Source organism: Pseudochaenichthys georgianus, chromosome 7 (assembly GCF_902827115.2).
Source record: "Pseudochaenichthys georgianus chromosome 7, fPseGeo1.2, whole genome shotgun sequence".
In the NCBI taxonomy this organism is placed as follows: domain Eukaryota; kingdom Metazoa; phylum Chordata; class Actinopteri; order Perciformes; family Channichthyidae; genus Pseudochaenichthys; species Pseudochaenichthys georgianus.
In genome coordinates, this window is record NC_047509.1 from 19,130,437 (window position 1) to 19,191,658 (window position 61,222).

The 61,222-nt window shown below is 42.0% G+C and overlaps 1 protein-coding gene and 1 long non-coding RNA gene across 2 annotated transcripts; both read left to right on the plus strand.

Moving 5' to 3' along the window:
* Positions 1 to 1,228: 1,228 nt before the first annotated feature.
* dhx35 (DEAH-box helicase 35) lies at positions 1,229 to 11,391 on the plus strand. Its single transcript, XM_034086999.2, has 21 exons — positions 1,229 to 1,299; positions 1,706 to 1,833; positions 1,947 to 2,039; positions 2,392 to 2,469; positions 2,591 to 2,695; positions 2,784 to 2,845; positions 3,195 to 3,264; positions 3,420 to 3,479; positions 3,941 to 4,053; positions 4,146 to 4,242; positions 4,413 to 4,571; positions 6,836 to 7,046; positions 7,244 to 7,368; positions 7,619 to 7,673; positions 7,827 to 8,017; positions 8,117 to 8,194; positions 8,329 to 8,458; positions 9,073 to 9,154; positions 9,262 to 9,333; positions 9,449 to 9,560; positions 9,722 to 11,391. The coding sequence occupies exons 1-21, from the start codon at positions 1,260 to 1,262 to the stop codon at positions 9,758 to 9,760; spliced, it is 2,100 nt and encodes a 699-aa protein (XP_033942890.1). The 5' UTR covers positions 1,229 to 1,259; the 3' UTR covers positions 9,761 to 11,391.
* Positions 11,392 to 26,078: 14,687 nt separating this feature from the next.
* LOC139434102 (uncharacterized) lies at positions 26,079 to 28,216 on the plus strand. The gene is made up of 6 exons (XR_011643527.1): positions 26,079 to 26,238; positions 26,628 to 26,683; positions 26,784 to 26,857; positions 27,351 to 27,420; positions 27,549 to 27,647; positions 28,085 to 28,216. It is a non-coding gene; the product is annotated as an uncharacterized lncRNA (long non-coding RNA).
* The last annotated feature ends 33,006 nt before the right edge of the window (positions 28,217 to 61,222 follow it).

Below are 61,222 nucleotides of genomic sequence, written 5' to 3' on the forward strand. Positions count from 1 at the left end.
GAAATCCTCAGGCCCCAGGCAGGATTCGCATACTGTTTTCTGTGCTTCAGTAACTGTGCTGGTTGCTGAAGAAAAGAGGGAGCAGATTGCCGGGCCACCTTCCTATTTATACCGGAAGGAGGCCTGAGGGTGGGGCCCACCTAGCGGGTGGGCGTGGACTACAAGTGTTTCAGTGCTGCGCGGGGGCGCAGAGGGATAATCCAATAGCGATAGCCTTAGAGGGCGAAGCCATATACGAAATAGAACACAGGGAAAAAAGACCAGACAATATACAGGGAGGAAACATGACAAGGAGAACGGAAAAACACCCACACCTAGACATAGAAACGTGACATGACATAATAATCCTGACAGGCAGAGGTGACAAAACAAATACTCATGGTAGAATATTAAAGTTTTAAGATATTTTACATGAGTATGAGTAGCAATACTATTCAATAAAAATAAAACAAACTAAACTGCCGAAGTACAAACAATGTAGCAACAACATTTAAAGTATATCATAAAGAGTACTCAATGGCTGGCAGTTTGCCACAGCAAGAGTTTTGGATCATCAGTAAAGTTACTGCATTTTTTATGTTGCATTCAGCTAAGCAGCAACTTTTAAATAGTTAATTTCCTATCTGTGGCTTCATATTTTGTAAACTGGCCCCTTGACTTGTGTGTTAAACCCAGGTTAAACCCTGTTCTCTAAATAAACTAACTATAGCTGTAAAAGCGATTAAATTAGGATTAAAATATTTGTATAAAACGTTGGCTATGTATAAGTATCTAAAAAATAATGCTTAATTAATGGTAGAAGCCTACTTTCCATCATGGATTAGCAGAATTAAAAAAACATGAATCAATCAAGAGAATACAATCCTATTTTCTGTAGTGTTATTTGTCCATCATTGTTGTTGTTATTGTTCCTAGATGTTGTTTATTTCTGTGTATAATAAGAGAATGCAGGCCCATTCCAATTAAGATGATTATGATTATTCGCCTAGATTTGGTTTTGACCATGTTTTGTTGCTGCAGAGTTTTCATTGTCCACCTATGCTTATTTTAATGAAACAGTATGTATGTCCTATTACTTAGTCTTAAGCGCATGTGCATTTTGTTGGCACTCACCTGCTGGAATGAACTAAACTATTCGTCTAACTTGAACTCAACCGCATTCACATCATTCATACATCATTCATAAAATCTAACCAGAAAGCCCGAATCCTGACGTCATCAGCGCAGAAGGAAAAAAAATATGTGACGTAGAATCCAAGATGGCGGCTCCCCTTTCCACGATGAAATTTTGGAAGCCGGGTAAGTACGCTAAAAAAGAATAAATCGGGCATTTATTGTTATTTTCCGGGGTTGGTATTCAGTAACGGGCAGCTGCTTGTAAAGTTCAGTTAGTCTCGGTTCCCCTTAGCTGCTTTCACAGCAGCTGCGTGATCTCTGCAGCCAGTTCAGCCCGGGTAACGATAGCTCTGCGGAATCAAAGTAACCATGTAATCTGCCAAAATAAAACGCATGGGCTATGAAGCGGAAAGTACGACAGCTACGTGCAGACGTGCATTAAATAAGGGGGTTTCAACACCTATAGGTGCTTTATTTTAACTCTTAGCTTTCCACTAAACCCTTTCATCATCTGAAAGACTCATTCTGCTCATATAAATAAATAAAATAAAACATCTTATCTTTACCTCCACCATCTGCTCTGCCCCAGGGGCTGAGGCTCCGGGGATTACTGAGGAGCGGGAGCTCAACACAGAGACCACCGGCTCTCCCATCATCTTCAACCCGCACACAGCCCTCTCCATAGAGAAGCAACGACAGAAACTCCCCGTTTTCAAGGTTTTACATCGCCTCTGAACAGGCAAAGATGTTACATTAGTGTGGGTAATGTGTTGAACTGTGTGTAGTGTGTATTTCAGTGATAAACTTTGTATTAATTGTGTCCTATTCAGCACAGAAACAACATCTTATACTTGGTGGAGAGCTTCCAGACTGTCATCATAGTTGGTGAGACAGGATGTGGAAAAACAACGCAGTTACCCCAGGTTAGTGCAGTAGTATAAGTATAATCTCAACCATGGTACATTGTGGCACAATTTAAGAAATGCTGGACACCAGTACACCAGTTTTTACATATTTGCCTAAGCTGAAGCAAAAAATCCTCAAAGTCACATATCTAACAGTCAAAGGCACAACATTGCTGCATTGAACTGATACCCTTCATGTGGCTTTACTCCCACCTTGTTTTTACATAACATTGATCCTTAGTTGGCTCTTTTTTTTAATAGGGCTTTGGACCACATCAGCCATTGTATGCAAAGTCTGCTCCTTTGCAGTCTCTCTTTTGCTTCCTTCATCTTTTTTGATCTAACTTTTCTTTAATCTGATTCACTTCAGTATCTTCTGGAGGCTGGTTGGGCAACGGAGGGGAAGGTGATCGGAGTGACACAGCCTCGTCGTGTGGCTGCTATCTCTGTAAGGCCTCTACTGATGACCTCTGTTGCCGTTTGCCAAATGTAATTTCTCTTCAATAAATGTAGTTCCCACTGAAAGGCACGTGCCAAATTCTGTACTTCCCCCTCTTTCCTGCTGGTAGGTAGCCAATCGCGTGGCAGAGGAGCGAGGGGCCCTGGTGGGACATGAGGTGGGATACACCATCCGTTTTGATGACTGCTCTGATCCTCAAGCCACAAGGATTAAGGTAATTCCTGCCAGATGTTTGAAGCTTTCATCACAAGCTGTACCCGTGTTTGGGTCATTTCAGTACTTAATGTGCGTTTGTGTTTCAGTTCCTTACAGATGGCATGCTGGTGCGGGAGATGATGGCTGATCCTCTTTTGAAAAAATACAGGCAAGTGATTGTCATTAAGATATTATGTTAGCTTTTTTCAAATCCCATAGTTTAACTTGTCATAGAAGAACAGGCACTGGTATTACCAATACCATTAACAGTGGCTCCGTTCATTTCAAGTGTCCCTGAGGGTTCTGATAATATGACAGGAAGCCACCATGCACAACACCAAAACCCTGAAGCAGCTAAATAAAATCAACCCCATTATTTTACAGTTTTTTCCCTTTCTGTGACCGCTAAAAATGTCCCTTGTGAATAAAGTCATTTCTGTCGGACATGAAAACTGTATTGTGTTAAAAGTGGTTTGGATTTACTCGTTCTAACTTTTGTATTGTGCTGTTATCCTTAGTGTGTTGATGCTAGATGAAGCGCATGAGAGAACTCTGTACACGGACATAGCCATTGGTCTACTAAAGAAGGTAATTCCTGCTGATTCTGAAAAAATTAGACTTGAATATTTAACTTTCATTCATTCTAGTAACTATACAAATAATCCTAGTAAGTTGTTTTCCGTTTTAACGCTGACTCTCCTTCTCGGTTCCCACTGTTTTGTACATTCCTGATTCTTTTATAGATTCAGAAAAAGCGGCGAGACCTGAGGGTGATTGTGGCCTCTGCCACTCTGGATGCCAAGGTGACAGCATCATTAAGATGAGCAGATATGCCTGATAAGCGAGAACAGAAACAAAAAAGACAGAAAGGGGAAAAGTTGGTGTCAGGTCGGATCACATTGAACTGACATCTGCGATACACTGATGAAAGAACTGACACAATCGGGCCACGGCTGCGCTCAGCATAAATAAAAAGCTAAAATGCCATATCAGACATCTACTGTCTGTTTGAAAAGACTTTGATCTATACATGCACATTATTTAGTTATACTTCAGTAGTAAGTTGTATACTTTTTTAAGATGTCGGATTGAGGGGACAGAAGTTCTTCATTGATTGTTTTAGCTGCAAAACATTTGTAAAATATCAGTTGATAAAAGTCTGTTTACTTTCACTTTATATATAAACATGTTTGCTTTAAACATGATCTACAAATGCCTCATTAGTGCTTCCTTTACGAACTGAAGTTATCACTATTATCTACAGAAATTCCATGACTTCTTCAATTTGAACGAGTCCGGGGATCCCAACAAGGACACGTGTGGAATTCTGACCGTGGAGGGACGCACCTTTCCAGTGGACGTCTTCTACACTGTCAGGTAGTCAACGCACATAATCCAATGTGAGGAAAAGGTGTTTCAGTAGTATATTTTGTTTCTCTAACTCTCAAGGGTTTTTTGTTTGTTCTCAGTCCTGTCCCAGACTATGTAAAGGCCACAGTGGAGACAGTGCTGAAGATCCATGAGACGGAGGAGGACGGAGATGTCCTTGCTTTTCTTACCGGACAGGTTAGTGGCAATTTAAAACTACTTAATATTAATTTGACAGAAGGAATAGATGGCATATAATAACACAAGCATTCCATTTGTCATTTCATTACTATATTTTGGCATGGTCCGTCTTTTGTTTTTGTCTAGGTTACCTTCTTTTTATTGTCCATTTGTATATTTCACCTTAGGAAGAGGTGGAGAAAGTGGTGTCCCTTCTGCAGGACCAGGCCAGGTCTTTGTCACGAATCGGCATGAAGAAACACCTGAGGATTTTGCCCATGTACTCGGGTTTACCTTACGCTGATCAGATGAAAGTCTTTGAGAGGACGCCGCCCACTGTTCGCAAGGTGAAGTCGCTGCCATTGTTCTAATGTGTTTAATAGCCATTGAGTTACATTAACCCTCTGGAGTCTAAGGGTATTTTCTCGAATTGTTGACGTTTTCTTAAATCCCCTTTTAAATGTATTTCTTCTAACATGGCACCCCTTGTGTTAAATATCAAAATGTTCAGGACAATCTCTGGTATTGCTATATATGCAAATTACTCACCTTAGAGCACTGTTTGATGAGATAAGTAGCTCAAAAGCTTAAAATGTTACATCCGATTTTCGGAAAATCTTCAAAACTCTTGTGAAAACACAAATTTACTCATGTGATCGAATTGTTTTGGTGTTTTAGATTTGGTTACCAAAGTCTTAGGATCACAAAAGCAGTGAAATATTTGAATTACACTGTATATAAATGTGTAATTCATTTCTAAAATGAAAAAAATGTATTCGAATTTTGAGTAAAACAGGTGTTTATCACTCTACTTTCACCACAGCATCGACTGAGATACATTAGGACTGAATAATGACTTCATATTACATACCAAGGTTCATGTGATGTGTACAAATACAAATTGAGCATTCAACCTTTTTTTTTCAACCAACAATTTATTATAAATATGTTTTTTTCAACCAACTATTTATATAAATATAAGAAACTGGAAAATGTCATTTACAAAATTGAACATCAGAACTTTCAACCAACTATTCATTATAAATGTCAAGACAGTGTCAAGGTCTTTGTCTGTCTTCCAAGACAGTGGGTCTGGCTGCTGTGTAGGTGGGGGTGATGGTGCATGGGCTGCTGTGTAGGTGGGGTGTACAAGTGCTATACGAGACCTCCTTGCTGGCTGGGTTGAAGGTGATGGCTGTGGTGGAGCCTTTGTGCTGAGGTGTATCTTGACCTGGTGGTAGCCGCAGATGGAGGTGGAGGCTGCTGTAGTGATGCTGGTCCTTGGTGGTGATGGCTCTGGTGAAGGCCCTTGAACAACAGTAGATCTTGACCTGGGGGCCGGCACAGATGGATGTTGTGGCTGCTGGATAAACGCCGCCTGTGGGCCACTAGACCCAGACAGCTGTGAAACATCTCTGTAAAACAAATAAAAATGTAGGACAATAATTACAACTAATTTCATTGAAATAAAGTTCAAGTAAAATGTTGCTCAAGCACACACACACACACACACACACACACACACACACACACACACACACACACACACACACACACACACACACACACACACACACACACACACACACACACACACACACACACACACACACACACACACACACACACACACACACACCGGTAAAATAATAACAGGCACACATATAAATAAATCTATGACAAAGTCTCATCTGTACAGAACAGTATGATAAAATAATCGATGGCAAAAACATGTCACTGTAAATGTCTCCGTTGTGGGACGAATACATTATTAATATAATCATCTCCACATGTAATCTCACTTTTACACACGTTAACACAGAGTAAACGTTTGCTAATGTAGAGTCTATTTTGTCCCAAGAAAAAGTTCATGACTATCGATAAAAAATATATATCAATAAACCTATTGTTCATTTTCGCGGTATTCCCCACACATTGCCAGTACACTATTACTGTAATATTTACACTTACCCATGTCCAAATAGATCCTTGTTGTTGTCTTTGTGTTCTTCTTCTTCAGAAGAGTCGAAGACTTCAGGTTCTGAACATCTGAGGCTCTATCTTCACTTTTGCCAGCGAAAAAAATCTCTAGCGAAGTCGGCAACTGTAAAGTTTTTTTTAGCCATTTTCTCTGTCTCTCTCTCGCTCCTCACAGACCTAAACTGATGGGAGACACATAGTTTATGTTTTTTTTACTTGGTGGGTAGGTCCTTAGTGATTTCTCGATGTCCATTGGTCATTTCAGACCATGATGGCTGCCGGCCGAGATTTCCTTGACGGACACACCAATCCACCAATCCCACACAGTGTAAAGTCAAGCTGCTTTGAGCGGCCATATTGGCATTATATGGCTGCTGTGCCCTGGTTACACTCTCACAGGAGATACCGCTGGAAAGCTACCCTTCCAGCGATTCCGCGGATATCTGGATCATGTTTCTACTCCATATAATCGAAAATATATGATTAGTTACGTAAAATTATGCGCACCTGGACGCGCCGGCGCGTCCACCGACTCCAGAGGGTTAACAGTGTAGGTGTCAACATAGGAGACGATAACTGGATAAATTGTGTGATATACAAAACACTTATTTCTTTCTTTTGTTTCTTGCAGGTTGTGGTGGCCACTAACATAGCTGAGACATCCATCACTATAAATGGGGTTGTGTTCGTCATTGACTGTGCTTTTGTGAAGCTGCGAGCGTATAACCCGAGCACTGCCATTGAATCTCTGGTGGTAACTCCAATCTCTAAGGCTTCCGCCAGCCAGAGGGCTGGGAGAGCCGGACGAAACCGTCCTGGGAAATGCTTCAGACTCTACACAGGTATGTGTTGGTTTTCAGGAATAGAAGAAGGATGAAAGTGTTGTAGAATATAGTCTGTGAGCGGAATCATGCATTGTTAGCATTTTAGGCAATGTGTTGTAGTTCTATCCTCCTCCTTCCACCCTCTCTGCCTGTTTTTTTCTGTCACTTTTCATTTTCCTCCCTGTGTTTCTTATTGCCTGTGTTCCTTTCTTCAGAGGAGGACTTTGAGAAACTGCCTGCCTCTACTGTGCCAGAGATGCAGCGCACAAATTTGGCCCCTGTCATCCTGCAGCTGAAAGCGCTAGGCATTGACAACGTGCTGCGGTTCAGCTTCCTCTCGGTGAGTATCTTCTCTGCATCCACAGGGTGGCTGTGATGTGTTCACCCACTGTGACAGGAATGGTACTTTGCATTTTAATTAGCGAGAATGTCCCCTAGGGAATAATGCACAGAAACCATAACATTAATGCAGTCATTGTGTTTTCCTGCTTTACAAGATGTAATGACAAGTAAAGGCAGTTCCTTATTTTTTTCTGTCTTAAACATTGCAATTGTAAAATGTAACATTATATTTAACAATAACTTTGCAGCCTCCTCCAGCTCAGACCATGGTTCAGGCTCTGGAGCTGCTCTACGCTCTCGGAGGTAAGAAACAAGCCGTCAGCAGGGCAGGATAGTACAAAGAGAAACTGTCCTTCAACTGCAAGACCTGTGTACAAAATTCTGTCAGCAAGCATCTACAAGCTAAGGTGTCCTTGCACATGATGCAGAATTTTAACCAGCTGTGTGTCTTGGCAGGACTAGACCATTACGGACGTTTGACTGATCCCATGGGTGTGCGGATGGCAGAGTTTCCTCTCAGCCCCATGTTTGCCAAGATGCTCCTAGAGTCAGGAACCTTCGGCTGCTCCAAAGAGATTGTTACCATCGCAGCAATGATGCAGATTCAGAATACATTTGTTTTGCCGGCCAATCAGAAGAAAGCTGCCGTAAGTGAAAACCGGCTTTCAAAATAAGCGTGTTGTGTATTTGGCGGAAATGCTTTGTCAGCATAACAATTATCCAATTTCCACTATCGCACCCTGCAGGCTCGAGAGCACAGGAAATTTGCAGTTGCTGAGGGAGACCACCTCACCATGCTGAATGTGTATGAAGCATTCATTAAGGTATAGTGTGTGTGAATGTATGTACAATGTATAGCTCAATCAGTGACAGTGATCACAACACTCGGGGCTAGCGAACTCAGCAGAATGAGGGTTGACTATAATCAAACAATGAAACTTTTTCGTCTTTACTGCAGCACCAGAAGAGCTCCCAGTGGTGTCAGGAACATTTCCTCAACTATAAAGGTCTGCTGCGGGCTGTGACTGTACGAGAGCAGCTCCGGCGTCTCATGAACAAGTTTAAAGTGCCGCGGACTTCCAGTGAAGGTTTGTTTGTTTTATATTTTTTTAATGTAAGGTGGGATTGTGTCAGTGACATATTTCATTTCATTTGTATTTGTTCCGTTCATGGTATGCACAACTTAATGTATAATTATTGTTTACAAAACATGTCTCTGTAAACACAACATTGAGTGAAAAGGAGAAATAATCGTATATGACCTGCCCCTTTCTAAAAAAGCAAAAATAAAAATAAATAGATGGTCTGTCCTACTTATGTCTTATTCACAGCCAAGCTTATTCACAGTCAAACATAACAGTATAGTAGGATAACAAGAGAAACACAAAAACTTGATAGTTAAAAAGAAAAAGAAACAAAAAACAACAACACCGAAACATCACATGTACAAGGAAAAGTGCAACACCCTCATCTGAGTCCTACTGGAGAAGAAGGGGGAAAGCGGCGCATCATAATAATAATAATAATAATAATAATAATAATGGGACCTGCAAATAAAGAACATACATCACAAATATTTACCAATATTAAGGACTAACTCATGTTCAATGGTGTGTGCTCCTTAAATGCACCTTTTGCTTCACTGTCATAACTAATGTAAAATGGCCATTTTAACAATTCCTTGCTTCTTTCTTGTGCACAGGTGATCCTGATGTGATCTTGAAGTGCATTGTACTTGGGTTTTTCTCAAATGCAGCACGCATTCACCATTCTGGTTCCTACCGGTGAGAGTGCTCCTTTTTATCATCTATAAAATGTCTAAGGATTATTTTCAGTTTTTCATCTATTTGCAAATCACATGACTCATTCTCATATTCACTTGCAATGACAGGACTTTACGAGACGATCGTGAGCTTCACATCCACCCCAGCTCTGTGCTGTATGGAGAGAAACCTCCAAAATGGTCAGTGCATTTTCTTCTGCAGCAAGTTTCCTTTGCTCCCTTATTCTTGAACATTTATGGTGTGCAGAGAATTTGCACGCATTCAGACTTCTATCTTACTTTGTCTCCTTTTCAGGGTGGTTTTCAATGAAGTGCTGCAGACGGCAAAATACTACATGCGCGATGTGACTGCTGTGGAGTCGTCCTGGTTGGTCGAGTTGGCCCCTCACTTTTACAAGCAGGCCAAGGTAGGTCAAAGAAAGCTCCTCCAACTTGATATTTGTGTATGTGGCTGTTGTGCGTCTTCTGAAACGTGAGTTGAATATTAAACGTTAAAGTGAGTTAACTGTCTGAAGCCGTGGATATATTATTGTCTGATTTAACATGACCTGTCCCTTCTCTCTTTTAGCATGGTTCACTGGCCAGCAAGAGGTCCCGGGTCCTCTGAAGCTCTCCATCCTTTCGTCATGTTAAGACTGAAGACTCACGGGTATAAAAGGAGAAACACCCTCTCAAATTGCCACTGTGCCCCTCTCCATCTCATTGTATATACAGATGTATTATAAACTGATTGTCCATGTCCACCTGCACAACCCCTCCACACTATGTGGCCACGCTAGAATGGGATGAAGTTGATACATTTTTAGAGTTGACATTAATGTGACTTCATTTGGAAGCTTCTTTCTTGATTTTTGGAAGTAATGTAGTGTACCTGTGATGGAGTAAATGGTGACGAATGTAAGATGAGACCAGACTGTTTCATGTATAGTCACATAGTTCACTTCATTCATACTTGTACATAGTCCGAGCAGGCTCAGGTACAGGGAACGGCTCGTATGCCACAGGCTTGTCCTCACCTGGTTCTTGGCTTAATTATTTTTTAAATCGCTGTATTTCCTGCTGCATGATGGAGAACGAAAGTCAATGGTATGTGAGGATGATTCCCTTCGAGAGACTTATGGCTTACTTTGTTCTGTTTAATTTGCGTCCCCCTAGCCTGGGTGCCTTTATGTTTCTAACTGGTTCACTTTATCTCCAATTTATTTTTGATTTCTTAACTTTCTACACCTTCATACAGTAGTAGTAATATATATTTTCAGGAATTTACTGCAGAAGGAAACGCATTTCTTTATCTTTTACATCTAATAATGATACTGTGAAAAGACCGCTTTACTTTTTGATCCTCGTTTTCCATACATAGTGGCCTTGTTACCACTCTGTGCCAATTATTATTTTTCAAACTATTTCACATTTCATTTTCAGATGAAATGTGTAAATACACCCAAGCATTGTAAATGCAAAGCTGTGAAATCAAAACAAAAAATGAAGTGCCATTTGTTCCTGTGATGACATAAAGTGCATTCAGACATGCATCCAGAGCTTCAAAGAAACAGTAGCATTTATTCGATCTAAGCCATCTCTTTTGTCATAATAATTGCATTTCCTTTTACAGTTTGTCTCAGTTTCGAGACAGACCTTAATGTAATTTTGTCCCGTTACTGTCAAAACCATCTACCAGGTGTTCAGTAAAATGGCAAATTATTTGAGACTTCCATTCCATATTGACAGCATCTGTTCTACATTTTCCGCTTACGTTTTTATTTGTTTTTATATTTCTTCAGAAGTATTTGGCCCTGAAACCGCCAGTGAGCAGTATGTTAAAGGTTTGTCATATGCTTAAAAATCCATAAGGTCACTGTCACTAAACGTTTACTTCTGCCTGCATGGTTTTTCATAAATCTTGTTCTTGAGGTTACTACTTTAGCTAGATTCAGTGAAACTGTAATCAAACCACAGAACACACTGTACCGTAGATAGGTAAGCCAACTCAAATTTAGATGAATATACAAAGGAATTACCTTTGCATGTTAAATGGTACTCTGATAGACTATACACTTACGATCACCTTCTCGGACTTATTGAAAATAAAAACGTATTAACTCGTTTGTGCTGATACGGAGTATGTATGCAGCCAATGCAGTAATCTGTAGTCCTGTGTAATTGCTCACCGCTGAGATAAAAAAACTGTCACCTGCCATTTCTTCCTCACATGTTCAAATAAAGCCTTATTGTCATGCACTCCGTGTTGGCTGATGATTTCTTTTTTCACCGACCCAACTACTGTTATTTTACTCTTATGAATCATACTGATGCTTTTTCCATGCTTTTTTATTCAGTGTACCATTTTGCCAGGAGGTGTCACTGTTGTACTACAAACTGTGCCCAATTCAAATGACTCAAATTATAATTGAGTGAAAGGGCATTTATGAGTGTCTATGTATTAGTTCCCTTTTTGATAAGTGTGTAAATAAAAAATGGTTGTTTTGACTTAGGTTGATGAGCCATTCATCAATTTAGAGGTGCAATATGGTTAACACATGGACTTAAATTAATATATTTAATCAATTTATAGTAAGCATATCTGGGGGCATGTAGTATTCTACCATAAAAAATAAAGTGGTGCAATTATTTTGTGGCAATTTTGATAATTACATTATGCACCACTAAAACCAGTGGTGAAGGAAGTATTTAGATATTTGACTGCGGTCAAGTAGAAATACACAGTGTATAAATACTATATTACAAGAGAAACTCATATTTAAGTAAACATTACATTATACTTAAGTATTGGCAGGAACCAATTTAAACTAACTAATATATGAATATTTATAATGCAGAATGGCTCATTTTAGATATTGGATTTGTATTGGATGGATTATCTCTTATATTTAAGAATCATTCATTGTCAAATAGGTGGAGTGTAAACAAACAAAAACAATAGTTTGACAGACAATAGCCTGCATTTTTAACACAATGTGACGGCATTTAAACATTGTTTATCAACTTTGACTTTTGGGAATGGGATGTTGCATCTGGTAAAGGTTGGGTATTAACAACTAAATAAACTGCAGGGTGGTTTAACACATCATATATCCTTATTTGTTAGGTGATTTCATTTAATCTGAATCTGCAAAGTAGTTAATAACTTGAGTTATCAAATGAATGTTATATTTTAAAATGTACCCTATAATATTTTCTCTTAAACGTAGTGGAGTATAGAGTAGCATACAATTAAAAACATTTAAGTAAGGTAAAAGCGGGCCTCCTCAAAATTGTACTACAGTCATTACTTACTAGTAAATGTTCTAACTTAATTCCATCGGTAAAAGCAATAATTAAAAAGTGTCTGCTGTATTCTTGGCCCAACTTGGGTCTAAGAGAGATGGAATAAAAATATACACCTTAAATTATTCCGAACTATATTATGTTTACATGGTAGTTAACAATTTCAAAGAATCCACTAGAGGGCAGGTGAAGCTCTCATATACTCAGCAGCTGTAGTTCACCTTTCAGCCCTCAGTGGAAGCACTGAGCTCACTATGGCTCAAAAGAGTTTAAAGAAGAAAAAAAGGCGCCAATTTTACCTTAGCTGCGTACCCAAGATGCTTTCCTATCACCTGAGTGTCGTGTGGGATTAATGTCTGGTTGTTTATGTGATTACATAATTTCCTTTTGCGTCATGTCAGTTTGCACTACCGGATACGTGAAAGGGTGTTTCAACGAAGATAAACCTCAAATGTGTTCTGGGAAGTCCAAAAGGTTTGTTTAAAAGCATTTATTGAACTGACATGTTTTCTTTCCATGTGCACTGATCAGCCCATTAGCTACTAGCCAAACGTCATGGTTAGCCAATTTAAAATGGCTGCCGTTTGTTTGCATAATGTAGCTAATGTTGAATTTATGAAAATAATTAAGACAAAATGCCACTATTTTTCATGTAAAATATGATAGAAAACAGTAGCTTGAATGTCAATAGGCTACATGTTCCCGTTGGCAGCATACAGCAGCCTTAGGCTAATAGGCTACCATAGACTTTAGCCAAAAGGCTACTGCTAAATAGGGATGGGAACGATTAATCGAATATTCGAAATTATTCAGGTATTCGAATAATTATTCATGTATTCGAATATGAGTTATGAATATTTTTATTAAAAAAAAAAAATTATAATTTTTTTTTTTTGGGAGTGAAGCCTAATTGATTAGCCTACATATTATCAAATTGAATAATTCAATGTATATATATACGACTGTGCCATAGCTAAATGTGTTAGGTGACGTCTTAAGGTGTGTTTTGCTGCGCTCACCGGTCCCTCACAGCGGGCAGAGCTGCAGGTTCTCTCTCTCGTGTCCGGTTATACTTCACTCACGTTTATGTCCAAATCCATCAGATCTAGTTCGAGCCAATGACATGGCTGCTGCCCCTCCCTACACGCAGATCACGCAGACTCAAACCTCATTTTAGGCCCAAATGTGGCGCAAATGAGCTCTGCAGCCGTTGCGAGGTTCCGGCGCTAACAGTTCATGAGCGTGCTCCCCCGCCCCCTGTCAACACTCGCGACACATGAGTGGCCAGCCTAAACAACAATAAGCGCTGCTTGGCAACCGTGTGTGGCGGAAAAGTACATAGACATTTTGACTGGAGAGATTTAGTTTTGCCGGTATTCAACATATTTTACCAGTCATAGTCCGGTAATTATTTACACTCCAAGAAGAGTCCTACACAACAGACATGGCGTCAAAAAGGAGTAATGTGTGGAAATATTTCGAACAGGTTAGTGAGTGCGGTGTAGAGGTCAAACTATGCCAAATTAAACCTATATATACATGCTATACCTTGCTATACCCGCAACCTCCGTTCCAGCTGAGGGTCTTCTCTACAGCTGGCCTGATTGTGAATCGCCTCCACACATGAAAGCTGTAGGCCTATAGCTGTCAAACTGTGATCACCAGTTCAATACATTTGACAAATTCGACTTGGTTTCTACACTTATTTGAACATGTATTTATTTCCAAAAATCATTGAAAAAAAATTGGGCAAAAAAAAAACTAAAAAAAAAAATTGTTAAAATTTTTTTTTTTACCCAATTTTTTTTTTTATAGGATATGTACATTTCGGTTAACCGGTTAACCGTTTTTTGGGGGGTCGAATATTCGAATATACATTTGCTTTCAAATTCCCATCCCTACTGCTAAACTCTGTAGCCTCCCACAATTACAGGGTAAAAGTAACTTATATCATGATTTTTCGCTGCAACCATATTTGTTTTGGTCTGTTTAAACATATAGAGGCTGTTGTTGTCTTGCAATCCGTAACAACACAAATGTTTTTGTATTGCAATTAGGGCTACTTGTCCCAGCTGAGTTTATCATTTGTGTGTCGAACTTTATATTTTAAAACTGGCTTCTTATCCATCTTCTTTCCTTAACAACTTTCCCAAACTACTGTCATTCTCAGGAACTGGACTTTGCAAACACATCATTACAATCAATATGTTGTTGGATATGAGTTTATTTTTCTATACTGTGATACAAACTTATATTAGCTCACTGCAATTGGTGTGTGTGTGACTAAAGTGCTTTGGATAAAAGCTATATTGTGTAGCTCTCTTAGTTTGCGGTTACTCGCTTTTACCCTCTGTCTTTGGCTCAGTGGTACATTTAACATTTAGACCTTAAAGAGCAACTTGCAGGTTTTTTTCTACATTGATGCTTAAACTTGCTTGAAAATTACAATTAATAAAGTGAATGCAGGATTTGATATGTTTTACGAGACATAAGTGCAGGAATTCAGAGGGAAAGGAGTGATTTTGAGCTCTGCTCTTAAAAACGGCTTTTTTTTAAGGTCATACTCAAAGCATCATATTACATCACAAAGGGGACACATCTCCGCTCTCTGACCGCGGGAATAGTTAGCGGTTGTGTTGAGCGGTTGCGTTTTAGTGAGGTGGTATTTTTCGGTAGTTTTACATTGTATTTCATCATTTGTAATCATGGTGCAGTATTGTGTTTGTGCAGGTTGCACAAATACCAGCCTGTCAGGACAAACGTTTATCAGGAAACCGTATTACCCGATGGCCGTTATTTTTTCTAATCCTTGGCTGCTCCTGGTCTCTTGGACGCCTAGCAGGCTCATAATTATAAGGTTGTGGTCCGTCATATGCATTCGAATATACATGTTCAACTTCTTCTGTGTCGAAACTAGCATTGGGATCCATGTTTATTAATATGTTACACCGCCGCTCTCCCCCTTGTTTCCCCTTAGTTACGTCACACGCGGGAGGTCACGTGGGGAGGCTTTTTTGATGCGGAAGTAAAAATGTCTTACAAAAACGACGCCAGATGTCACTGTAGTGTATATTTATGTATATTTTTTTGAAAATCTAGTGTATACATCCTTTTCCTACACATTTATTCACAGGTGTCTTTAACCTGGAAGTTGCTCTTTAACAAAAGGTGTAGGGAGGGAGGACTGCACCTGAAGATATGGCTGGTAGCTTCAGAAAAAAGAATTAGAGGTGTTGGTCCTTAGAGAGTTGAATTTTCTCTGTCTGGCCGTTGGCACCAAAAGATGCTTTTAAACACTGACAAATAACAGAAATGGCTTCACTAATGAATCAGTTCAATTCTCGGTGTGCAGTTGTTTTCCTTTGCAAACTGAATGCATTTCCCACCGTCTATAAGTAGAAATCTCAATGATATATTTGTGTTAGTATTAGGAAGATGCAGTGTTCTCTGGGACAATTACACGGTGTAGGAAAAGAAGAGTAGTGCATATCATCCCAGTGCTATGACTGTTAGTTTATATTTAGGTTACATGAGTTGAGTATGGACTGGTGTGTAGTGTTTTGGCTGGTTGCTTCTGACATTGACAATGACAGAAGAGTAACCACTCAGTTAAAAATATGGCTTATTAACAATTCAGAATCAAATATCTTTAATATTCAACATGTCACATCTGAACTAATGGTTTGCCTCGAGAGTCAATTAGTCAGTAATGGCTATTAGTTACTACCCAATTAAACTCAGTAATTATGCATTAGCTGCATCAATTAAAAACAATGCAAAGTGAAGCACCTACATTAGTCAATTATGACTGAATATCCACGTTACCTAAATATCATGTGCAAAATATAAATCATTTAATACACAGTTTTCTTGACAGTAGACTGACTAACTCGAGTAACCAGGTTTGGGTAACTGCAGACATTTGTTGTCCGGTCATGTTGCCCCTGTTGGCAGCTACTACTTCTGTGTTTTTAATCCTCTTTCATTTTGAACAGTGTACATTTTCCATGGTGATCAATTGCCAAGAAGAATGCGTAATTTATTTGATCTTTTAAGTTAGAATAGAAATGGTTTGTGGGTGTGTAGAAAAAAAAGTCAAACTAAAACCCATAAACCTAACGAGATTAGCTACAAGATCAAGATCGTGGTAGCCTTTCTTTGGTTGCTAAACTTAAACAAATATAAATTCGTAACTTCAGCAAAGCTTAAAAAAGTATTTACAGTAAAGCCTTTTATCAAGCAAACATTCATCAGTAAGATAAATCATCAAGGAAGAAAATCAAGTGCAGTGCCACAGAAATGAATAAACAGGAGAGAAGAACAAATCTGAATGTTGTTTAGTACAAAACCTTTTATTGGACTTACTGTATAATTTTTTTTAGAATTTTGCATTACTAGTGAAGGCGAGCCACGTTTATTTTGTGACTATAAGTTTGTGTACTTGTGTGTGTGTGTGTATTTGCGACATAAAGAGAACCAATGGAGACCTTTGTGCCGTAAAAATATGGTTAATATTATTTTATTATTGAAATATATGGGGTGCATTTGGACAGCATTATTGATAAATCAGATCTAAATATTACTTACAAACAATTTAGACTGGACCACCAAGTTGTTAGCAACCTAAAGTTTCACATCCTATTGTTAGACCTCGTCACTGATGCGATACATCCCAACTGTGTCACAAGAACTGTTGAATCTCTTCCAAAATACTTTTAAACACTAAATGATGTAATCTGTCAACGGCCTATAACATAGTGTGATTATTGACAGTTTCTCAGATTACTATTTTTCTTATGCTTCTTATATATCCTGTATTTCAGGTATCCTGAATGAAGCAACACTGCAACGCCGAGTCATCAGAGAGGAAGGAGGCCGTTCCCCACCTGATGTCTTCAAAGAGAACGGAAACAAGTAAGAGAAGAAAGGCCGATTTCTTCATGTGTTTTTCAGTTCCACTCAGTTGCCCATTAGTGTTGTGTAACCACATACGTGCAAAGTGACAGCCGGAGGTATCAGTGATTAATCGCGTGCATGTGACTCGGACGAGGCAGCAGTTTGAACAGGCTGCATATACGTGGTTGAGTGTTCCTCACCATATTTCAGTGCTGTCAAAAAATCATTGACATGTTCCATCCAATTCAAAGAATGTTTAACTGTTTTAAAGGGTTTGATGGGAAAGCAAGTGGTGTGTGACTTGTAATTACCCCCTGTTCAAAGTTTGTAGATGTTTTGAAAGAAAACAGTGTGGTTAATATTTCCCCCTCAATGAACAACCAGTAATAAGTGCTTTTCCCCAGTTTTTGATGGTGGTGTTTGTTGAAAGGGTTCATGGTGTCTTATACTCGTTACATCCCACGTGATGTTTGTGTAGAATTGTGTGCGATATGACTGCATGAGACCATGCAACTTTGATGTCCCTTTACATTGGTAGTTGTATTGACCACTTTGGGCAATGTTAAAAAAAGCAAGCAGGACTGATTTATGGCAATATAGATATAAAATACACATTTTTATTATGTGAATTTGGCTTTGATGCGATGAAGCATGTTGATTTGTCAGGTGTTTTATTATCTGAATGAGCCTAAATCCAAAATTCCAATCTTGTTATTTTATGCTAAAGCAATTCTCATTCAGAAGCATAGCAAAGTGACAAGTGATGAGAACATATAAACATGCAAGGACACTGCTCTATTTAAAAAGATTGTTTTTCTTTTATTCAGAATACTATATTAATAACGGTTCCTACGGTCATTAAAAACCTGGAAAAGTCATGGAAATTCAAAATGCAAATTCCAGGCCCTGGAAAAGTTATGGAAAACAATATTTTTCCCAAAGTTTTGGAAAAGGCATGGAAATGTAACCAAAGTTGCATCAAATATAATTTATATTTTTTATTATCTAATCGCCAAAATAGTAATACTATAACGATAATAAATACAGTATCGTATAGTAATGAAACGTAAAATGGCATTTAACTGTCGAGGTATTTTGCTGGTGAGATTTTTACAATCACGCCCTCTAGTCTCCAGTGGCTTTAGTCTGTAGGAGCTAGTAAGCCTACTATTTAATTTGTTTTAGATAGGCACAACATGTTTCCAATGCAGACCTTATTGTCCAGCTTACCATGTTAAAATAAAAATGTGTCTGGTACCGCTGAGAAAGAGTAACTTTTTGGGGTCATGGAAAATTAGGTAACGGTCATGGAAAAGTCATTGAAAATCATTGGTGAACAAGTGTATGAACCCTGTAATAAATACAAAAAAAGTTAATTTGTAGTTAATCAGTATCATGAGTGATTCATTATTTTTTCTTAAATCATTTTACAAATTGCCTTTTTGTCCTGGCTATATTCTTTAACCCCACAGACACTACATTCTGTACATGGTGTGTGGATATGATTATCTCTCACAACCTTTTATTGTAGCATGGCAACAGGAGGCTCTACTTCCAAGGAGCTGTATGCATTGAAAAAAAGAATCTGAGAGATTTCAAGCATGGGAGGAATTTTTACATTTGGGAGGGAGGATGCAATCAGTAGCATGGGACTCGCAGAGGCCTCCTCGGGTGACAAATTGAAAGTGTCTCGGTCTAGTTTATAGCCCTGATCAGGTCAAACGAAAAATATTGGAGGTCTGGGTGAGGAGACAGGCCCGCCTGGTGCAGATAAATGGACTGATCATTTCTTATTGAGAAACAATTCCTAAAAGGTAGTTTACTGTGTGACTGGGGAAGCGGCAAGCGAGGAGCAGAACGCGCTCCCACTGCTCCCTCCCTGACCCTTCCTCCACTGCCGGAATTAAATGGATAGAGAGAACGCGTGTTTCTGATGGCACTCCTCCGCCAGAGAGACACTCCATTTGTTATGAAGTAGGGGTTCTGATGAAGTGTAGGGAGCTCCTCTTCCTTTTTTCTCCCTTTTTTTTCATCCTTCCTTTCTCAGGCACCACAAGGCCGGCCTTCAGTCTGCTTCACATGAAATGGATGGAAGGAGCCGATTGAATTTTACACTCCCCTGGTCATGATTAATGTGTTTGGTGTGGGGAGTCTTGGCAGTGTAACTCCACCACCACTAGCTGGTGCTCAAGCTCTCCCATGGCTGCAGCCCTGATAGAGGGGTGGGCGGGGGGTTGCTGTTAAAGCACTGGAGTTTTGTTCAAGAAACCGTTCCTTTCATAGCCCACAACCCCTTCAACTCCTCTCCCCTTGTGTTAATAGAGAATCTCTGCTCTTGCCCACTCGCTCGTTATTACTTCACGGTCAGTTTCTCAGTGTGCTCTGTACCCAGTGTACTTGGCAGGCTGCGCTGTAAATGTCAATTTATCACTTAACCCATTGTTAAAGGGTGAGAGGCCTAATAAAAGATGCCAGGTCATGTTATCGGATTCCTTAACAGATGTTCATGGTGTCAGTTTATTATCTGGCTTATTCAGGCTTCATGCATAGACCTGAAATTCCCCAGATTTCCAGAGAGTACCATTTGTCTTTGAATCTTTTTGTTCCTTTCTTCTCTTACGGGCAGTTACAAATGTTAACAGCAAAGTTGTAAGTAATGTGTTGACTGCAAACAACACACAGGGAATTACAATAACTTATGTTTCCATAAGACGTAAACACAGGAGTTTCACAGCGATAAGATAATTGTATTGTCCTGTGAATTAGAAAATGAACTCCAACCACAGCTCATCCAGACATCTTCAGAGTATCTGGTTATAAGGGAGCCATATTTAATGGCATTAATGGCTGGGAGGAGCAGACTGGATTTACACAAGTGCCTTAGATGAGAGATCAATTAAGAGGTAACTGAGTGGATGAGCCAGACTAAGCAGGAATAGGAGCAGGTTTAATTTTTCATAAATAATGTACAGTTTGAGAAGAGAAAAGGAGATGGCATGGTAGTCCAGGCAGATACCGGTTCGATCCTTCCTTTTTGTAATTGTTTTCTCCAATATTGAGATGCAGTTTATTTTTATCTCTAATGTCCACAACATATTGTTTTCCCATTTGGTTTCAGTCCTAATCTTATTTCCTCGTCACTGCTGTTCGCTTTTATTTGCCTTCTACGGAACATATGAAATGTGTTTATACAGCTGTAGCCCAATAGAAAGCCTTTAAGTGGATTGTGTGTTGCCCTGCTGTGCATCCTCCTCCAGTCCAAACCCTGCTCTGATCATCAGGACTTCAGCGGGTGATGGATGGAGCTGTCTCCCTCCAGGTTGTCATAGCATCTGTTGCATGGTGCTCACTGGATCCTGCTCTGTTAATGCCTGCATGCACACAGATAGGTCTCCACCACTGTTTGTGTGCAGGCTGTTTGGTGAGTAATGATGGAAAATGACAAACACAAACCTCACTTTTAGAAAAAAAGCTCCCCAGGTTTGACTCAATGCCCATCTTACATGCCAAAGGGTTATTTGAAAATGTCCTGCTCTCTTTAAAGTCTCTTTCGCTTGCCCTAAGCTGAGTTGGGTGTCTGTGGTTGAATTGGTTAAAAGGTGTCTGGCAGGTCTATCCTCTGCTTAAGTCTGGTGGGGGTTAAGGTATAGAGAGAGGAGATAACTGGAGATAAAAACAATGGGAGAGTGGCGAAGGGAGGGATGGCTGAATGAAGGAGAAATCAATAGGAAATCAGTGTTTGGGGAGGGCCTGTCGTTTATCAGGTGACACGGTTAAACAGCGTTAAGGCACTAAAAGTGAGAAAAATATGGGCCGTCCACATGTTGGTATTGATCACAGCGGAATGGGGCGGCAGAAGGCTGAAGCCACTAATAAAATAAGACATATCTGAGTGGGAATCAGCCAGGGATCGATGGGCACGGTGATCAAGGCCAAAAACATCTTCACTGGGATTTAAGCTTGTTCTGCTGTCTTGTGCCCACACCTCGGTATGAGCAGAGGTTGGTGTGATGAACCTGGTGGGGTCACTAAGAGGCCCCTCAGGTTGGACCTGCAATATATAGATCTGTTGAAGATGGAGAATAAGATGAGAACTTGAGGGATGGAAAGCGTCAGAGAAACGTTGCTCTTTATTTCCCACATGCTTTGATTTATATGAAATGTAAGTACTTCTTTCCAATCTATACGTAGGTTTGATGTGTCTGGCACAGTGACGGACTGCCTTGTTTACAGTGGCATTTAAGTCCTTTATTCACTACTTTGTAGAAGCTACACCTTCAGGTCTTTATTAGATTTGCCAGTTCCCTGCATTCCACACATGGATTTCTAGAGTTTCTCCACTTCCCTCACAGCAGATTCTCTTAGTCACATTGACGGGGAAGTTTTATTAAATGGCATTTCTTCAAGGATTTTTGTATTTTCAGTTGGGTTCAAGTCTGGGTCAAAACGATGTGATTTTGGATATTTGTGGAGTTAGGTGGTCCGTGAGTGTTTTTTTTATTGGTTAAGTGGTCCTTGGTATGAAAAAGTTTGAGAAACACTGCTCTAAAGCTACATGTGCTATGAGCAGTTTTCTTTCCAATGAATCCCTCTGTATTTAGTTTAGTTTGTCTTTCCCTAAATCCACATGAGCCTCCCTTAGTCTGCCAGACTATGTTGTCTGCTTTGAGTGAATGAGTAAATGATTGTAAACAGCATTAGATAAATGGTCTATTTTTTTTTTACTTATTTTGATTGCCTATAAAGTAATTTCTTCTTACATGTTTTATCATTTAGCGATCTTAAATGTCTTATTTGATCAATGGATGCAGTGGTAGTCTTTTAAAAAAAAATCTGGGCCAGTTTAGCCTTTAAAGAGGGATCGATTTGAAAGGAGGAGATGGGTGGGTTAACACTCATAAAGGGTCCACAGGCTGGATATCAGTTCTTATTGAAAATGGTATTCTGTTGGAGATCCTCTGAGCTCATCAGACTTCACGCCTCAGTGCTTTGTGTAACTTTCTAAACTCTGCTGTCTTAGTGACCTCTGCCAAGAAATTATGTTAAGTAGTTAAAATACATATTTTTCCTTCTTTCATTATGGGATATTGAGATCATAGCAAAGTAGTTTGAATTAAATATGAATCAACAAAGCATTTGTTTGGAAGTTTTTGAGTTTGCATCAGCAACTATTAATGGATCTGCTGTCAATAACAATAAGAATCCTGCAACATCTCTCAATTTCCTTCCCTCTTTATCTTCATCTGCCCTCATTTAAAAGCTGCTGTGTTTGTGTCATCATGCCAGAGGTTTTGTCTCAAAATGGGCCATAACAAAGGGAAAAAACAGGGAAATTAGTTGTTGTGGCTGATTAACATCTGGCAGTCGCCATTAACGAGTGCATCAAGTCATTCCAGCTTCTAACTTGTGCTTTAGCATTGGAGCAGTGATGGTAATAGACAGACCACATTTTTCTAACTCTCCTCCAATTCCATTCGACTTTTCTCCTCATTTATTGCACACCAGATGGTGCAATAAGGATTCTCTGGAACAGTTATGATAGCGGAGGTGCTAATAGAGAAGTTGAGGCCTGTGGTCCAAAGGAACATTCATTCCAGTAATTTGAAATGTTCCTCTATTGTTTTTGTATTCATTTACTTTTTCATAAACAGATGTCAGCGGGCTAACTGTCCTCAAGTGCGAATGAGGACATTAGATGGGCTTTGTCTTTGAACCCCCTCTGGACCAGTCTGCGCTCTGTACTCAGTATATCTTTCAACATTGCATACATAACCCTGCAAAAACCTTCAAACGTGTACAAACCACTGGCCAGCTGCTATAGTTCCTGGAAGGTTGTCGTTGCTGCTGGACTTTCAATCTTTCAGCATGTTGATGTGTGAGCAGCTACTCACAGGATTCCAAAAGACGTTTCCTGTGTTGAACGAAAATGCCAACTGGCTACAAAGGCAGTCTCCGTGAGGGTATGGTGAAAAATCATCATTTCCATGACAAGGAGGTTAGGCTCTGAAAGACTAAGGAAAGGCCATTTGAGATACTAAACGAGTCAACGACATATAACCAGAATCAGTGTCAGTAAAGGTCGAGTGTTTTTTCCTTTAGTTCCACATTTTTCTGCTGCTCATGCTGCAGTATGTTTAACAAGTGCTACAAGTGAGAGGCAACTAAGGAGTGAGCAGAAGTGTGACAAATAGCAGCAGATCATGCAGAAAATGTGCAATGCTAAATATCAGTTACTGCACATGGGAGAAATGGTGTGTTTGTGCAGTGTTTGCTGTCCAAGGAGTTTTAGTAGGGAAGTTTAAAGGGTCTCTCTCACAGCTGGGGACTTGGAATTGAATACATGGCTTCCTTTTCACAGTTTAAAGAAATTATGTTGAGGAGGGCAGAAAATCTTGCTGGGGTTTTGAGTTTCTTTTGATGTGTCGTGATGACGATTATGAAATCCAATAAAAACTAATTATGAAATTAGGAGGCGGATCAATAAGGTTTGCTCTGGTGGAGCATGCTGTGTGCGCGTGTGTGTTTTGTGTGAGCGTGTGTGTTTAGCAGTCAACCCCCTTCTGCCCAGGGAGTGTGTTGCAGTTGTGACCTGGCCAAAGCAATTGTTACTGATACTCCTCTGTGGATTCAGACTGCTCTAGCATCACATGGCTGTAATTTATATTTTGTTGACTGCCCATTTCGCCGTTCATGTGTAATCTGATTCTATGGGTTCTCATTTTTTCTAATACCATCTTCTAATGTTTCACCTAATGTACCCTGAAACCTCTTTATTGCTCCAGCTTTGCTTTGTTTACTTAATTTATTTATATGGAGTCGGTTTGACCACTACAAAAACAAGTGACGTAGTGGTGTTGCATTGGCAGGAATGTGATGGAGGGTTGTATGAGGTTTCTGTCTCGCCCTTGTCTTGAAAGATGAATGCCTGGCTCTGTTAACAGTCGGTATTGAAATACAATACTATCTTGAATTTTACACTTTCAGCTCTTTGACAAAAGGGAGCAAAAAAGTTTGGTATTCATGAAATAAATATCCATGTTTATGATGGCCTTCCAAACTCAGTTACAAAGTGTATCATAGGACGCTCCCTTTCAAACTATAGTGTGAGCAAGAAGGAGAACTAAGACCAGCATGAATACAACCAGCTTGCTACTGGGAATGGGGTTGAGGGGTGTGCTGGTGTGAGTAGGGTTTCAGGGTGTATGGGTGAGAGGTGGCTTCGGGCCATGGGCCTGAAGGATTATGAGTTGCCAGGCCAAGTAGGGAGCATGGCAGGGTGCATTGGGCAGCACCCAGCTCTTCCAGTTTCTGTCTCCCACACCCCAGTTCTCTCCTCGGCCGTACTTGCCGCCCACTGGTCGGTATGGAAACGGGGCCTTATTTAGCGGCCGGACTCGTCCGTGTCCGTGGCTGGCGATTTGTCCTTGTCTAATTACGGCTGCTGGCTGCTGCCCGTGTGCACATGACTAATGGAGGGGCCACGGACAGGGAGGGGTGAGGTTGGGTGCAGGGGGGAGGCAGCGGGGGAGGAGGCAGCGGGGGAGGAGGAAGCAGTGGACGAGCAGACCGGCCGCTGGTGATTTGTGGACCAGGCACTCTGTCATTGCCCTGGACCCATTTGTCTTCAAGAGGAGTCGGGAAGAAGAGGGGATGGTGGTGGTGGTGGTGGGGGGGGGGTCCTGGGCAGAAAATGGTTTACAATGACTCCCATTTTCCAGCACTTTCATCCTTGGCCACAACAGCGTGCATGGTTTGCCAGCAATGGGATGAAATGGGCGGCTGACGTGATGTAGGATATGACAGAATCCTTGACAGCTCGCCGCTGCTATTTCTTTTCAGGGGGTTGGCTCGATGGCCACCCTCCCTTTCCCCTGAGAGCCAGCCTTATCTGTTTTCTCCTTGTCATGTGGCGAGAGCAGAGGCTCTGTAGATTCAATGCTCTGCTGTCTGGACTCTAACTTGGAGACCAATTATATCTCACATGTCTCCGTCTACGCACATTAGGGCTGTGCAATTAATCGTATTTTAATCACGATTACGATTATGGCTTGCGACGATTATGAAAACAGCATAATTGACAAAATACGATTATTTTTGCTGGGTGCGCTTTCGCCCCTCCCTAAAAGCCCACTCGGCCACGTGGGAGTGACATGTGTTGTGAGTGTTCAGCGCGAGCGAAGATGTCAGAACAAGAGCAGCAACTCCTTAAAAAGAAGGGTAAAACTATTTCCACTATTTGGAAGTAATTTGGCTTTCAGGAGTCCGACGTGGAGCAAAACAAAGTACAGTGCAGGATTTGTTACCAGGTTGTGTTGGCACCACACGCTAACACAACCAATCTCTTTAATCATCTGAAATACAACCACAAAGTGCAATACGACCGGGCATTAATACAACAAAAAGCAGATGCCCGCTCGACTTCATCCACCACATCATCACAATCATCGATTCAGGACGCATTGTACAGAGCAACGGCCTACGCGACGAGCTCACAGAGATATTACAGGTGCCATTACATTTCACATCGCTAAAGATATGTGCCCAGTTAGCACTGTTAGCAACCAGGGCTTTAAGCAACTTGTCAACATGTTGGACAAGCGTTACGCGATGCCGTCTCGGTATTATTTCAGCAGGTCTGCGCTGCCTGCACTATATGACAAATGCCGTGGGGAAGTTGAGAGAGATGTGGCTTCAGCTGACTACTTTGCTACGACAACAGACCTATGGTCTAGCCCAGAGCCATTTAATAGAAGAGTTACGACATCTCCGTTCACTCCAATGGACCACTTTTTTACAGCAATGGCGGATCGTGGAGCCTCTCAATCGTTCCCCGGAAGTTAGCGCCAAGGCTGGCAGAGCTGTGGAGTTGCAGCATAATAGACCGTTCTTGACGGACTTTTAAAGGTAAGAAGAAGTTTAAAGATTTATATTGCGGATATTATCAGTACATCTGATTCTAATGAACATGTGTATTAAAGGATGTCAGTGGATTATCCCTAAATTAGTAGAATTAGGGAACGTTTACAGATAACAGATTAAGCTAGCATACCGAAGCAAGTTAGCAACACACGTTGAACAGCCTTTCAATTGTAAATTCCGTTCTCTTAATGTCATTTCGTCCAACATGTTGAATTAGAGAAGAGGGGCTTCTAAACGGGATTGTATGCGGGGGTGGAGGGAGTTAAATATTAGATAAATATAACTGCGGTGCGTTTAAGAGCGAGTGTTTTTAGCAGAGCCATATTGTGTCCTTGTGATTCTGTTGATTATTACCTGTCTGTATAATGTTGCAGCTGATTCTGGATTGATGGCAAAGGGAGAGGGACTTAAGTGAGAGTGAAAACACAAGGTACGTTTAATACTACTGTGTTATATAAGTAAGCAAACTAAACATGTATTCTATCACTGTATTATATAAGTAATCTTGTTAGTAACCTACTGTATGGCAGGTGGAGGGGCAGTGATGTTACAGGTGGAGGAGCAAAACTGCAAGACTGCAAACTCACAAGACAGAGAAATCAAGGTGTGTTCTCCAGAGAAGAGGTTGATTTCACTTCAATTTTTTTATTTCATATTTAAAAAAAAAACTTGAGAACTGTAACCAAGACAACTGTAACATGAGTAGAGAGCCACCAAGGTTTTTCAAGTCCCTCTCTTACTCCATTTTGCCAACCCAAACTTCCAGGTACATGACGGGACACCTTGCTTGTTTTTGTTGTTTGCGCTCCTCTGGCTGGGTGCTGGCAGGTGGAGGGGCAGTGATGTTACGGGTGGAGGGGCAGTGATGTTAGCTGGGTGCTGGCAGGTGGAAGAGCAATGTTTAGTCCAAATATTTCCATTGCAACGGCTAATGGAAATGATTGCAGCTGTGGATCTGTTTGGGGGTTGCTGGATGTGGTAGCTTGGCTGCTGTTGTTCCTTTTCACCTTTTTGGATTGGCTCTTGCTTCCAAAATGGCCATCTTTTAATTTGATTTTTTTTCTGTCATTTCTGATTTGTTTGGCCTCAATTCTCAGCCTCAGCCGTATGAATCTTCTAATGATTTGTGTCTCCTCATCCCTTCTTCCCTCAATCTTTGAGACTAATGTAAGTAGAAGACATGGCACTGTACATTTTCGAACATTTTAAATATTATACCACTTAAAAATAACAAATATTACTTTTGTTACAGGTATAATAAGTATGAACTCTTAGTGTCACCTTTCACACTATAGCTGTGATCATGAGCGATGGGCTTTGTAGATACAGGTCCCGGGGTGAATCGTGGTGCAGGGACCCTTCTCTTTTTGACCACAGGGCGATGCACGGAGATGGTGGGTATAGCCTCTGCTCTCAGCCTAGTCTTGCCCTTTTTTGTCTTGACAAACTGGTCTGCATCAAAATGTGCCTGCGGACGCGGAGTGACTTGAGGTTACTTCACACACAGAACAACTCAGTTTTGTCTGCTCACATACATATTCCATAGTGGTTGAATACACAGTATTAGGAAACACTTTATACTTACTGGACATGTTATACTCATTATATACTGTATATAAAACATGACCAAGAATGTGAGACAACTTTATAGAAATTCATATCACATCTGTTACTGATGCCATTTGTCATACTTTGTTAAACTCACAAATAATAAAGTTCCATAACTTCAGTTGGGAACAGAGACCACACCTTATCTCCCCAAGGCCATTTCCCATCCAATAGGTGTGCTGTGTGTATAACCCTTTCTCCTGTCTGTTACTCCCTCTTTCAGCACAAGAACCAGAGGGGGATTCAATGGAGCCTGAATACCTGCACTGAGACCCTCACCCTGCACCCTGAGTCTCAACTCTGTGTTTTTCAAGCCTTTCCCTGTTTGTTTGTATTAAACAAAACATTAAGCTTTCCCAATGGTGTGGTTTTCGTTTTGTGAAAAAGTGCAAATGCAGTGTTTGTATATAATTACATCACATATTGTGTTGCTGTTGGTCGTGAAATTGCTCCTGCTGACTTGAGCCAGCCATTTTTTCCTCCGCTCTGTGTCAGTGGGGAAGCCGTACATTCATACTCCTTTCTCTGAGCGATTTGAGCATCCCCAGGCAGCACAGCAAACCATGGTGGCGACTAGGAGGCAGCACAGCAAACCAGGACAACACGGAGGAAAAGGCACCGACAAACTGCATGATATGCTCTTCAATGTTTATTGAACTCCATGTATTTGCAATGGATGTTCCTAAAACAACACATTTATCATCATCATGCTGCTGCTGCTGCTAGTCACCTGTCGATCTCCTGTCCTTTCTGAAAGCCATAAAGATGACATTAGTCATTTAGATAACTTGTGTCCTCAATTACCAGGGGATTACTGAAACTACCATGAATTTAAGAAAATGGTAGAAATGAATCCAATCTGAATTTTAAAGTATTACTTTAGATCCCCTCCCTCTAAATGTATCAATACACATTAGAAAATGATGCTCCTGACTACCATACAAGTTTAAGAAGATAATATTGGTTTTAAAGAATTCAAAGCTATAAATAAACAGCAACAGGCTCTTTAACCAAGGCACTGTTAGCCACATGTAAACTAGTTATTCCCACTAATCCTAATATTATCACTTAATATTAGCAAATTCTATTTTATTTTTTAAAACATATTGATGTAAATACATACACATATTGATTTGTTGTATAAATATTGCAAATCAAAAACTTTATTCACTAATAATTACCAAAAATCGTAGTTCTATCTCCTGTTATCAATGCATTCACATTGCCCGCCATGAACTTCCGGGGAACGATCCCTCGTCTACATGAACCACGTGACGATAACCGTTTTTGGACTTCCGGTGTCGTAACTCTTCTATTAAATAGCTCTGGTCTAGCCGAGGGGTGCTCAACCAGTCGATCGCGAGATGTGTCTAAAAATAGAACAACAATATTCTGTTTTATCTTTAATGTCCTGTAACATAATATTCCTGTGCCAGAATAATGCACTTGAACGCATCAAAGCTTTGTGATTGGCCGGCGTCACCCCATGTGTCGGGGCGTGGCTGAGGGTCTTCAGTACAGGTGGCTCGTCACCTGCCTGCGCTCATCTCTGAAACCAGACCATGTAAACAGGCTGGTGTTTCTTGTAAAACATCTTTAAGAGATGACATGGGCAGCCCTACCAGCATTTGCCATGGTGGCCTAAACATTTTTATTTGGTCTTAAATTGTAGTTCAACATTTATTTCCTGTTACTTCTGGACCATGACGGTTGGCCAGCCTTCAACGTTTAACTGAGTGGAATAATGAATATGTTTTACCAACATGTTGGCTATATGTTAAGGAGTTTTCAGTAGGTTGTGACAGTGCACTGCAACATATTTGATTTAATTTATTTTGGTCTAATTTATTTTTATTTATCATATTAATAATATATGTTTAGTATGGTTTTGGAAGTGCGCTCCAACATATTTGTTGATCTTGTTTATTGGTAAAATATTATTTGTTTTAAGGTCCAATAAATGGTCAATGAATAATCGTCAAAATAATCGTGATATCAATTATTGACCCAAATAATCGTGCTTATGATTTTTGCCATAATCGCACAGCCCTAACGCACATACATCACCCACAGCTTAGACTTTGGCTGTTGTGTTTTATTTGTTATGTCCCCACTCAACGCTCAACATGTGTAACTCATCCATAGACAAAGTCATTATAGAAAGTCGATAGAATTAGGTTGTAGTACTACTGCATTTGTACTATCTCCTCATTCCCTACAAGCCCTTTTTCCCGTTATGTGCTTCTTCCTGACGCCACCTGCGTTCCTCTTCACCTGGGTTTCTTATTAGGCTTGGGTTTCTGCAGCCGTACAGACAGGAAAGAGCAACACTAGGGCAGGAACTAACTCTGTATTGATTTTACACAGTTTTTATCTGCCCCCCTTTGCTCTTTCTCCAGGTCTTTTTAAGTAAATAAACACCAGATTTGTCATGTTTGTCCAGGGAGAGGAGGGGGTCGATTGGGGGGTAGAGAGAGGCAGAGAGAGGCCAGGCCCAGGCCGCGCGCTGGGTCAGCCATGATTCATTCTGCCATCTCATGGATGGAGGGATTCGGGTAGGATTGTTGAAGGGTGCCTGTGGAGCCTCTCTCTGACCTCCCTCGCTCCTGTCCCTCCCCTCACGCTCCTGGGCAGCCCCGGTCCTAAATCACCGGCTGTCAGCGTGTTGGCAGAACAATGGGGCAGGGTCTTCTGCTCAGGCTCCAGCCGACTGGACACGGTTTCCTCCATCGTTAGTGTGAGCCCGTACCCGCTCTGGTCCTTCTTGGCCCCTGAGCCCCACGGGGCCCAAAGGAGGCTTGGGGTGAGGCTTAACCTGATGGTCCAACGAGTTGCTGGGCTTTGGGCTGTGGGTGTGGGGGAAGGGAGTAAGGGATTTTTTCTCATGGATATCTTGTCTCTTCGCTTTCTATTATATGCAGATTCTGGTCATGAGATGTAACTGAGGTTGTGGCAGTAAGACCGCAGGTCGTATAAAGAGCCGAGCGAGTATTATACATGACTTCAGGTGTTAGAGAGTCTATTGATAAAACTGTTCTGTCAATTAATTTATTTGGGGGGTTAAATGACTGTAGCTTTTTGCTGATGCTCTCTACAACTCTGTAATTTGGTTGTACAAAGTTACGTTTTTTGAGTCACTGGATACATTAAAAATGTAATAAAGGGCACTGCAGACGGATTGTGCAAACACAGATTTGCCCACATTAACAATGTTCGATAAATGATCATCAAAGTTCAGCGTTTTGTGTATTAACTTGTTCTGTTTTACTTGATTCAAAAATAACAATATATATATGTCAGCTATTAGTCACCCTGCTCTCTAAATATTGGCATTGGCTGTTAAAAAGCCATACCGGTTTACCACTGTTTTTCAGACTATAAATTGAATGGATTATCTGTAGAAAAGTGAGCAAATCAATCACTGATGAAAATAATCATTAGCTGCACTCTGGAATGAAACATGCTTCACTGGATGGCCTTCTCAGTCAATGGTGTCTCTCTTTTAGCCTTTTGTCTTGATTGTTTTCTCCGACTTCCCGATTTGCCCTCCTCCCTTTTACGGTTTAAAGTCAAGAGTCCGAGGTCAATCTATCAAATCTCCTAACTGAGGGTGGATCAATATGTCAGCAGCCCAACACTCCCTCAGCAGTTATGATGATGTTGGTGGTCCTGCGCCCGCCTCGGCTGCTGTTCCTGCCGCTACAGCGCGCTGAGCAGGGGATCGAACCCCGCCTGTCAGGGGGCCTGACGGAAAGCATGAATCACTATTACTGGAGCTGCTGCTGTGCTCCCCGGTGCTCGGCAGACATGTTCAAACTCTGATGCACCCTAAGTAGTGCACCAGCCGGGACCACACACACACACACCTAGGTTATTTATGACTAAAAACTTCTTCATATACTGGAATGTAAAGGTGAATGAACCCCACACAAACAGAGACACATTCATCTATCCCCACCTAAATGTGCACTCTTTATCACTCAATTAGGTGTCAGTTGGTATTTGACCCATTAGCTCCTGGAACCTGATCCAGCCGGCCCACCACCTCTGGACTTGTTAGCCCGGTGTGAGCTCAGTCCAGCGGGCCTGGAAGGGGTCCGGTTACCCCTCTAATCTCATTGGAACGCTTTAGCCACGGCCAGCGGATGCCTGCATGTCCGACAAACACTAATGCTTTGTGTTTATGGTTTGTGTATGTGTGTGTCCATGCACCTGCACAAAACAATACATTTATGGATCTGTTACTGAATTGTGCGCTCAGGGGTGGGGAATATGATGTTGAAGAATGGTTTGTGTGGGTGTGTGTGCAAGCAGCGTGTTTGTGTGTAGAAATAATATTCTAGTTTACAGGATGCAATTTCCCCTTAATATGCCCATCCTAATGTAATTTGGCGTCTATGGAGTGTCTGCGCGCTGGTGTGTGTTTCTGCTGACTGCTCCTGTTTTGTGTTTATATGGATGAGTGGCTCCCTGGAAGAGCATTATGCATCCTTTTCAGCATTTAAAGATTATATGCACGGCGGCGGCAGAAGCATTAGACAAACAAGGAAATATGTCTTTGATTAAAATATCTTTTATCTCTTTATTGATTAAAAGGCTCCGATGGTAATAGAATGTCTCGGCCCCTCCCCTCGGAGTCTTTTTTTTCTATCTTATTCTTTCTTTGATAGCGTCGCCTTTTATAGCTTAGGATAGAATACATTAAATGTTATACTGTAAGTACAGTATGTCAACTCGACAGCTAAACAAAACATATTCTGTGTGTGTAATTAGCTGTACCAATGTGAAATTACGAATAATAACATGCAACCACACAGTTCAGTTATTGCTTTTTATTTGTACCTTCCCACTCAGTGTTTTGTACATTTGGGACTGCACTGTGGTTTTTCACAGTTTGCTGTCGACCAGTCACTGTAGGAGAAATAAGAGGCCCGCTTGGATGGAGGTCATCTTCCCAACTTATTGTTAAAGCATAGCACTTGATTAATGTATCAATCATGTGACAGAAAAAATATCATTTGAACTTGTATTACTACGTTTATAGTGTTGATACAAAAATTCTGCTGACCCTTGTATGGACATCTTTTTTAGATAAAGAAAGCTATTTTGACATCATTGTGCACTCTAGTAATATGTAATGCTCATTTGTCATTCTTTTTTGACATTTTATGGACTATTTACATTTTTTATTTTTTTTTATTTTATTATTCTGGACGTCAGACTTCTTGACTGCTCCCCTACATTTCCCACTACATGTAAGAACAATCATTCATTAATTATTTATTAATGCAGTGAGTTGCTTTCCTTTTTCCACTTGCATGTGCACCTTGTAAGTGGAACAAGTTTGCCCAGATTACTTTTTAAACCTGGTCTTCCCTGAAGGGTCCCATGTGACAGCGGGCTGACACACTTACACCAACACGGGGAACGTCACACCTTCAGTGGCTTGATATTCTCTGGTGGCTTCTAGACATCAGGGTCAAGCCCCGACTGTCCCTCATTAGTGAGGTCACGAGACAGGAGGGGTGGGAGGCCAGAGCATGTCCTTTAAGTCACAGCATGCTTATCAGTGTCCCTGTGAACACCTTACTGTCGAGTTATTTCACCTTTCCACTGATGACAAAGAGTGACAGAGGAATGTGTGTGTGTGTGTGTGTGTGTGTGTGTGTGTGTGTGTGTGTGTGTGACACTGGGCTAAGGCTGAATGAGAACAGATGGAGATGTGCTCTTTAATTAACCCTGCAGAATCACAGGGCTGAAAACAGGCCTCGGTCCGTGAATAACATCCAGCACATCCAGGGTGTGTGTAAGGTGCAAAGTAAGTGTATATGACTTGTGTGTGTGTGTGGAGTCTACTGTGGAGTAGCCGGAGCATCGACCCGTTCCCCCCCATCCCCCTTCCCTAGAGCGGTGCGTTTTATTTCTCATTAGCGGGCAGCAAACTGCTGGGGGATGAAATTTGCTAACAGGAATTAAAAGTGCATTAACACATCTGAGAGATTCATTTCTGCTAATAGTTTTATTAGTGCTCTGACCTTTCAGTTCATTAGAGGACTGTGGGAGGAGGGAGGGGTGGAGAAGGGGAGAAAAGGGAGGATGAGAGGGTCTTAGGGCTCACTGTACTTTGGAAGACCTTTGGAAGTACACAAAATGGTCATAATAGCGGCAAATTACTCTTCTTGTAAAGCTTTTTTGATTTGTTGACTGATTGTCTTTTTAAAGACTTGCATAGCATTACTATGTCCTTCTACTTTAAAAGTGGCCCTCTCCTTTAGTAGATGTAATTGATGCAAAAGGGCCGACCTCCTGATCTTTCAGAAACTGACAGCGTCTCACTTCCAGCGGCCGGGTGCTCCACACCTCCCTTCCACTCAATTACCAGAATTTATAACGCAATGTTTTTCAGGTCTGTTAGCGCTTGAGTGTATCACTTATCCAGCCGGTTAATTGTTTATGAACTGGGCCCTCTCCCTCTCTCAAATGAAGTGAGAGGAACAAAAAGCAGTGACTGTGACAAGAATGGCATTTGGTGGAGGAGAATGGGTCAGAATATTCAACAGTGTTTTAAACAGAAAGTCGACCAATCAAGTCCAGCATTGGTATCCTTCCTAGATGCCATAGATAGACAGTGAGCTAGTGTTTGAATTTACCTTACCAAGGAGGGCAGCACAGAGGGAATTCATGTTGTTTTCTTTCCGTTTTATTGGAAAGCAAGTGAGACAAGTTACAGTGCAATTTGCTTTCCCCTGTTCCCTATAATTAGCACCTTACAGAAATGAAATAACATTGACGAGAAGGTCAATAATCCTGATCTATAGTGAAATTAATCCTGCTATCGACACAACAAGCAAACAATACAATTAAGAGCAGAGGGAGGAGAGAGCGCAACAAGAGAGCAGAAGGAAAGGAGCAGGTCTGAGCAATAGGATGTCTTTTATCTCCTGGGTTCACTGTGCAGAAATCCTATGAAGGTTTCTAATTAATTCATCCATTGTTAATGAAGGCACAGCGAGAAACCAGGGATTACACATGAGGAGAGGAAGCAACACAAGAGATACCGGCCAAATGATTGCTTTTTGAACTTGCTGTTGTTTCTCCCTTGTACTTAGTTGATTTGCTGGGGAACATTTATTGGCCATTTTAAAATGAGCTTAACCTCTACGACGAGAGACATCCAGAGGAGTGGTTACGTTAATGTTGACTTTACGTAACTTTTATCTTGAGAAATGTCTTTATATTGCTTTTGATCCAAATCAACTATGTGGGACTAACTATAGGTCATCCTTTTCCAGCTTAGCCAATGTTTTACTTCTGCCTGCCCTCTACGTAACTTCTGTATTGGGTCCACATGAGGGGCCTCCCTATAATCATCAAATTGACCAGGCTCTAAACCTATGAACGATGTTTAATGATATTTTGTCATACATTTCGGAAGGGGAAGTGAATATAAGATATCCAGAGAATGAGACATGCATATCTGAACAACGTCCTCGTGTTTCTGATCCCAGACTGACCCGGCTCTCGGTAGCATTACTCTCACATCTACAACCAAACTGTAACAGGAGGCTCTGTCCTGTCAGCCCATAGCAGATAATCCAATGCCAGTGACAGAACGGGGGCATGATGGCGTTTCCAGCTGAGTAGTTTTAAGTGGCGTTTGGACCGGCCCGGGGATCCAGAGGGGAGCAGAGGCCGGGCGCGGAGGGCTGCCGGAAGGATGGTGCATCTGAGCGTCGCAGGGCGAAGAAGGATTGCCTTTCAAGAATTACGAGCCATTAAATCAGAGCCTGGAAATCTCAAGGTTCCCCAAGACTGCTGCACAAGGAATCTGGGCTGGAGAAATATTGTTTATGGTTTAAAAAGCCTGGCGATGGATTTATAAAAGAAACATTCATCATTGCAGGAAAACGGAACAAAACATTCCGGAAATAAATACTCACTCTATAGGTATACTTGTCACCCAGACAGCACAATAACAAGTGGGAGGGAGATCCTTCATTTGCTGGCAGCTGGCCCCCAAATATGCTCTCTGTGTGTGTGTGTGTGTGTGTGTGTGTGTGTGTGTGTGTGTGTGTGTGTGTGTGTGTGTGTGCATGTGTGTGAGAGGGTCTGTAAAAATGTCTTATTGTAGATTAGTGTATTGCAGCGGTTTTCAAAGTGTGAGGTACTCCTCCCCGGGGGGGCGCCAGAGAGCTTCAGGGGAGGCGCAGCGTGACAAAAAAATAACGAGAAACAGTGAAATCTAGTTAGTTAACTTCAGCTAACTTTATGCGAGCCGTTGACGGCCGTCTCGGTTCGCTGACGGCCGGCATCACCCTTTATTTTAATTTGAATAATAACTTCCTTTGATCAAAAGCAAGTACCGGTCAGTCAAGGCTGCAGCCAGAGGATGATCTGCGTTTATTCCTGTCTACATTGCATCCCTGCATCATCCGCCTGTGCGCATCAAAGACGCAGACTCTGTAATAAGGAGGCAAAGTTGACGTTGATGTTCAGTGTGTTGCACACACACACACACACACACACACACACACACACACACACACACACACACACACACACACACACACACACACACACACACACACACACACACACACACACACACACACACACACACACACACACACACACACACACACACACACACACACACACACACACACACACACACACACACACACACACACACACACACACACACACACACACACACACACACACACACACACACACACACACACACACACACACACCGAGACGAGACAAGAAGAGAGAAACAGTCGGAGTCATTTCAAATGGCTTGCTCAAAAAAGAGAAAGGATGCAAAGGTCGACAGCGAAAACAGAGCGTTTAATGACATGTTCTCTTACTGGACCTCTTTGAAATACAATTGAATACCCCTGCATTATAGCAACAACAACAATAATAATAATATTAATAATAATAGCAATAATAATTGGGAGGCGGGGCGCGGCTGTTCTTATGTTCTCTGAGGGGAGGCTCACCTTCCCGCACTTTGAAAACCCCTGGTGTATTGGATCCAAATGTCCCAGTGGGATATATACATAAGAAAGCATGTTATACAGTAATATATTACTACATGATGAGTTACACCACCGTTTCTTAACTTCATTGGTGGGAAATATAAATCTTTCCATTATTTCTTACTTGACGTGCCGATATAAGTGACTCCTCCAGTAAACGTAATTAACAGTATTGATTATCTCCGCCTGACCCATCCCAGAAATAGAAAAATATGGCTTTAGTGAAGTAACATTTTACAGGAAGGTATTGGGTTTTGGTCAGCGATGCGACCTTGAGACGGTGTGAAAAATCTTTGCTGTGGTCTTAGTGCTGCCTGGCACGAGAGGTGCAATGAACTGTGTTATTACACTTGTTATCCCTAGTAGTCCAGCAGTAATCTGATATTAGTGTTGATGCCGGTGTTGGTTTTAAAAATCTTGTTGCAGTTTACATCATACAGTATTTTTTTTGACATTGGAACCTTACACATTAGAGTATATTTGTTTTGGTTAATCCTCGCTCTGTAAAATGTCAGAAAATAGTCAACAAGACTAAGACAGCTTATAGTTGGCGATACATTTCTTTTAATAGTACAAATGTGAACCTTGTGATGTTCGAGTAAAATTCAGGGGGTTCATGGGTCAGTAGGATTCATCATATTTTTCTGAAAAGGGAATGAGAAAATATTTAACAGCAAATCACCAAGGATTGTATTTTTTTTAAAATGCATTTTTGCTTTAGAATGACTTAAAAATGTGTTTATTAAAAACAGATTTGTACCATTGATAGATCAATCTATAAGTTATTTGAACTCTATGGCTGATAAAGCTGCTTCAAAATACTGTACAGAACCCATGCTGGATATTCTCTTCTTACATATTTAGGTGCAAAAGTGATTATTATTTGAATGCTTCAATTAGTTTGAATGCATTATATTTAAAGAATAATGCTTAACTAACAGTCACTGTGTTTGCATGTGGTGTGTTACAAGATAGCAACGGCTAATCATAATATTTGAAATAAGGGTGTTTCCTCCTTGATCCGCTTGTTTTACACACTGTTCTCTTCTCCTCTGCACTTTGTCAGTGTGTTCTCAGACCTCCTGAGGAACAGCCAGGCATTTGTGAAAGTATTGATTGATGAATCTATAAGATTATGCGTATTGACTGATATTGACGAGTGAAGATTTGATCAATGCCACGCTCTTATAAACACTTGTACTCTTGGGGATTTGGGGAAAGTGTCCGTAGAATGAAAATGAGAGAACGGGAACAAATAGAGCTGAAGAACGGCTGACAATGATGGAGTGGTGTGACGGGAACAAGAAGCATGGGAGAATTCACCGTTTGAACTACACATGTGAGTGTGCTGTGGGGGCAGCATACAGTATGTGGGCGTAGAGATAAGTGTGTGAGGGCTCATGCAAACGTGAAGCAGTATGTAAGTATCAATGACCAGGAAGGCAAGGTGCTGACTGTCAGCGGGCAGACGTGTGTGTATATGTGAGCCCGAGTGTGTCTGTGCGCGTTTGATGGATGGGCTGGCAGGGCAAGGCCGCGGATAAGAGTGCAAACAAACTGGGTAATAAATGAGAGCGACAGAGGAGCAGTGATGGGGCCCACTCCCAGGCCCCTGATGCATGCCGACCAGCAGCGGCAGCCATTTGTATTAGAGAAATGAGGAAGCTGTCACTGGGATGAAGAGACAGCGTTCATCCTGAAGAGGAGAAAAGGTCTCTCTCTCTCTTTTCCACTCCCTCCGACTCTCTTCTTGGCTCGCACACACAAAAACACACTTGCACTGTGGATTTGAGCTCAGTGGGGGACTAATCAGGGCGACGTAGGGTGCTAATGTAGGCCATAATGAGTGCAGCGCTCAGTGACACATTGCAAACCACCAGCTCCGTTAGGGGAAGGCTCAGTGGTGGAGCTGCAGCTTGTTCCACATACACGCACGCACGCACATGCGCACGCACGCAGAGAAAACACAGGTGTAACTCCAAGCCTCGAGTCATCTGGGGACAGCAGCTAACAACAACAACAACCAGGGGGAGGAGGAGAGTGGGGAAGTTTTTGTGGAAGAAGTTGAAGTGAGCACAACTAGTATTTTACCAAGGTTTCAGAGAAGTCTATATTTTACCACACAACACTTATCCAACCGCTTTAGATGATACTGGCTTTTCAGAGTTTACATTCCGAACATGTGATAAGAACAAAAAAACACAACAATAAAATACTGTGTATGAAGTCTTTTATTTGTATCAGTGTTTTTCTTTAGTGTTATTAGTAGCGGATTTGTTTGTGGGCTGAGAGGAAGAGAAAGAGAACAATTGGAAGTAGGAATACCATTCCTGCCTGAGGGGACACTCCAGGACAAACTCTATTTGCATGCATGTACAACATTTGTGTTTGCTATTGGTTTGTTACTTGCGTATGCCGTGCTAAATCTGGGTGCACAATCCTTCACCGCTGTGACGCTGTTCTCTGTGCCACCCATGCACTATGAGTACAGCCTGGCAAAGCAAAGGGGGCAGTCTCCATGTGTTTGCTTTATTTGTGTGTGTGTGTGTGTGTGTGTGTGTGGAACAGCATAGGCACAGCTGGGGGAAGAGGAATTTGGGCTTGCACCTGCACGGGGATAATTAATGTGGATGGAATGGTCCCGAAATAAATCAGTGCCTCTCGCAGCCTCAACAGGACTTTTCTGTTTAGGGTCAAAATCTTCCCACTCTGCACTGGATTAATCATGCCTGCAGGCGGGGACCAGGTACAGGCGGCAGGGACGCAAGCTGTATTTGTGTGTGTGTTTGTTAGTTTTGTGTGTGTGTGAGTCCGCGCCCCCTCACAGAGAAGCTGCGAGGCTATTTTCTCCCCCTCCACACCTCCATCCTCAGCATTGTAATCTCTTAGAGGACAAACAAAACAACAGAAAGTCATAATTTCCACAGTTGTATAATTAGCCCCACCCTTTTCGCTACAGTGATGAATAGGGGAACCTTTTGTTTGCATTTGTCATGCTGCGGTGGCATTGTCACAGATGTGAGAGCGTGTGATGCAGAGGTGCGGGGAGGTCAATGCATGCAGGGATGGGTGTGAAAGCAGGTTTATGATGAGATGTTTCTGTGTGTGTGTTTTTGGACCTCTAGCAGTTTCCTGTCCTTCTCATTTTTCTTTGTACATATATTTGCTTCCCGGTCCACAGAGTGCTTATCTGCACCTCTCTGCAATCTCTGACAGCTGGTCTGCTGTAGTCCAGCATAGATATACGTCCTCCTCTGTCCACTCCTATCTGCCAGACTGATAGCCTCTGATTGATCTCATCACCTCCCTCATCTATTATTCATGCTACCTTTCCTGTCCTGATGAAGGAAGAAGGGCAACAAAATGGAAAGGAGACGCTACCTGTTTGCTCGGACCTCTGTGTGGCTTGTAGGCAGAGAAACAAGCCTACTGACAATTAGGAAGTCATTTTTTCCCCCCAGCCCCAAACGTGTGTTCGTAGATCTCTCCATCCTGATTGATCTGTATAATGGAATAGAATAGCTTTAGAATTGCCGCCCCATGGGGGTGCACAGAGATGGGCACAGGGACAGAGAGACATGTACTTACGGCTGTTTGGGGAGGAAATTAATGGTGCATTTTTTGTTTTTATAATGTGATTTAATGATGCAATTCGTCTAATAAAAAGAATTTTTTTTAACATTTACACATTCCCCAGTTCACAGAGGGAAACCCAGTGGGCCAATACAAACATCTCACTCATCTCACCCACTCAGAGCGCTGCAGGCCTTTTTATTGCATTGTGATGGATGATTTCAGTTTGGCATTTTTCACCACTGCGCAACACCCAAACACACCCCCTCCCCATTTGAGTGCATAAGGAGGCCATCCTATATTCACAAAGCCGACATCTAATGCATATTGAGTGTGTTTTGTAAAGGATCATTTGATGGTCTTGTAAATGAAGCTTTGCCTCTCAGCTGCTAATTTAGCCACATTCCATCTCATTAGAGAGGTGAAGGAGAACAGACGACAAACGCATTCTCTGAGAAATGAACCCTTCTTTGATTTCATACCGACATCTCGGCTGCGCAAATGCCAACAGTTTAAGTAATGCCATATTAAAGGGAGTAATCGAAAAATGCAGGCTTCCCTTACAGTGTCTGTCTCTTTATCTACCTATCTTTAACTTTTTTTTTTCTCCTACCGCCCCTCATGTTTCCCCCACCTTCCCACCCTGTCCCTCTATCTCTTTAGAGGATGTGCAAGTGTATCTGGTTTCCTGAAGCGTTTAGCACCTTAGCCACAAAACCCGGACAGGAAGCCCACTCTATTTGCTATGTATCAATTGCTCTGAACAACACTCCCCTTCAATCTGCAGCTGGCTCAGCACACACACATACCTGCACATGCAAGAGCTCAAGCAAACTTGCAAATGTGCAAAAGGATTTTTCCTGTAACATTTAATACCGTGAATATACTGTAACCATGCATGCAATCGTGGACAATAGTACACACACACACACACACACACACACACACACACACACACACACACACACACACACACACACACACACACACACACACACACACACACACACACACACACACACACACACACACACACACACACACACACACACACACACACACACACACACACACACACACACACACACACACACACACACACACACACACACACACACACACACACATATATGCGGAGAATCTGACCTTGGCTCCAGTCAGTCCCGGGGTTCATCCTTCGGCCAAGCTGGCAAGTTAAATGGGTCCGGCAGCCAAGACAGCTGCCCGGCCACTGCAAGGCTGCTGTCATCTGTTACACTGAGAGGCACATGGTGTAGAGAACAAGAGAAATCAAGTGTTTAAATATAACATTAGAGAGCGGTAATGGAAACAGGAGAGTGTAGGCTCGGTGCTTGTCCTTATTTGTTGTATGTGGGAGTCTAAATGCAGGTGTGCGGGCCTCTGCATTTCTTGCATGTTAGCACAAATGTATGCATCTGTGTGTGTATACGACTTCACACACATGTCTACATGTGCGTTTGCATATGTGTGTGTCTGTGTGTGAGGGAGCAGAAATAAGCGCCTGAGGTGATGCCTTTTGAAAGGCACTTTAGAAATTAAAGCAGTGCCACTGTTCTGTAATGGGGCTTAAATGATCCAGAAAACACAAGATATATTGAGCATTTAATGAAACACACAGCACACTCCTTAATTCTGCTCTCACCAAAGTGTCTGCCAAGCCTGCTGTATCACACACACACACACACACACACACACACACACACACACACACACACACACACACACACACACACACACACACACACACACACACACACACACACACACACACACACACACACACACACACACACACACACACACACACACACACACCACACACACACCACACACACACACACACACACACACACACACACACACACACACACACACACACACACACACACACACACACACACACACACACACACATCACACGTTTGTTATGATATGTGTTCACTTTTAACTTGTTTTAATTAATGCCAATATTTATCTTTTAATAAATGCATTGAATACATATATTAAACAACCTTTTGTCAATTATGAGCTTAACAATTATTATAATAATGGGTTATCATTTTAAATTAAATCTGTTCTACTGCCAATACGCTATACCGGAATGGAGACCAAAACAATACTCGCTATTTATAGACATATGTTTTGACCAAGACCACACATTTCTAAAAAGGTACATTTTGTATCAAAAATTCAGTAAAATGTTATCAAAAAAGAACTTGGTCTTTATTTAGAAAAATTGTCATTGAAGTAAGAAACTTCCGGACTCAGAATACAATTTCCATTCAATCAAAACATTAATTGTCACCTTTGAGTACACAATAGTTTTTACGGACACATTTTAAGCGTCTTTGAGCACTAGGAAAAGCTCTGTGTGAAATGTATTTATTTAGCACTGAACGCCGTGCTCTTGGTGGGTCCTGTGTGGTCAGCGAGGCTGCACACCACATCGGTTAATTCAAGTAGCTTCCCTATACGTTTCACTGCATAGAGGAGAAGCAGTCACTCTCTTCCTCAATGTCCTTTGTGGTTTGGCCATACATTAATAATGTAAAGGTAATGATCTCTAGACTAAAGGCCCTGTCCTGTCTTGTCTCCCCTGCCTCCCTCTCCCTGTGTCCGTCCCTCCCCCCTCTGTCTGCAACCCCGGTCGTGCTGAAGAGGGGATGATTGTTGGCCGAAGAGGGTGAGTCAAACGGAGGAATTCCTGGCTGTGCTGTAGAAACAACGCAGCCCCATTTTGCCTCATTGATTACTTGAGGAAAAGGGAAAGGAAGCAAAGAATCATTCTGAGAAAACATCTCCTCTCTGCCTTTCCTCTGCCTCTGAAGTTTGGTCTTACAGAATGATGGATGAGTAACTTGCACTGTGGCCTCCGATGTCCTCTCTTCTTCCTCTCTCCTTATCCTCCTCCTCCTCCTCTTCCTCCTCCAGTCCAGACACACACACTCGCAGACGCACAGTGTTAGCGAGTGATGGATGGGGAGCTGGCAGTGTGGCAGTAATAGCAGACACCCAGAACTACACTGCCACTTATTCATTTGTCTCTGTATTCACATCTTTATTTATGTCTGTCCCCATACCAACATCTACATTTAGATATACTTCATGAAAAAAACGAGCTTTTCTTACAAAAAGTGTGAAACCCAAATGTTTTTGTCTGAACTAGCATGCGGGACTTTTCCTGCTCAAAATACACAGATATTAAAAAATAAACATTGTTTATATTATTGCTTTCTATATGTCCTTACTGTGGCGGTGCGGGTTTGGACCTGACCCTCGGCCCTTTACTGCAGATCACCCCCAAAAGAGAAATTCAGTATGGAGTTTTTAGAAGTTTATTAAATATATAATGACATTTTACATTGATGATGATATACATTTATCCTGATTTAATTTAGACCAGGTTTATGTCCTGAGTTTTACACTATAAACATTTGAATTCATTCTTCATATCTCTGTCCTCCGAGTTCGGTTTTGAAAATGTCCGGCTTACAGGAATGATGGACAGCAGGCCGCTTACACAACATTACACATTGTTAATCATGTTCACATTGCCTGAGAGGGGGGAGAAGGGGAGCAACGGCACAGAGATGAGATGGAGAAGAGGAGAAGGACGAAAAAAGAAGAGGAAGAGGGGGGTAGTGGAGGCAAGAGAGGAAGGTTGGAAAGCCACAAATAACTACCATCAATCATTAAGCAGTCAACATTTTCACATGTTACAATGGCCTGTTATTGGCAGCAGCCTGAGATCTGTGTGTGTGTGTTTGCGTGTATATGTGTGTGTGTGTTTGCGTGTGTGTGTGTGTTTGCGTGTATGTGTGTGTGTGTGTGTGTATGTGTGTGTGTGCTCGGTGTTGCCCAGCCCGGACTTCTCTCGCTTTCTCACTGTCTTCGCCTCTCCTTAAACTGACGGCACAAACAACAACAGTTGAGAAATCACCCTCGTCAGCAGTTAGCTGGCAGGTGTGTTAACTCCCCCAGTACCAAATTAGGATGTGCAAGATTGCAGAAACACCTCGGCTCTCATATCTCCCTTTTTAATCACAAACATTTACATGAGCCTGGATGGAAACACACATTAGGCTTTAGCCAAAGGGTTTGCTTTGGACAACGGGCAAGGCTTTGGATCACACGCAACCCTCCAAAAACAAACTGGATCTCTGCCCCGCGGCTGAGGGGATAACCTCAGGTCAGCCTCGTCTGGGGAGCTGTTACCTCGTGATGTATTGAAATGTTATTGCCCAAAATGTAAGTTAAACTGCATATTAAATCATCCAAATGTGATATCTCCCCTGAAGGAACCAACGTATATAATTTAAGTGATGGTCTTTGGGGAAGTTGCATACAAAGCACAAACTTATAATAATAAGTAATATAATTACTAATAATAATAATTTTCTTAGTTGGAACAAAAAACATTCCTTGAGAAAGTAGTCCCCCCCCCCCCCCCCCCATGCTCCATAGAGACACATGAAGGACGTTGTGTTCTTGAAGTCTTATTTCTATAAGAGTAAATCCTTCCTTATGTGTGATCTGCAGTCTTTTGGTGTGTGAGTGTCTGTGTGTCATTGCGTTGATGGCCCTGAGGATTATGGAAAATCAACACTAGGGGGTGCTCTAGGTTTGTCCAGCCAACTGTTGAGGCTTAATGCTGCTCAAAGCTCCAGGTGTGTGTGTTTGAATGTGTTTGTGTGCATGCAGATGTTGTGCACTTGCTGTCCAGAGAGCGATCCCATTTGAAGCCAAGAGTCTTTCTTCCTTTCTCTCCCGTTACCATCACACCGCATCCTGCCACGAGACCCCTTTATCATTAACTCTGTGTCTCCGGTTATGCGTCTGAATGGGCAGAGGTTAAGTATCTTAGTTACAAAGTATTCCGTTATAATAGAGTTAATAGATGAAGGTTTTTCAGGAATTGGGTCCATCGCTTCATATTTAGTTACTTAATGCCATCGAATATGAACAAACATGCTGAGTGTACATAAGTGAACGCACTAATTGGATGTTTGAGAGATATCAGTTTTGTCTTGCTCAGGCAGTTTTAGAATGAGCAAGATGCACTAATTCTGTCTTTATTGATGCACTTTTTGTCCTTTCTGTGACTCAAACATGCACCAACACAGTTCAGGAGGTTTTCGATGTGTCTTCTCAGTTTCCTCAGTGTAAGAAAAATCCTGGTTTCAGACCTATTACCTCTCTGTGACGGCCGTGTTGGTTTCATTACGAAGATTAGGTTACAGACAGTCATTCAATCATGCAGCCTTTAGCAGAAACGGACTGTGATTTAGCTGTCCTCACAGACGCATTCATGTGGAGGTTTATATGCACATTTCCCTGTTCTGGCACGTTGTCCGCACGCACTGTTTCTTGTTGTGGAATTTTCCATCTTTGCGGCATCTGATTCCTTCCCTTTTAATTTCTATTGAAACAGCACAAACCCTCTCATTGACCTCCAGCTCTATTGTTGTGGGGTTCACCTCCTGTGGCTGAGAAAATATCATTGTATGATGATTAAATTGGACACATATTTTTCACAGAAAGAGCTCCAAAATGGCAACATATTGAGAGTGGCGTCTGCTGATATGTGAGGTCTTCGTGAATTGCATTTGTATGTCTGTCTGTGTGTCTGTGGCCAGACTGTGTGACTGGTAGAAGCAGCGCCCAGGGCATTGTGGGGGAAAGAAGACCGTGGCATGGCGTGGTGAGGCATTTCCACTCCATCAACACTCAGAATAATTGTGTTTCAGTCCCAAGTTTGTGGTACTTTGAGAAAATAAAAAAAAAATATTTAGCTTGTTTTTTCCCTGGGAATATTTGCCCTTTATATTATAAAGACAAGATCCTACATACATTTTATTCCTCATTTTAATTCTCTGAGGAAAAATGTAAAATAATCACCTTAAATCTAAACTTTAGACAATAAGACTTGTTGAGAGGATTTCTTATAAACATATTTCATGTAACAACAATTATTAAATATCTTTTCTATAAATCGTTTGCAAGTGAACATTTGAGAAAGGAGAAAACATGGTCATGCAGTACATTTTACATTATTTTATTATAATTCGTACAATACAGAATACTACAAATATTTATACACAGTTTCTATAATTTCCTTAGATCTTTTTCTCAGCGTCGATTGAGGAAGTGTTTAATCATTGAAGTCCCCCCCCCCCCCCCCCACAGAAGTGCAGCAGTGAGCGCTGCAGAGACGCCGCTCATGTTCACGCTCCAGATGAAAGACACAGTAATCCTGAACATGGATGTGTAGTAGAAATGCATCTGTTCATTGTCAACCTGTAGGGATGTTGAGTGATGATGCACCTCCTCCTCCTCCTCCTCCTCCTCCTCCTCCTCCTCCTCCTCCTCCTCCTCCTCCTCCTCCTCCTCCTCCTCCTCCTCCTCCTCCTCCTCCTCCTTCTCCTCTTCATCCTCCTCCACAGTCACTTTCCGACAGACCCCCCCCTCTCCGCAGAACATGGGGGAGAATCACGGAAACACACAGCCAGATTATTCACCGCGCACCGTTATTGAATATGTGACTAACACACTGAGAATCGCTCTGGGAAATCAGATTAAAAAATGAATTATTTATAAGGACATGGAATGCCGGTCCGATAGGGCGGAGAGAGTGGAGGAATACACCTACAATAAACCCAAACAACATTACAAGTTTGATCATGACACTTCCCACTGTAGTTATTCATTTTTATAATGCTCACATGTTTCCCTTTATATTCTGATATTGAAATATGACTCATGGTAAAATTACACGGTAAAAGTGTTTTATTATTTTTGTTTAAATGATATTACCTACGTTTTCTCTGCTCCCCACCACACGGCCTAAAGACAGTTTGATACATTTTCATCTATGTTATAAAGCCGGATATTGAATCAGTTAAACCACTTTTGTTTCTATTTCTGTGGAAACTCACTGCTGCATGAGTCACACTTTAATACAAATACAATACATGAAATGGAGATTCAATATGATGCATGGGTAGAAAAAACCCACTTAAATCCCTTATTATAAATGTGTTAACATATGATTTAGGATTTGGAATGAGTATCAGTTGTTCTCATTCACGATTTTACTTCATACAATACATTTAATACATTTTCTAATGGAAATAAAAGTATATTAATAATTAGATGGACACATTTAATAAGAAGAAAAGGAGCTTGACTACTACTGGATGATAATAATGGTGGACAACATCGCTCTTTCCTTTCCATTATAGTAATAGATAAGCATTTAAAAAAAGAAAAGGAAAACACTCAGAGCGATATTATCTCTGAGTGTCAACACTGCGCTGGCATTTTCTGAGCGGGTTCTCAAATGGCTAGGCCAGGAAGTGCATCGTCAGTCTTTCCGTGTGTATTTTTACGTTCACACACTCGTCCTTCAAATCGCTCGTCTTCCTCTCTTTTAAATATTTTACAGTTTCCTCTCATTTTTAATTGATGTAAAAGTCTATTTTTTTTAGTTTTTCCCTCTTAAACTTGCATTTTCTGTCTGCTGGATGTTTCTGCTTATTTAGTAAAGTGCCACTCAGCTCCATCCCCATCTTCTGTTGGAGAGGCAGCGTGCGGATGAGCAGTTGCACCCTCACTGAAGCTTTGCCCCCCTCTCCTTTTGCGTCTTTTTCTGATGTTTTTGAAAATGTATTTTGTATATCTGGGCAGTTGTAAATTCCTTCTTACTGGTTGGTCTTTCATTCTCAGTCGCTCTCTCTTTCTGCTCTTTGACAAGCAGCCAATGTGCTGACACTAGGAAACGGATCCTTTTTGTTTCTCTAGTGCTACAGACAAATGTTTTTTCCATTCTTTCGCCTCTCTCTTTCCCTTTCACTCTATTTTCTCCTCCTCCTTTTGACGCTGTTGCACAATCTCTGTTTACCTCAAATTCATGCTTCCACACACCTGCCCCTGCCCCTGCCCCTGCCCCTGCCCCTGGCCTCCAGTGACAGGTGTGGTTTGAGTCATGCCGGCTATCAAAGGTGAATGAGGTTGTGCTTCTCTCACCTCTCCCCCAAGGGCCAAACCACACATCCCTCAGGGGAGTTCCCGGGAGTTTCCAGTATGAACACACAGAGGTGAGAAATAGAAATAATTCACATCTGGAAATAACTCTCTCCTCCTTTTCTTCAACAGTTCTTCATTGTTCCTCTTTGACTTTTCGGCTTTCTTGAAGATATTGTAGGCGCTTCTATCATGTGAGCAGTTCCGGATTTAAAGTCTCTAAAGCTGATAACATTTCCAAGACTGGACATCATTGTCCGGAGGTCTTGGGAACTTAACAACAATTTGTTCAATTGTCATTTAATTTTTTACATCAGCTTGAGTTCACTTTTGAATTGCATGTGTTTCTATTACTCACAATGATTCCCTTGATTACAAATGGTAATGCTCCTTTGCTATGAAGCCGTACTCTGTGCGTCACTGATGTGATATGACTTTTGACCGGTGGACGAGCCGAATGCAGTTGTTTTGAAATGAAACAGACTTGTGACGGCATGCTTGCCTTTTGGACTTGTTCACCACAGGGGGCACACGGAGCACACCACAGCCCTTTTAGATATAATGTCTGCCTCTGAGCTCAGGGCTGATATTCAGCCGTGCTCCCCATAACCAAAGGTGTGTGATGGGAGTTGGGAGTAAGAGGGGAAAGAGGGGAAGGATGAAGGAGTATTCGCATCAGCAGAAAGTTGTTTTTCTGTGGCCTCGAGATTCTATTTAAAGTGGGCTGGGATGGGGGGGGAAATGGGGAGCAGACTTGGAGTGGTCCACAGCCTGGAGAGACGGAGGCAGGATGAAGGAGGGAGTATGGGTGGTGGGAGAGGGGGGTGTGCCCTCTGTTTTTGGGTTTGAATGAGGTTGGAATGTGCGTGTGTTTGCATGCGTTGGAAGAGGATCCATGAGGGTGCCTTGCTGCGTGGGCACGACTGTGCGAGTATGCCCATGCTTGAGTTTGCGTGTGTGTGTTTGTGTGTGTGTGTGTTTGTTTGTGTGTGTGTGTGTGTTTGTTTGTGTGTGTGAGGTATTAATCTTCTTTGTCAGTGGAGCACAGATGCAGGGCCCTTCCAGCAGCACAAGCCCGGACTCAGCAGTCTGCGCTGGGCTCTGGGAAGGAGGCATGGGGTGTAAGAGGGGCTTTTTTTGGGGGGGGGGGGGGGTGGATGCCGCTGGTTGTGCTACAAGAGGGGGGCGCTCTAAAGGAGAGGGCAAGGGGGACAACACACAGCAGATTAGCTAATGATATTAGCCAGAGAAGACCCTCTGGTAAAACCCAGTGGTCGCAATTAGTGGATTTTCTCTGAGGTTGCCCTGTGGCCCTTACACACACACACACACACACACACACACACACACACACACACACACACACACACACACACACACACACACACACACACACACACACACACACACACACACACACACACACACACACACACACACACACACACACACACACACACACACACACACACACACACACACACACACACACACACACACACACACACACACACACACACACACACACACACACCACACACACACACACACACACACACACACACACACACACACACACACACACACACACACACACACACACACACACACACACACACACACACACACACACACACACACACACACACACACACACACACACACACACACACACACACACACACACACACACACACAGACGTATACCCACCTTTGCTTGAATATGCCACACATAAACAGCCTCAAACACCTGCTTTAAGTACTGATGTAAATCTTGCTCCACATTAAATTATAAGTCCTCTCCCCCTTCTCTCACCTCCTGCGCTGCCTCCCCCCAATCTACCCTTTACCCCGCTCCTACTTCTCCCCATTAACACCACTCATGAGCCCCCTTCGCTGTTTGCCCACTGTGAGGACAGACGAACTAACATGTTTGCTCTGCGGGAAACGCACACACACAATCACTCAACGGGAGCAAAGCTAGGACTGCAAGAGAGCCGACAGACTCCATTCAAGAGTATGCTGATACACACAAGTGCTCAAACAAACACACGCAGACACACACTAATACACACACCCACGGTAGGAACTTCAAAGCAGGGGTAGCAGAGATCGACATAACGAGCTGATAAACCTCTTTCTGCGGTTAAGTTGCCAGGAAAGCACTGAGAGGAAAGGTGTTGGTATCCGTTGGAGATGAAAGATATTAATGTTTCAACAAAACAGAGTTGAGTTGATTTCGAGCAGATTTAGTAATGATGATGCTGGGCAGAGCACACACTGATGTTGAGGCTTGTAATCAATCATAAATCTATCTGAAAGTGAACTGACTCGACTGGGACATAGGGTTTAATCGTAAAGCAATAAAAAACACTCGTAATAAGTGGATATATATGAACCATTTTGCCTGGATACATACACAGTATAGCGCAGTGTTTATGTTAAATGATCAACAAAGTCTTTGTAAATCAAAACAACAGTCTTAGTCCATTATGCACTGTACAGTAAGTGTATGTATTATGTATGTGTCAACATGATTGTTCACACTTGTGTATGTTTTCTATGAACACCTTCAATAGTGTAAATATCTGCTCACACACCAGCAGCTCTTTGATTCTCCTGAACGCTCGCTTTACGACTCGAGCTGCCCGTCGTCTTTCTTTTCATCCGGGCGGATCGTCTCTGGCAGTTTATGGTATATGACATAAATCTTCCACAAAGTTGACAAACATACTGTTATTGAGCAGTGTGAAGTGTTACTTTATCTCCCTCTGCACCTCCTCCGCGGAGGTGTGATCACCACTTAGAATTACGTACACAACCTGGCTTTCCTGTGACAAGGTGATGAATTACCAGAGCTTTCAAAAACATCTCTTCTGCTCCTACTCTTTCCTGTCTCTCTGGCTCCAACAAGTCTGCTATAATGATTTCACTGTGTGTCTGTCTCTTTTTACCTTCTGTCTTTTCACATTCACAAACTGATGGGGTACAGTTATTTCCCTGGAATAATAAAGAAGGTTAAACGAGCAATATTTCCAGTGTGTGTGTGTGTGTGGATAGAGAGAACACTTTGAATAGTCTCCCTAGGCTTGTCAGCGTTGTTCTTTTATATGGCCTTCCTTATTATAATGCTACTTATCTTATCCAAAAGGCCATCAAGCCAGACGATTAATTTAGGAACTGTATCCCTGGAAACGACGGCTTCCCTCCTCTCGGCGGTGTCCCTCCCTCACTCCCTCTATGTGCAGGAGATTAAACTGAGACCAGCTCTACTCTCCTCTCTCCTACTGTCCATCATAGTGAAGAATTACCTTTTAGTCTTCTTCCTTAATCGCACTGGCCGCAGAGCAATCAGACTGGAAATAATGGCTGTGCGTCTGGCTGTGCAGGCTCTCCACTACAATGCCTGGAGACCGGATTGAGGTGAGGACAGGGAAGCCTCCCATTAATGATTCCTTGTAAGTGTCATTTTTCTAGAAATACAGATAGTGTAAAACTATCAGGGTGTCAAATCTTTGTGAGAATACATTTATAAATGTTCACAGGTCGAGTCAATTTTCTCTTGCTTTTGCACTCCAGTTCCTCGTCCTGCCTCCCTCATTCGTCATTTATTCTCCTCACTGTGAGCTTTTGTTGAAAGTTTATCCCAGTTAAAAACCAAATAGAGTTCTGAGAATAACTGTGAAAGCAAAACGAAGAGCAGCATTTATTTTCCAGTGTGTTTCGATCCCAGTGATAATGTATCAAACTGCCCAACACTTCACAAACCACCTCTCTTTTCTTCCCCATCGCTCAATCTCCTCTCCTGTTCCACTCCTCACTCTGTTCTCTTGCAGTTTGATTCGGTGTGAATTAATTGCTCCTCATATGGGAGACGGCACACGATTAGTCTCAATCCTGATAATGGTGTGTGGCTGGGCCATGGGGAATACACTGCCAATTTGCTCACAGCGCATCTGCCAAATGATTGGTGTTTACACGCCACATCCCCCGAGGAGAGTTTGTCACAACGCCACTTCTTACATCTCAATTACACGCCAGATCCAAAGGCAGACGTCACCGAAGACGCAGACAAACACACGTGTACAAGGATTGATACAAACTCTATCTTAGGACTTTCTAAATAGAGCAGATAGGAGATCAGACTGTTGAAGCAGGATTTAAGCGTGCACTTATTTGACTGTTCTTAATTTGTTTGTAGTTTTTAGATGATCACATATTGCCCCCTTTCCCAAACAGTTTACCCCCCCCCCCACCTGCCTCTTCCCCTCAACCCCCCCACCTCCCTTCATCTCTCCTCCCTAACTCGGTGCTCCTTCTCTGCTGTCCCATTAATCACCTCTCTCTAATTAACAGGCCCACTGTTCCCAATCTTCCCACTGCTCCCACTCCACACCTGGCCCAGCCCTGCTGCCCAGCAGGCCTGCAGCGCACGCCAACACACACACCCCTTCATGCACAGAGCACAAACTGGGGCCCAGCTGGCAACACTGACCAGCTCAGAATCACGCCTGGATGAGCAGAATATAAGAATGGACTATTACAAGTAGTGTAGTATTTCAAAGTTTGTAACATTGTGTTAAAGTATGTGGGAGGATGAACTGGGCAATAAAGTGAAGAGTTGGTGTTGCTTCACTCTTCTCATCCTCCTCATGCATTCATTCACAGCATCATCATTTATTTCTTCTTTTTTAATAATTCGTGTTCAACTGTCTGCTGTTTATTTCCCCTTTCCAGTTTGTATTTCCTCGACCATCCTCTCTTTGACTCACATCCCATCTCCCCCTTCTTTCCCACCTTCTCCCTGTCCTCCCCCTGTTAGCCAGGGTGGCCCGGCGATGCAGTAATGCCATCTGCCAGCGCAGCATGGCCACAGCCTCGCGTCCACACACACTCGCCCACAGACACACACAAACACACGCACAGCTTGGCAAGGACACCTTCCAGCGCAGGATATACCGATATCCACGCTTCCGCCACCAGATCACCATAGTCCCACGCATTGTGTCACGCACACACACGCACACACGCACACACACACACACACACACACACACACACACACACACACACACACACACACACACACACACACACACACACACACACACACACACACACACACACACACACACACACACACACACACACACACACACACACACACACACACACACACACACACACACACACACACACACACACACACACACACACACACACACACACACACACACACACACACACACACACACACACACACACACACACACACACACAGTGATGCATGAGCAAGGTGGCAATGATGAATGGAGATGTTCTTAAGATCTGTTTAATAAGTGTTAGGCAGGGCCTCTGTGAGAGCAGTGGGAAGAAGAAGGCATATTCATATCTGCAAATGGAGCCCGACTCACTGGGGCCGGAATTACTGTCCATTTGACTTCACACTTCTCACCAGGAGAGGATCACAGAACTAAGTAAAGGCAGGTATTACATGTTGGGATATGAAGGAGGGTAAGAAAGGTTGTGAATTTGTAGGTTATTTGCAAACATGCTTTTTTAATTTCAACAGCGTATCAACTAAAATGCATGACTGTAGCAGGTTCTAGTGTGGCCCCACCTGTTGGAAGTGTGTGTGTGTGTGTGTGTGTGTGACTGCTGGAGCTGGGAGAGGTTGAAGGTGTGAGAAGTGTGCACATTAAGAGTCAACCTGACAGGCTGTCAGGATTAGACGTGCGTGACATTTCAAACAACCTGCTAATAACCATTGTACATATGGCGTTAACACATTCATGTCAATCAGTGTAATACATGCACACATCATTCTAGCTTGATTAACAAGTGCTCTGATTATTACAGATGTTACATGATGTGAACATCTTTATCTTTCACAAATTTCAATGAAAAGCAGAGCAAGCATAATTACCCTGTTATGAGACTGTGTTCAATGGAACTGCTGCCTTTGACTTCTGCACTTCAGAAATTACTGTAACAAAGTTTAATAGAGTGTTAGGAGAAAAAACTGGGTCACTGATACTTCATATCTAGCATTTGAAGTAAGATCACTTGCGTTGTAATCTCAAAATAAAATGTGTCAGGCATCTTAATGTATTTTAAAATCTTGCAGTGAAGCGGCTGTGTGTATGTAAATGTATGTATCGGTTGCAGAGCACTGTCTCTGTCATGTACCCCTGCGATCTAATCTCTTTATCCGTCTAGAAGTGTGTATTTGCATGTCTTTATCTTCCCATCCATTTAAGTTATCTCCTCTCCGTCCCTGACAGAAGTCCCTCTCTTTTATTTTTCTCTGTTAAGAGTCTGGTCATGGAAGCTTGGTCTCTGTTGTCTGACAGCTGCTGCTGCGTGCCTTTTTTCTCTCTCCCTCCCTCTCTTCCCCCTCTCCTCTCCTCTCTTCTTTTTTAAACACGCGTCCTCATTTCTAAACTATCTATCATGCTGGCAGGGCCAGTGGGGCCTTTAAACTGTGGGATTGGCACTTTCTCAGCTGCTGAGCTGGAAAAGGCGGCTGCTTGCAGACGGAGACACAAGCGGTGGGCCAGCCTGCTGCAGGCAGAGGAACAGGAGGCAGCCTGTCTGAACGCAGGTGGACTGACGGTGCTCCTCCACTTTCTGAGTGTGTGTATGTGTGCACCTCCCAAGCTTTTGTGCTAATAACGCTCCTGTGGAGATATAAAGCACTCCTCGTTTTAAGGTTGTTGAGATTTTGCCATTGAAGGTCGCATATCGTCTCAAACTGTAAAAGTTTAGGAGAGTGAGGAGTCATTTTAACAAATTAATAAGAAAGTCGATGGCTTTGGAAATGAGTCTGTGAAACGCAGTGTGTGGATTCCAGACGGGTCGTCTGCAACGAGTTGACAAACTCTGTCTCACTTGGGAGTGAGAGGTGTCTGAAAAGATGGGAACTGCTGACAACATCTGTGTATGTGTGTGTGTGAGTGTCAGTGTATGTGTGCATATGCATCGAGACACCACATTTGACAAACATGAAGAAATAACAATGCGGGCTGTCAGCGGGTCTTGTCCCTGGCAGGGGGTTGGAAGCGAGCACGAGGTGTGATTTTCTCAGACGAGGAGAGAACCCGTGATGACGCCTCATATCGATTTGCACATGCACACACGCTTAAACATGACACATGCATGCCTGCAAACACATACACGCAATGTACTCACTAGAACTCTGATATGAAATCTGTGCATTTAAAAAAGGGCAGGGAGTGTAAACGAAACAAAAAGTGTCCCATGAACACTTGTTTACGAGCTAATATTAAAGGCCCGTTTTTCAATATCAGATGAGGTCTGTTTCTCAGCCGCACAACATCCGTGCTCCTCTCAGTATGCTTTTCCTCACAAGACCCCGCCCCACCCTGAGCCCCCCACAACACTCCCAACGCTCCATGTGTCTTCTGGCAGCCGAGCGGTCACACAGTCGCCACATCCTCATCTTCACAAGCAGAGGTGTGAGGCGATATTATGTCCAGGAAGAGCACACATCCATCCCCTCTCACTCTCACAGTCAACAGTTAGCAGTGTGTGCCACTTGGCTGTCCCTGACGTGTCCCACAATGAGGTTATTTGACAATAACAAGACGTGATAAAGCTACTCTGCATGGCAAATACGGACTAAACTACCAGGTGATAATAAAGAATACTGCGCAATCTACTGACCTATTGTGATGTGCTATAGTAAAGAAAATACAACTAAACAAGGTGTATACAATTTGAATAATGCAATGAGCACAGAAGAAGAAACGACAATACCATGAATAAGATTAGATGAAAACATATTAAACCTGCTTTTATTCAGTTTTTGTGATCTAGAGTTGAAGGCTGGGTGCTGCTGACCTTTTCTGGTCCGTCAGTAGAGGGCGGTCTATCCTCAGTGGTCCAACTTCTGTGTGTATGTGTGTGTGTGTGTGTGTGTGTGTGTGTGTGTGTGTGTGTGTGTGTGTGTGTGTGCGTTTAGTTCATTTCCTAGCACAGTTGTTCTTTTCTTGTCCTCTAATTAGACCAAGACACAAAAGGTACCTCTTTTTTCAATCTCTTATATTTCACTTTTCTGTATTTCACTTTCGAAAAGGCTGGAGATCAGTCGGAGTGGGGATTGTTTTTAAATGATTGTGGGCTTTACTGCCTCTTAGTGCACTGGAAATTCAGGGTAGAGCTAACATTACCTAATAATTGCAGCTGTAATTAAATAATGGAAATTACGAGTAGACAGACAGACTTGAGAACCTTTAATTGTTTTCTAACAGGGTTACAGTTTCCAACTAAATGTTCTCTTTAGCTGTGATCTTCAGTAGCTTTCTTATAACGAATTATATCAGAATTACTTTTGTTTTGAAAGCATTTCTCACATTTCTTTTCTGTTTATATCTTAAGCTCGATATCTTTTAACTGGTGCAAAACATATCTACAAAGTGTTATGAGTAAGTCACTTCCTTTCTCACAAATATGTCTAAGTTCTTCTTCTCAATGTATTTCTATTTTAAGTAAGGTATACTGTAAGCTGTTCTTCTTTCGGTCATGACCGAAAGAACGAGATCGCGGATACAAGCGGCCGAGATGGGTTTTCTCCGCAGGGTGGCTGGTGTCTCCCTTAGGGATAAGGTGAGAAGTTCGGTCAACCGGGAGGGACTCTGAGTTGAGCCGCTCCTCCTTCGCGTCGAAAGGAGCCAGTTGAGGTGGTTCGGGCACCTAGTTAGGATGCCACCTGGTCGCCTCCCTAGGGAGGTGTTCCAGGCACGTCCAGCTGGGAAGAGACCAAGGGGTAGACCTAGGACCAGGTGGAGGGATTATATCTCTTCGCTGGCCTGGGAGCACCTTGGGATCGCCCAGTCAGAGCTGGTTGGTGTCGCCAGGGAAAAGAAAGTTTGGGGCTCTCTGCTGGACCTGCTACCCCGCGACCCGACCACGGATAAGCGGGAGAAGATGGATGGATGGATACTGTAAGCTAGCCTTCAGGATGATTCGAAACGTGCATGCTCGCCCTGTTGGAGTTCAGTTCGCAGTGGGGTTGCTGTACATTAATCCGGCTTATTACAAGGCTACTCATTAAGAAGTAAAACAACGATTTAAAAAACATTTGATTTAAATTAAAGTATGATCTTAGAACTGTATCCGTAGCAATCTAGTTTTGTTAAGATGAGCAATTCATACTTGGTAAGACTGAAGTAGCACTTTTGGAAGTGTGGTCCCAGCACTGATTGCTATCTGTAAATCAAGTGGTTGTACCATTGGAAACTTGAACAGACGCATAAAACTACTGCAGCACTGATTGAGGTGTTCTTCACCCGAACTGTCAAAGTTGGGTGACATTTTTCTTTCTTATCAACTAATATTTAAACTCTGCCATATCCCATACCTGCACCCTAGTGTTTACTCCATGCCTGTCTTCTTCCATTTGAAAGATTTCTGTCATCCAGCTCTTAGAAATCTCTCTTGATGTTTCTTGTTCTTTTTCTATTCTGGGAACACTTCAGCCATCATGAATCCAAAGTATTTTAATAACTAACTTTTTTTGTTGACACAATTGACATTTTTAGAGTCCATGGCAACGGTCCACTATAAAGGTATGACAGACCACAGAAAGTTGAAATTGACCAATCAGAATCAAGTATACAACAGCCGTGTAAAACGTGCTGTGATAATTCATTTTAAATTTAGATGACCAAACTCTCCCTTTTGTAGTGCCCAGATTCATCGAGCCCTTATTCGGTTTGCCATAATATTATATTCGCTACATTTAACAATTATTTCATAAGAGTCTATTCCTGACCAGAAATCTTCTTTTCTGTTTATTTCATTCTCTGTTTTTACATGTTTGTCTTGTGCTGATTTATACTTTTGCAGAAGAAAAGAGACAGACAGGAAATGTAACTTTTGAAGTTTCATCTTTGAGAATTTTCCCTCCGAAAATGTCCCATAACTGAAGGTGCTGTGTCCTTAACATGTATCTCAATCATTGTTATAGTCTCAAATCTTTATAGTAAGTATAGTGGTTTTAAATTCAGGTTGTTTTCTCCTGATTTATAATTGTTATAATTGTTATACATATATATATATATAGTTGTTTTCTAATGATTTATAATGATACTTCATGTTTTATTGTTTTGATTTTGTTGATATCTCTGACTAGTTGTATAACCGTTGCTATATATTAATCTGTGAGTTTAATGATAAAAAGGAAAGATTGCGTTTGTGAGTGCCACACAGTGTATCTTTGAGTGTAATAGTTTGCATTCAGAAGTTGCCAGAGCACCAGGAATGACTCGTTATGTTCGACAAATTGGGATGCATTCTTCTAGAAGACAGGGTTCAGGTGCGTGACATGTTGAGTCACTCTTTCCCATAGTTCAATGCAGTCCACTCACCCTGACTTTGAATTATACAATTGCACATGCAAAGCTGAATTTTCTGCAGACTCTGTCAGACGTCAATCTTTATTCTCATACTTTGATAATATGACCCTTATTGTGATCACACCACAGCTCTATTATGCCTTCATGGCAGCGTGTAGGAAACCCTTATGGTCCCCAGACACTGGTGTTTATATGAAATATGGTAAACTGATTTATCTTTTGAAGATGCAGGTTTGTTGTTGTAAGGTGGTTGAACACCCTTATATTTACAGTACATGGCTATATATTGTGTGCCTAGAAATATGGAGAGTATTGTATGTTTGCAGGTGCCATTCTCTTTAAATAACAACGCCTAAAATGGAGTGATATATATATATATGTTCTCCTACTTTATTGTGAAACATGTGAGCTTACAGAACAAGGACACTTTCCTTCTATTAATGTCTTTGCCCCTCTGTTATTAATTGGTTGTCAACTTTCTTTTTTCTCGTTGCATAAAAGCTGCGTATGTTCTTCTCTCAGTGTTAGAGGATGCTCTAGCAGTGTGTGTGTGTGTGTGTGTGTGTGTGTGTGTGTGTGTGTGTGTGTGTGCGCATATACTGTATTGGCACAGGTGTGTCTGTGGCCTGTACATGCTCATGATAAGGAAGACGTGATGATAAGAGTCTGTTAGAAGCATGCTCGCTTTTCCCTCAATTAGCGTGCTCCAGGAGAGTCGAGGGGAACAATTGGATATAGATTGGCACTCCACTGGACAAGAGAGATGGCACATGATGGACAGTGTGTGAGGTTAATGACAGTCTACACTCAGGCAGGTAATCTCTCTCCCTCTCTTGCGTCCCCTCTCTCTTTGGGTAATCAGTTTCCTGTCTCTTCTCCCAGCAGTCATGATAATTATTATAACAATTAGCTTCCTACTCCCTCTGCGACAGTGAACCATGATCCATGAGTCTGAGGGAGTTTGTCTGAACCTGCAATACATCCTTCCCATCCTTCTCATTTGAAAAAAGCTGTTGGCAGCTAGAAGTCTTAGTCACAATTTTCATGACGATAAGATATTATATCAATGGCTTGACAGCAGTACGATATTTTCATATATCACAAAGACGAGATAGCATTTGAGTCGATATTATATGCCCAATCAACACAATCAGTTACATTTACATCAACTCACAAAAAAACAACTTAATTACATGGCTTTTCCAGGCATTTAAATGAAAATATTGTATTTAATGAAAATAGACCTTTTGTTGTTAGAGGTTTAGTTGCTGGTCAAAGTTGGTGAGCAGGAGCTTATCTTGAGTCTTGAGGAGATTAGCATTTATTCAGCAAAAATAAACTACACACAGCTATAATGGTACCCTTTACACACCGTCACACACGCTTGCTATCGTCAACACGACCCATCAAAGTTTAAAGATACGTCTCATTAACTTTATCAGGTTGCTTAATTGGATTGGGTTTATTTCCAAAAAATACTTTGACGCCAAATCGTCAGTCAACTCTCCTGGCTTTCTTCTTTGAGTGAAATCTACTCTGACCTCTGACTATGCTGCTGCTGACATAGGTTCCAGTTTGTCAGACACCTTCATCAGACTTGTATTGATAACACCAAACACACAAATTAGTTAATTTATTCGATTTACGTGGATGCTGATGGCATACGGGAAAATGAACCAGTGGGTTTTACTCTTGTGCAAAAGGGAGAGTGCCCTCTGGCCATAGATTTGTAATAGTTAAAATAAATATTTAAATGTTCTTCTTATTCCAATTACCATCAATCAAATTTCACGGGGACTTTTTGGACCTTGACTCAGTGGTTGAAATCGTTTGAAAGAATGACCTTCGAGGTATTTTTCCACAAACTGTTGGGAAAAAACAATAATCTCGGCTTCTGTGTGTTTGTGTTCACGTGTGTGTGTTCACGTGTGTGTCCAGCGCTGAAGTGTGCAACCAGGCCTGTTAGGTTGAAGCCCAGTGCCGTCAATCACACAGGGTGGTGGGGGGAGATGGGGGGGGTGGTATGCAGATACTACTAGCTGTCAACAGACCACAGGAAAATGGATGCCTGGGAAAGCCATAACTATGATAAATTTACTCCTTCAATTCTCCGAGTAGCCCCCCTTCCTCTCTCCGTCTCTCTCTCTCGCTAACGCATTCTGATAGACATGCATGCAGTTCACACACAATGCCCCCCTCCTCTCTTCAAACCTCCATACACTATCTCCTAGGCCCCTTCTCTTCCACCAGCAAGAGCGTGGTGTGACTAATGTATGCGGTAAAGCTGCTCGCTACCATGCCGCTCACCAGCCCACCAAC

Coding starts and splice junctions, on each gene's coding strand:
- dhx35 (XM_034086999.2), top strand. CDS start 1,260: ATGGCGGCTCCCCTTTCCACGATGAAATTTTGGAAGCCGG. Junction 3,265..3,419: donor CCATTGGTCTACTAAAGAAG/GTAATTCCTGCT, acceptor ATTCTTTTATAG/ATTCAGAAAAAGCGGCGAGA. Junction 3,480..3,940: donor CTGCCACTCTGGATGCCAAG/GTGACAGCATCA, acceptor TATTATCTACAG/AAATTCCATGACTTCTTCAA.